General features: G+C 41.5%; 1 protein-coding gene across 2 annotated transcripts; it reads right to left on the bottom strand.

Moving 5' to 3' along the window:
• Positions 1 to 4,956: 4,956 nt before the first annotated feature.
• Positions 4,957 to 55,869, bottom strand: BASP1 (brain abundant membrane attached signal protein 1). 2 transcript variants are annotated; one of them, XM_071453929.1, is made up of 2 exons: positions 55,658 to 55,869; positions 4,957 to 6,581 (listed from the first exon to the last, which is right to left on the bottom strand). In XM_071453929.1, exon 2 carries the CDS (start codon positions 6,570 to 6,572, stop codon positions 5,841 to 5,843), a length of 732 nt encoding a protein of 243 aa, XP_071310030.1. In that variant the 5' UTR covers positions 6,573 to 6,581; positions 55,658 to 55,869; the 3' UTR covers positions 4,957 to 5,840. The 2 variants fall into 2 exon arrangements, with proteins under 2 accessions (XP_071310030.1, XP_071310039.1); XM_071453938.1 differs by lacking the exon at positions 55,658 to 55,869 and adding an exon at positions 55,392 to 55,539.
• Positions 55,870 to 72,089: the final 16,220 nt, after the last annotated feature.

Here is a 72,089-nt window from a genome sequence, read left to right on the forward strand (position 1 = left end):
GAGCTTCTTTTACTGGGAAATGTTACTGAAGTTTTAATGGGATTGAAATTTTCTTTTGCAATGCAGTCACTACGAGATACTGTTGTTCGCTTTTTGAAAAAAAAAAAGCTAGCTTAGGAATGCTGTCTTTTATTTAAAAATAAAATAAAATGAAGTGCAGCTGACAAAGTTCAGATAATTGGACAGAGCAGCAGAGCTTAAACCAACAATGTATTCAGCATACTGACATGTGATATCTTTGGAAATCTCCATAGGGTCTTTTAGCTTACAGTGAGCCATTGCAGAATCCTGGACTGTTGTAGAATAAAGGCTTTGCTCTTTCAGGCATGCACCAATTTCTAATAACATAATTCTTTTTTCAGCTTCTCCTTTCCACCAGATCAATTAATATTCTACTTGGTAAACACAGAAGTTTTCACCACCTCAGTCGAGAATCCTGCAAGTAATGCCAGAACCCTATGCAAAAATTCAAATCCAGAAAAAATGTGATTTGTGGAGCATCAGTAGGGTCTGTCATTACTGCACACTGTTCTCATTAAGATATAATAAACCAATCACTGGTAGAAAGCCAATAAAACAAGGATGGGGAAAATGGGTGCTAAATGAGAGCCACTGGAATAGATAGAACAAAAGACTAGCAGCTGTCCTCCTGCCACCCTGGGTACCTCTAGTAGCCCTGCTTCTCAGGGGTGTGCACAGCCTGTGATTAAAACATCTGCTATTCAAGTTTAAGGCTTAAAGTACTAACTGTAAAGTTTTAGAGACAATTTTGTGGCTAGGAAACTTACAGTCTTGCTGCTATGAGATTTGCCTCATTCCCAAAGTGAAAGGAAGAACTAGGGGCTGACATTGTTTCTGAACAACATGGTACTGAATAAAGTTTAAAAAAAATATTCTATTACTTTTTTATCTCCTAATGTGAACAGTTCTTTTTCTTGAATTTTCCTTGAATTGAGCTCAGTACAATATGTTTGATTCTCAAGAGAGACTGAATGTCAAACTTTACCGAGTGTTGATCTAAAATTACTGGCCAGCTGAACCAGCAGTGATGTTTAGCAAGTTATGCATTTTGCAGCAACCTGATGACATTACAAAAACCAGACTGATAGGACTTGGAAGAAGATTTCACTCTAACCTCAGCAGGAATATCCTGTAAAGCCTTTGAATTTTTGCTTAGTAAGTGAAACAAACTTGTAACTCCATCAAATCTGTATCTCACCTGACTGAACAGTCTCAAAAAAATCATCTTGATCAAGCTAAAACGTCAAGAAATTCAGTTAGCCTCCTGATGCAATAGGAGGCTCAAAGAGATGTCAGACCTAAATTGTGGAAAGAAGACAAGCTAAAGATAGAGACAATACATTTAAACAACCATAAGAGTAAGAGCTGTAATTAATATTTATTGCGTAGACGAACAAATATGCTAAAATAGAGACAAGAATCCAAGTTGAAAGGGCTTAGTAGCCCTGTGGTGGCCAGCTAACACACAATAGTGTTGTCTTCAGGAAACAAAAGGATTGTGTCATGTGTTCTGTGTCCCAACTCCTGTGGCCATGTTTCAAAACATCCACTCCTTTCCTCTCTTTGCCAACAAACAACAAAAAAAAGCAAAAAACCCCCTCTATGTACCGAACTCTGTAGCTAGATCTTGACCCCACCATGATAAATGCAGCAAGCAAAGCTCTGCCAGTCCTGGAGAAGACACTTTTTCATAGCAGTGAAGGAAACCACTGGTGCATTGCTGTTCCTTTTGCTGGCTATGTTTTTCCCATGGCTGCAGTGCCATGATTTCTAAATCTGACCACTTAACAGCTGATATGCATTCATGTTGCATGAAATGTGGTGGGGAGGTTAAATATAAAACAGGATGTAAAAATTTAATATACATAAATAATGAAATGAGAGGCAGAAAATCAACTAAATTGCAGTCAAGATAAATGTCAAGAGTTTAATGCAGAAAGAAAATATGTATTGCTGAATAAAAAGAGCAAAGCACATGACTAGCATCTCAAAAATCTTAAAAAATAACTTTAAATACTATGAATTATGTACTATGAGCAACCAATGAAAGCATAGCAGAAGATGTACTAAAGAAATGTATTGTAAGAAAATGCTTTCTTGCAGTAGTGGCAACAAATCTGAGACATTTCTTTGAGACACTCCCCTATTTGGTTAAATAAGGATAAATTCACAGAAATGCGATGTAGTGATCAGTACACTTACATGAAGCTGGAGTTCATGGTGATCTGGAAAAGGCAATGGTCAGGTGAGACAGAGATCAGACAGACCTCCTAGTTCAGAGCTTGGACAGAGGACGTGCCAGCAGAAATTCAGAAGTCACTGACTGTTCAGATACTGGCAGCCACACAGACCTGTGCCTGGAAATGCTGTCACATAGGACACTAAGACATCCTGCAATGTTTTGTTCTACTGTTTCTTCAAGGAGGGATCTTATCCTGTACAGGCACAGAAGTTTAGTGTATGGAACCAACTACAGGGCAAGTGGTAGGCATTGCTTCTAGGAAGCCATTTCATTATGAATAATTTAACATTATTTGAGGGTTTTTTCCATCCTCAAAATTCACCATAAAAATAAATAGTAGAAGAGAAGGGAAGGGAAGGGAAGGGAAGGGAAGGGAAGGGAAGGGAAGGGAAGGGAAGGGAAGGGAAGGGAAGGGAAGGGAAGGGAAGGGAAGGGAAGGGAAGGGAAGGGAAGGGAAGGGAAGGGAAGGGAAGGGAAGGGAAGGGAAGGGAAGGGAAGGGAAGAAAGAAAAAAGAAAAGAAAAGAAAAGAAAAGAAAAGAAAAGAAAAGAAAAGAAAAGAAAAGAAAAGAAAAGAAAAGAAAAGAAAAGAAAAGAAAAGAAAAGAAAAGAAAAGAAAAGAAAAGAAAAGAAAAGAAAAGAGAGAAAAGAAAGAGGAAAAGTTGCTGTACATTTAAAGGCATCTGAGCTTCTCTTTGCAGTGCAAGTGCAAGCAAAGTATGAGCAAAGTCAGTGGCACTGACCTTCCTATTGTTGAAAGGAAAGCAAGAAATTCTTGACAGTTTCCAGGGCAAAACAAGGGAGAGCTTGCAAACATGTCTCTGTGGGGGCTCTAAACAATAGCAAAGGTTCTTTCCCAGGGTTGAATTTCTCTATTCCTTTGGCACACTTTCACAAAAGGGTTGGGTCCTTCGAGGTTATCTGCAATGTGCTTACGCTCGGAGCATTAATATGCCTGTTAGCTCTGTACCTTCAGCATGCTTTTACTGTCATTAAAGAGTGATTATATTGCAGAAAAACATATATCTTGGAGATGAGACACTGGACTGAAGAAAAGCAAGCCTCCAGGCTCTTTTCATGGCTCTTCAGGCAAGCAATATGCATCACATTTCTATTAACCATATATGTTTAGTTCATAAGCTCTTTGAACAGAGATTCTTTCTTTCCTTGTGTATGTAGGTATAGAATAACAGCATTTTAGAGAAGTGGCCTGGGCTAGAATGCCTTTTAACCACTAACTGTACACTAAGAAATTTAGAAACTATGCAAAAAAACAATTTTGCAGGCCTTTCTATAAATAAAAATATTTAAAACTTCATTCAACAATTTTCCTTTTTTATTTCTTGAGAGTACTGAAGAGTTTGAAGTGTACTGATCTTTGGCTGTGCTGACTCTCAGTTTCCCAAACACAAATGCATATTTCTTTGACCATATGCTATTGATTTCCAGCCATGTGAGGCACAATATTTCTTTGCAGTATTGACCCTGTTGGGATGAAATTGCCATCAGCAAGCAGGTTGTGAGAACAAGAGCATGTGTGGTGAGACTTTGCTGTCCACAGCTGCAGAGGCTGCTGGGTTTGGATACAGCTGTGCAGCACAGGGGTATTTTTAATTACCTCAAAGAATTAAAGCAGAGACTGCATTCAGCATCACATTAAGGATGCAAAAGCTTCATTGTGGTGCAAGAATTCATGGAGGTGAATGACCTGATCTAAACCAAACCGAATTATTCCTGCCTGTTCCAGTTAGCTTCTCCCAGGGGCACAGCTGCATAACAATATTGCCAGCATGGTATGGGAAGTTTGTATTTCTGAAAAAAATTAGGATTAGCATTATGCAAGTCTGTGGAGTGAATCATCCTCGCTGCATGGAGAGAAAGTATTTGAAATAATTTATACCATTTTAAAACACCATTTTCCTTATTTACTAAATACAAGCCTGCTCATCCCTTTGGTATGTGTACCAGCTGTGTTTCTGTTTACTGCTGCCCACTTCTTTCAGAACTTCTGCTCTACCTAAAACTTTACTAATAGGCAGGCCAAATATGCTGCTTTAACTGGTTTTGTGAATCCCAGGCTCTGCCCTGAAATCATTGTCCGTATCCACCAATGACACCACTCAGCAGAAAGTGCAATTACTCAGCTGTTCTGTTGAATAATAATGAAGCAAGTAGGCAAAAGTAGTGAAAAATGTTTGTGCTGGGCTAAACTCTACTCAGCTACACAAGCTCATCCATATTTGAAATACACAGGACTAGCTTTTTGTTGCAGCAGTTTATCCCCTACGCAATAGTAATGAGGAAAAGAACAAAGTGTATCAGCACTAGAAATACTTTAATAGGACTAGGATTAAATTTAATTGCCTCATTATAAAAGATCAGTTTATCAAATCCACTGTCTTAGTCCCAATTAAAACTCAGTCAGCATGCCTGTGGCTCTTCAAAATAGCAAGAGAGCATTTTTCACATGTTAAGGCAGGCAAAATTTCTATTTTGACTGGGATAAAACATTTATGAGATGTGCTGTCCATTGGCCACTTCTTCCAACCCCACCTAAGAACACTTGTGGCTGTTGGAGAGTGACTCTTTATAGGAAAGTAAACAGCCCCAGACATAATACTTCTTCTCTAAGTGTAAGAACCTCCTTTGCCTAGTTCTCAAGGGGTGAAAGTGCAGATTTAATCAGTCTTTACACTTTTATATTTTTTAAATTATTTAACTTTTATTACTGTTGCACCATTTATACAATTACATATAATTTCAATGCATCCATTGTACATTTTGTTTTTTCATTTGTTTTCCAATGAGTGTGTGTTGGTGTCTGTGACACAGAATGGAAGAGAAACTGGAACTGCAATGAACGCAGACTTTTTCATTTCCACTGACCAATAAACAGAACTACAGGTGCACCCAACCACGGACATGCATTAACTCGTCATGAGAAATCTAGGTAGGCTAAGTAGGATGAGAATGCTTTTTACTCCCAAAAAATATTTGGAGAGGAAGAATTGGAGGATTGGCATTGAGAAATATGTGGACAGCTAAGTGGGTTTTGTCTGAAAGTTGGCATTCATCCACTGCATAAAAAAAATATCAAAATAAGAAAGGCTGTAAATAAAAAAAAAACCACAGAAAATACTGCTTTCATAAAGATCTGATTGCCTTGGCACAAACCTAGTGGGCAGAATCAAACGCATCACTCCCAAACCCCATTACAGAACAAAAAGAAGATTTTGATACACTGGTGGAGTGCATTTACAGCAGTTCAGATACAAAAGATGTGCTGTACTTTCAGACATCCATTTATTTATTTATTTATTTTAATCCAGGACTTGTGTCAAGTTGGCAGAAAGTATATTAGATATTTCCCCACAAAAATACTATTTGGATTCTCCCCCCTCCCTCCCTCCCAACTTGATGGGACATCCTTTTCACTTTTTCTCTTTTGTTTTTTTTTTTCTCCTTCTTTTCTGGGCAATACATATTTGCTATTTCAGATCTGAAACGAGTTAGTATAGCTGAAAAAATAAAAAAAAGACACAGGTTGTTTTAAGTGGTTGTTTCAACAGGCTGTCCAATTTAATCTTGCACTGCTATGGTTTGATCCGAATTAGTGGCTGGAACTTCAGAAGGTTTCGCTTCCTCTGGAGGGGCTGCAGGGTCCGAGGCCTTAGCAGTGGAACTAGGTGCTGCTGTTGCCGCGGGCTCCTTGGAAGAGGGCGCAGCCTCGTTGCTGCTAGGTTTTGAGTCTGAAGCTGGGGCCACTTCACTTTTAGTTTCTTGGGCTGCAGGCGTTGCGGGAGCCTCAGTCTTTTTGGCTTCCCCTTCCTCTTTGCTCTTGTCATCTGCTTTACTGGGAGCTGTGGCTTCTGAAGGCTGGGAAGCTTTTGCATCGGTGCTAGGCTCAGAGGGTTTGGGCGCTTCGCTACTGGCAGCAGGAGCAGAGGCAGCAGTCGGCTCCTCTTGCTTGGGTGCCTGCTCGGTGTTCTTCTGTGGCTCTACTTTCGCATCCACAACGGCCTCTGACTTCTCAGGTTCTGTTTTCTGGGTTTCTTCCTGGGTCACTGCTTTCTCCTTCTCCCCTTCTTTTTCTTCCGTCTTATTGGCAGTGACCTGAGTATCCTTTTCTCCCTTCTCCTCCTTGTTGTTCTCCTTCACTTCTGTGGTCTCTGTGGTTTTCTGGGCATCCTCAGCCTCCTTTGGAGTCTCCTCTTCCTCAGTTGCTGCTCCTTCAGCCTTCTTGTCTTTGTCTTTAGCTTTTTCATCATTGACACTGTATCCCTTCTTCTTCTTGCTCAGTTTGCCTCCCATGTTGGAGCTCTGTAATAGAAAAGAGAAAGGGATTGATTACACAAAGCCCAGTATTCACCACTGAGTGCAAAGGAAAAAATTGATTCTGGTTCCTGAAAAGAAGACCACATAAGGTTGGGTAAGATGTTGCCAGCTGAATGTATTGATGCTGCAGAGCACCACTGCCACTGAGCTTACGTCCTGCTCAGCCCTGCAGAATTTCAGTCAGCAAATGCCCTTCTGCCACACCCCCTACAAACAGTCCTGCAAACACCTCTAACCCTGGTTACAGTTCAGCGGGGAGGAAGGGGTCAGAATAACAAGAAGTAGCAGGACAATGGAGGACTAACATACAACCACAATCCTCTGTGGCCTGAGAAAGAGTGGAAGTAGAAAAAATACATATTTATATTCAGGCTGGGAATGAACTAAATTTAGCTGTTATTCATGGCATCCACCCCTGGTTAACACAAAGTCCACCATCACTTTAGCAAAGGCTCTGAACCACCTTTTCATTCAAGTTGGAGAAATCAAAGGAAGCCTAGAGTCAGTGAGAAGGCTAATGCAGGAGACTGCATCTACTCCCTACACCTCACAGCCTGTCCCTCATGGCCAGTTTCCCTTGGATATTGGCCTTTGTAGAGAGCTGATGGTACCAGGGGCCAGGAGCATGTGCTTCCCTCACCCAAAGGGATGTGGGCACCCACATCCAGCTGCCCCAGAAGCAGGAACAGCTCCTACGCACAGAGTCCCACCTAGCCCTGCAGCTTCCACAGGGATTGCCTGCCCAAAGCCCTGCATTCCCAAACTCAGCAGCATGGGAGACACAGAGCCTGAAGCACAGCAAGATCACTCCATAAGACAAAAGAAACAAATACAGGGACTTCTGACCACAAGTTTGTACATGGCACATGACATGATGCAATAAAAAATGGGAGAAGAGAGGGGCATACTTGTAGCCTCTACTCCCAGTTTTCAAGCATGACAAGCAATAACTGCTCAGTTATTTAAAAGAAGTTGACCATGTGTATAGCCATAACAGTATTTATATAGCCTTTATGTGGGAGTCTTAACTAAGAATACACAAAATCTTTCACTGTACTTCAAAGCAAACTTTGTCTATGAAAACAGAAGGAGACACAGATATTATTATTATTATTAGGTCATCATTGAAAACAAAAACCTCTATGAATAGAGAAAAAATTACACTTCTAGTATTAAAGGAAATAATTCATGATTAATGGAAGTTAAAGAAAAATATTTCTGTGTTTTCTACTATTTGAAAATAGGAGACGGTGACTTTTTTCAAAGAACTGTCAAACAAACGTTTAATGTAAGAACTTCTCCAAGGGAGATGAATCATTCTAATTTTCCATTTTGCACAGGTAGATATAATTATAGGCTGTATTTTTTTCACACACTTGCTAAAACTGTGAATACAAATCATTAAAAATCCATATGATTGCTCATAGCAGGCTGAATATAAAGAAATATTACGTACGACTAAGAAGTAGCTGCCTCTCAGTAGATTATCTGCTACCACAGATGCAAGCCCCAGGCAGAGCCCAAGAGCCAAATATCCACACATCTTGGGCAAAACTGAGATATTATGGTCAGCAGAGATCTTTCTGACTTCAGCTTTCAAAAAGGGTAACAATTTGCAAATACTGTTGAAAGGTTATCACACAGCCCTGCAAAATGGTAATGTGATGTTACTGAAACACTGCTTTATTGCCTGAAATTTTATGGGAACAGCAATAAAAGGATTAACTTTCACAGCTGAGCAATCTAATCTCTACCTTCGTGACAGAGTTATCGGCTTTTTAGGTATTTAGGGCAGGCTGTGGACATTAGTTCATTATCTGACAAACATATAGCCTTCTAGATTACTCCATAAATATTGCCCTGATTATTGTTTATGTGCAGTTACAGCCAAATACTTTGGTAGGGCTTCTGCAAGTCAGTCAGACTGGAGATTTATATTGAAACCAAGTGTGTATCACAATTTGTAATCCCTAATTAAGCCTTTATTTGTTTTTCAGCAAAGCGCAGGTACAGTGAGCCTAATTTTATTTGTTGTGTCTTCTGTATTTTTCAAGATTTTGCTATTTCATGGATTGTAGTAACACAGCACAGTTTGTATTTCTTTCCACAACAATCTTTTGACCTCGGATATAGTTGGATACAGAATGTCTATGCCAAAGAACCTTTAAAAAGTAGAGAAGCATGCATACAAGAAATGTGCTCCCAAACTTAGAAAAGAAACATGCACTGTCATTGCTTGGAGGTACACTGTGAAATCTCTGTGTCTCAATTGGCATCAGAGCCAGCTATCCCAAGGTATTTGAGCAGGAGATGGGGAAGAGGCTCAGAGACTACCATTATGGTGTATTAGCAAATATTTACACTTACAAATGGACTGTCATCTTCCAGCAGAGTTTCAACTACTTTAACAGAATAAATTCACTCTTTGGGATGCTGAATCTCATATCTCCCTGTTAAAAAGCTGCCTAGATCATTGTGATAGCAGCTGTGCCAGGCTATGATGCAAAAGCAGAGCAATCATTGGGGTCATCACCCAGGTAGCAATGCTACAAAGTCCCTTTTTCCCCAGATCTGATTTACAAACATTCCTCCTGTCCCCAGACTTCTGATAACACATCTGGAGTTCCCTGTAACCTTTTTTTAGAAACAGCCCCACATGCTCCACATCTTCAAACAGATTCTGGTCTTGTCCCTGCCCCAGCCTGAAGCACAGCTCTGAACCATCCAGTGCAGACTCTAAAGGTTTGGCAGACACAACCCAAGCCTTAAAAAGTATTTTAAAATTACAACTATCTGTACCTGCAGGAAGACCAGCATGTGAACCACAACACCTAAACATCTCTGTGACTGTGCTGGATATTGCTGCAGGGATAATCCCACCTGGTACTAAATGAAAGTGGATGTCAGTGAAATGTTTCCCAAGTGAAGCAAAGTGCAAAATTCATTGAGATGCGAATTCATACAGTGTTAAATCCACTCTGTGTTATTACCTACATGCTAACACTTAAAAAGAGTTCAGACATCTTTCCCACCCCCCACCAAGGGACTAAATTATGGAAAAAAATAAAGGGGATGCACCCCCTCTGTCCCAGTGAGACTAGGGCCCTGGCGTCACTGCTCAGTCTCTTCCTTTACCCCTGCCCCTCCCTAATCCCCTAATCACTACATTCACCATGTGAATGAGGGACCCAGGACCAAAGTTTGCCTACAACTATTGACCACTATTTAGAGTGGTCAATAGTTATAGGAAAATTTTCAGTTAGAGGCTGAACCCCAGTAGGTCTTCAGTTATTTGCACTTCCACTGACAGGTACAGGTTTTGAGCTAGCTTGAGCAGCCGCCAGATGAACATAATGCTCTCTGCAGCAAGCATGTCCCAAATGAAGATCCTTGAGAATTTTGGTGCTGAGCACCATTGCTATAAAATGGCACAGCATTTGATGGCTGTGTCTTCTTACTGATGGAAAGAAAAGGGTCTAGAGAGAGAGAGCCCAGAAGCTGATTTTATATAAGAAGTTGCAATTTAGCAGTAATTTTCAGGGAACTCTGCTGAACAACTCTGCAGAGCAGCACTTCAGAATAATGAGGGAAAATATAACACCTGGAAGCTACAATAGACTTTGTCTGCTTCCCAGGCTGGTCAATATACTTTGTATTGCTCTTCTTATGGAAAGAGAAACCAATCCAGAGATCACTGTGTCTTACTGTAGAAGAGCTACTTCTCGCAACAGGAGCAAGGATTTCTTCAGTTTCTAGTAGGTGGTATACATTTTGCACATCCTGAAGTTTCCATTCTCCTGCAGGAAGCAGGAACAGAACCAGAGAACTTGCATAGGTGTATTTCTTATTGTATAGTAGAAATAATCTCTGGGGTGGATTATTTAGATTAAAACATTTCGGATGTACAGGTCACCTGGAGAATGTTAAGCACTTTGAAATTTCCATATTTGTAATAATTAGGACTCAAAGATTCAATGTCCATAAGACTACAATGCAAGAGGAGGAAGAACTCATGGAACATTTCAAATTCTCCATCTGAAGACTCATAGACATGAGTTCCTGGAACATGGGCAGCACACATTTGTACAGTTTGTAAAAAGAACTATTATTTGGAAGTTTTATACTTAAAATTTTTCTTCTATATTGAAAAAGTCTCTAGAGTCAGACTCTTACTATCTCTTTAGTCAGTAAAGGTTTGTCTGCCCAATTAATTTTATGTGCTTATAAACTCCTAAACATTTCTTTCAGCAGAGGCTTTCACACACCATTAAAGAGTCTGACTATTATAACACCACGTTTGCTGTCACCGTCCCTCACAGTACTGCGAGCAGGGCAGCAGGAAAGACCAAACTCACAGAGTGCACCTGATGTTACCTCAGTCTGATTGCCAAAGCAAAACTTCCAAAGCTCCTGTCTGACTACGTGCAAAGCGTCGGGAGTTCAGCCCATTGCCAGAAAAACCAGTTCAGGAAGACAATAGGTGCCTTCTGAAATTCCACTGCCTCCAGCGCAGGGCAGGCATGTGCAGTGGCTCAGGCCAAAGTAGCCCCTGCACAAGCCTGTTCCCAGGCATGAGTTATCCTACACTGCCTGCAGACAAAAATGCACATCCCTCGCAAGGCAGAGTTTCAACACTCCAAATCAAATGAAATACCGATCCCAGAAACTGCCCCAGTCCCCAGGTGCTGAAAAGAAATGGAAAGATCTTGAAGAAACCATTACATCTCTGTAGCCCATTGATTCACCCTACACCTTCATTTAAAAAAAAAAAAGGGCAAAAAGTTTCAATTAAGGAATACATATGGGAACTGAAAGAAACAAGGGGCATGCAAATGCTGTTTTTAAAAGATTTTCTGAAATTTTTATGAAAGAAAAAACAACCAAAACTTACTGCTCCTCAAAATACACAATAGAATTTCATGCTCCCCATTACACTTACACACACTCAAGGTATGTGTGTATCCTTGCCAGGTCAATCAGTTTGCCAGGTTAATGTTAGAAAATGTCTGTTAGCAAAACCTAAGACAGAATTAGACTTGCTATCTTTGCCTTTTAGCAACAAAGCCATGTTTTTCTGTTCTTTCTCCATTATCTTCAATCATCTTTTGTTTAATCTGTTTTTACTTGGAATTAAGAGAACAGAAATTCTAGGTGTCATTCAGGTTCAAGCCTCTTCAAACCTCAGAATCAGTGACTTCTTTTCTTTTCTTTTCTTTTCTTTTCTTTTCTTTTCTTTTCTTTTCTTTTCTTTTCTTTTCTTTTCTTTTCTTTTCTTTTCTTTTCTTTTCTTTTCTTTTCCTTTTCCCTACCCTACCCTATCGTCTTGTTCTGTGTTATTTATGCTTCAGAGCAGTGATGGGAACCAGCTCTTCCACAGGCAGGCAGGCTGGTGTGAGGGAGGCAGAAGGAAACACACCCTTGCCCATCTCTCCCTTCTGAGGAGATGCTGGGCTGGCACAAAGCTGTGCCAGAAGAGGCAGAGCACATGGTGGAAATCTGCACCTGTGGGGCTGTGAGCATCACCTGCACACCTGCACGGACCCCAGAGCAGCAAGGTGCTCAGACAAGAGGTGCACACAAAAAAATATGACCTGGTTGTTCTTTAGCACCACACAATTTTGTGTGGTTTGTGCTGTGAGACACAACAACAAACTGGGAACATCTCAGCTTATCACTTGTGCTATTTTCTTCATGGACCACAGATAATTTTTAATCCCTCCCTCAACATGTGCACAGTCCTGTAACTACTGCATCTCCTTTTCTTCTTCCAAAGCCTTGTGAATCTCAAGACTTAGAAAAAAGGTATAGAGTAAAAGAACAGTGAATGCTTAAAACACAGAAATTATGCTCACCTGATATCCTAACTGTAATCTTAAAAGAAGTAAATTCCAATTTTGGGACCTATCTGTTTTCTTTTAAAATTCAGACAATGAAGGAATCCTAGGAAGTAATACTACCAGGTTTAAATGCTCAATTCTCAGCCAGATTTCAGTTTTAGTTTTCTCTGGTGAGCAGCAGAATAGATTTAATGCAATTTTTTTTTAAAAAAAAAAAAGGAATTACAATTTTTTATATTACTTTAAATTTCTCAGGGACATGTACACCACACCAAAATGGGAAGCATGATTTTTAATATGAGCCATTTGTTATTAATATATCTAAATTATTATTGTTGATATTAGAATTCAATCATGAGAGTTATAATAATTTAAGCACACAGCAGGCTGATATAAAATTATCTCTGTCTATTTAAGAACTTGTACATGAAAAACTGCTTCATTTGAGAAGCATAACTGCTACTAATACAGCAAGTTATCAGAAAAGTTAGCAGTCACATGACAATTTTTTTGAGAGCAAATGAAAAAATTGTACCTGAGATACTGCTAAGATTTATGTGATTGTGGTCAGAGGTGTGTATTAATTAATCAATTAGGAAAAAAATTTTCCAAGAACAGATGAAGGGTGATGATCAGCAGTTTTATAAGAGGTAAATGTATTGCCAGAATTATCAATTCATAGAGCATCAGCCTGAAACCACAAGCATTTCACATGTGTGATCCACGATTGCACTCTGTGTGTAAAAAAGGTAGCTAGCTAGGCAGAATTCCTGAATAAAAGTAAAATTTGTCCATTATTTGACCAAAGAGTGATGAAGATTTTATGGGTTACTTTGAAAGGCACTGTTGGAGACTCTGGACTTGTATCCTCCTGACTTGGAGGGCCCTACAGATGGAGAACCTGGGTACCAGCAGTGACTGAAGACCCACAGCTCAGCCTGACTGTGGTCAGACAGCAGCACTCCCTTTGCTGTAGGAGGGTCTGTGGGAACAAGTGTGTGGCAGCACTGCCTTATGCAGTCTGTGTCACTCCATGAGAGGCACTTGAGTGAAGTACTGACCTGTGTGCTGCAGTCACTCTGTGGGAGCAGGTTCCCAAATATAATACACCTCATTTCCACAATGCACAAGTAGCCTCTCCAGCTACAGAGCCATCTTGCAGAACACATAAGCTGAAAACACAGGACATTTTTGCCTTCCTGAGTCAATGAGCAGCATGGAAGAAATGCTCTGCTGTGCCCAAATTCCTTCCCCACCCCAGGCAAGGCTGGGCTTTGCAGGCAGAAATAAAGTCTTTTGTTAGACCACCTAACAGGGAGAGAGATAACAGCACCCCTGTTCTCCTTAGAGAATTGTCCACTACTGACACATTTTTGTGTTAGTTTTCTTCATTATTTTCTCATTGCTGCTTTCAAAGCAGAATTGCGGTGTTTTGCCACGTGTGGGCTTTTTTCACTGATCCAACACAGTACTACTTTGCCCAGCAGTGCAGATACAACTTCCAGCATGTTCAGTTTCTTCCCTGGCAGCAAATCCAAGGCTGTTTTGCATTGTGTATAACAAAAACAAATCATATTAAAAACTGAGCAAAAAAGAAGCAGCATAAAATATATTATTTTTGCAGCGCAGTGGATGTATTGCTCAGCTTCACATTCAGTTCATCTGATGCTCTGATTGCTTAAGTTAAAAATGCTGCCATCAATGTCTATTTATTTGCCTCATCTTCTCCATTCTGCCCACCAGTCTTCTTACAGATTCAAGACCCATTCAAAGCATTTCTCCTATATTCAGATCAACTGCATATGTTCTCTTTGTTGAATAATAAAAGCAGCTTGCAGACATGCTCGTGCAGGCACACACATGCAGCCAAAAGTCAGCCTGCCCCAGAGTGAGATCTTAATCACACTATTGTTAGCACATGGTTGGAAGAGGAAACTCTGCTGTAAACACCTGCTTTGCAAAGATTGAAATTAACCTTACAAGAACACCTCTTGTAGAAACAGCTTGCAGGATTCAAATAATCTGAAAGACTAAGCCAAGACATATAAACATATGCCATCTCCTTCTTTCTAAATTGCCACATCATTTTGGGGCTTGTGCATGTCTCCTCAACAGACAGTTTAATAAATATTTTGTACTAGCCAGTTTTCTAACCTGTATCCTAGAATCAAGTTTCTAAGAGGGTAATGATGCAAATTTCAGAGGTGGTTATTACCCACATCTTTGAAGCTGTTTAGGTCCCGTGACATGCAAGACTGAGGGAGAGGTGAGATTCCACACATATTATTCCAATTATGGCCAGCCACTTTTTACCTCCCTCAAATACCTAAGACACCACCACCATGTATAATCACAAAAACACACAGGGTGATAAAAGCCTAGATAATGGGATGATTTCCTTTTAAATCGTGTTTTGCTTGAATTCTGTCCCTCCAGTGCAATCCCTACCACGGATCTCAACACCACAAATATGCTTGGCTTGTAGACCCAGGAACAGTTCCTCCTTTGGGTACCTCCAAAGACTACAATAAAAATGTAACAGTCAAATGCTAGCAAGCAATGAAAACATGATCCTCCTCCACACTATAGTCCTACTGAGGAGCAGTGGTGGGAAGACCTCATTCCTGGAGGGATTTCACACTGGAAAAGTGAAGCAAGCTTAACACCTACAGCTTATATTTTTCTAGCCTCTTCCTGAACAAAGAACAAACAGTCTGGGAAACATGAAGAGAGTTGAAACTCATGCTTTCTATACTAAAAAAAGAAATTATCATATGATCCTAATTTACATGTTTTCTTCAATAGCAAAAGTTCTTGGTTACTGTTTGTATAAATAGTAAATTTACCTGTCATTTCTTAAAATAGTCATGGAGAGCCACATTCACATTCTGAATAAGGCATTTGGATATTTAACTAGGGAACTCTCCCCAGAGAAAGTTATTTATGGGGATCTATAATTACATTTTATTTGTCTAACATTCCACACTCAAAAACACCTCTATTACTTTAATGCCCATTTAAATGGTCAAACCAGTTTTAATCAAACTTGAAAGACTCCTTAGAATATTAATTACAGTATGCTATAAGAAATAGCTTTGAAATCTAGTATCTACGAGTTTTGCTTTGAAAATGGATTCTCCAAGTCATTGCTAAATTCTTCCTCATTTTTGTTTTCCATCTCATGGTGCTGCTTGATGAAAAAAGCAATGGCTGTAAAAAACCATTCTTAAACCTGGCTGTAAGAAAGCATCCTATACCTGAGAACAGAACTTTTAACAGATGTAGGATAGGTCATGGCAATCCTTAGACTATGTCATTTCCTTTTTCTGTTTGCATGACACCCTCACCACAAGGAATGGAACCCCATTTACAATTGTAAGCCAAATCCAGTTCTCAGTTTTGTTTTTCATCTTTAAATCTGAGGCACATGGAGTGCAACACACCATTTCTGGCTGCACCATACAACTCCACAATTGCACCACTGAAAGGAGGAAAACAGGGAGCCAAGACCAGCCGCCACTGAATTAATGCAGCATCTGTTGCTGCTGTGCATATCGTGGTGCTCATGAGAGCATTGCAAGCTCTTCCTTCCAAAATACACAGTATTTAGTTCACCCAGTAAAACAAAACAAAAAAATAGCTATTTAAATGAAATATTTATTGTTGACTCCTTTATTCCATGACATAACTCTTTAAGTATTTTAAGATTTAGCATCTAGTTAACATATTCTCTGTCTGTTTCTATCTGTTTTAGCTCTATAGTAAGCTGCAGGAATAGCTTTTCTCTCTTTTTCCTCAAAAGGAAATGATTGCACATCCACTTGATGCTCCTGGATGTATCACATTTTTGGGTTTAGACATCAGAAGAGGTTGGCTGATTTTAAATGAACACTGAGAGCTCTTTGCTCCCAAAGAGCATGCATCTACTTCAGTCACTGATGATGTGCCCACCTTCCAGATAACCTCAGTCCTGAACACAGCAACAGCATTCCCCAAAAATTAAAACATATGCAAGAATCACAGGATAAAACCAATTTCACCCTTCAATTAATACACAATTGCTAATGACAGTTAAATTAGTAATTGAAACATTATTCCAAAAATACCGGTACGTCTAACATGGCATTAGAAAGCTGAGCATGCTTACGTCTCTAGGATAGTGTTACACATCTTGCTTCTGCTGGAATTTAACCTCCTGCAAGCAACCAGCACAAAGGCTTCTCACCACCTCAGCAGCACTTACAGGGTATTTTTCACCAACTCCCTGAAGAGCTGCTGCATTTCTTCTTGGAATAAAAACTTCTGACTTTCAGTCCTGTGTACAAAGTTTCATTTTAAACAAAAAATGTTGTACTGAAGTCAACATATTCAAGTCAAGTCATTTCTTGTGTAACATCAAAACTACCTATAATTAAAACTGTGAGACTTTGGGCTGAATTACAAGTATTTCTCATGTTGCTAAGAAAAATTCTTCCTCGTGATCACATTATCAGTGTCAGCAGCTTATCAGCTCTCAGCTCCCCACAGCTCTGTTGTAATAACATCTTCTAGTAAAGACGTGCTCAAAAGAAATCAGGAAAATGGAAGATGGAATGCTCAACACCGTGGAAAACTTTTTATATTTTTGTTCCTAAGCAGTCATTTGTGCCATATACATTTTCTACCAGACTGCAGCTTTGTCTATTATATTAAGTTTTTCACTTCTGTCTCTTTCACTTCCTGGTTCTCACACTAGCACAATATGCAGGGTTTTTTTTTAAACCAGCATACATTAAGACAAAAGAAAATCTCATATTCCAGACTTTCTTTTTGATCTTATTTAGAATGCATGTTTAATACTGCATTTTGACTTTTTTCTTCCCCCACCCCCCTCCTTTTTTAATCAAAATATTACATTCAAGCTGATTTGCCAGTTTCACTTTAGTCACTGGGGGAAGTTTATCAAAATGGCATGGAACAGGTACTCAAAAACTACTGAAAGAAAAGAGTATTAACCAGCTAATTTTTACTTGTGTCTCATCTCTCTCCATCTTTTCCACCACTACTCCTTTGCACTCCTTTAATGACTGTTAAAAATACCAAGACATCTTAGGCAATCTTTAATTAAGACTTGCAGTACTCTCCAAAACCTCAGAAATGAGAGCTGTATTTCCTGACACTGATGGAGAACCATAGGTATGCATCCATGGGCACTGTCAGCCTTTTACCCTCCTTCAGTGCCACATGATGCTAATAAGGTACAGCATATTCTGTGTGCCAGAGGGTTGAGAGGAAACAACCACTGCTTGCTTTTAGATTTCAGTGGTGCAAGACAACAGTGGGAACTGCAGAACAAAACCAACATCTATTAGAGAGTTTTATCTCCTTATCCAACAAGATAAAGGTCAGCTTTAAAAAAATTCACTTTAAAAACATGAAGTGTTTCTAATCATCCCAAATTAGAGCCATGGCAGGCAGTTAGCTGTACCATGTCATGTTTTAAGCTATTAGACGTCAGCTTGGATTCAAGACTCCCAGGCTTGGACTGATTGTCTAAATTTCTTTCTGAAATCTTCACTGACAGTACTTTCTCTTTTCTTTTTGCTTGTTTTGGTTTGGGTTATGTTGGGATGTCTGATCAGCTCTGCTAGAGGGAAGGTTATGTAAGACCAGAGGCAAACAAGTCCATTTGGCAAGATATGAAGTGAGCAGCTAGTGCAATCCATGAATTGCACTGAGACATTTATGTTCAAACCAGGAAAGGCAGAAATCCAATTTAATAATTACTCAGCCAGAACCATTCCAAGCTAGCAACTACCCAAAAAGAAGAACATCATTGCAGCAGCAATGAAAACTAGAAATCAGAAAAGGTGATCAGATGCATATCTCCTGTCAATAAAACAGCCTAGTTTACATTTCCATTTAAGTATCAGTAGAAAATCTATCCATAAGAGCTATCAAATTTAAACTCACTAAATGAAAGCAAAAATAACTTTGCAGGTAGGGCTGTGGAGTTGGATGCCCTTTTCCACCTCCTCACCTGAGCATTAACTTCATTTTATGTCAATTAATTTAGTTATACCTAATATGGGCACAATTACATTTTAGCAGTTCAGAATCCATACCAATTGTCTTTGATGATATAGCTCTTAGATGCACCTCCATCAAGGCTGTATGTAGGCCACTTTGTAGTTTTGGTCACCTCATACCATATACCAGAAAAAAACTTGTTTTCCAATGCCCATATGCTATTTATAGAGAATTCTTACAGTCATTCCTTCAGTTTAAGAAAATTTCAGCCCATGGCTATGTGAAAAATTATTTATTCTAACCAAAGAAGTTAAGCAGACATCAATATAAAGTATAACCCAGCTATTTCAGGATTTAAATTAGAGAAATCTATCAAAGCAATGGAGACTTCAGAAATATGGAAAATTGGTTTTCATGTTTCAAGACAGAGCCATAAATAAAAAGCAAAATACCACTAAAAAGGTTCTGCTAGCTGTTTCAGCACTAATATATTTTAATAGTAGTCCATGTTTCAAACCAGCACTGCAGCTCCATTTCTCTGTCCCCCATACTAGCAGATACATGGAACCCATGTGTGCCCAGGAAGCTCGTGGTGTAGGAGTAAGAGGATATAAATTCATTTTAATTCCATTAACAGAACACAGCTGCTACAGCTCCCAGCAGTAACTGGCTTTTCCAGAGGCTTTTTATAATCAGTTCTGGCTGGTGAGGTAGCAGTGGTCAGACTGGCCAACACTTCAATTTGGGGATTTTTGCCTTTATGCTCTAGCAGCTCAGCTGGTGGGACAGGGCCCCTGCATTCCCCTGTGAGATGTCATCAAGAAATGTGAACTGAGTTAATGCCTCTGCCCTGCTGTCTCAGCTCTGGCTCCCAGAGTTTGGCAATTCATTTTCTTGGGTACTGGGGAGACGGAGCTGCACTTCATAAACTTCAAGATGTTGGCTGTCAGAAGCCAGGAGGCATATAGCTCTGCAGAAATCATGTTCACAGCTCTGCTCGCTGCAGTTTTCTGGGTAATCCCCCCCCATATGCACAAGCTGAGCACTAAATTCACACATCCCAAACAAGGGGGCTGGCTTGAAATATGATTCAAGCGCATTAAAATCTCTTATCCATATTTGGAAATATTACTTTCAAAGCTCTCACGCTATCCCAAAAAATGCCAAGTGAGCCAGTTTTAAGAAATACATCACAAGAAACACCTAACTATTTTAAGAATATTTACAACCCCAAATATATTCATTTCAGTCTCTTACCTACCTCTATCTCTTGCCTTCGGTTTTTCTTTTATTTTTAATCACAGATATCTGGTAAGCAGTACCACAGGTAAAGTTATTCTATGATTTACACATAAACAAAAAAAAAATCCCTTTTTTACAGAAATGCTCAATTTCCCTATCCACTTTCAGCTCAGCAATTCTTCACTGTAAGTGGACAAATTTTCTATTTAAGTATTTACTAGCTTTTGCAACGTGGTGATTAAAAAGAAGTTTCCTTTTCAAATTCAACTCCATGTGAATATATGAGTTTAAACGTTTAGATTCTTTTATGTTGCTTCCCAATGACTTCAAACTCTGCTTGTCACCAACTTCTCCTCACAGAATCTGACAAGAGCCACTTCATTCCAAAACAGAAATCAGATACAGAAGGATTTATTCTCCTTACTCAGGACAACTTAGATAAATAATGCAAAACTACAACCACCCCATCACATTTTCCCTAAAATCACAACATGCTCATTTACAGCAGGAGGCATCTGATTCTCAGAAGGTGAAACAGCCATCGTAGAACATGAGACAATATTCTTTGGTTTAAGCCTGTGGGACCTGTCATAGCACAAAAGTGTACCATGGTAAAAATGACAGATGAGATCTTCTCTTTCAAAGCAGACATGTACCACTGCACTAAAACTGTAACATATCACAAAGTCATAAGATTACCTCTCCCTCTTTCTATTTTCAGGGATCCACAGCAGCCTGGGGTCGGAGGAGGCAAGAACCCAAAACCTATTCAATTTTTCCCAGTTGCTTTTGCATGGAAGGCCATCGAATTTGCAGCCCAACTTCCCCATTTGCAAAGTGGGATAATATCCATTTCCATCCTCAGAAAAGCCTGCTGCCAATAGGTGCTGTAAGGGCTCAGAGATATTTCTCCTTGTTTTAAAAAGCAAGCCCATCCCATATGACTCCTTCACCCCAGTTCTCTGTTAGAGAAGGCTGTTTTTCTGAAAATTGGCACTGTACTGAATTGCTCTCTTTGAAGCTTCCCACTGGATACCACATATGAGAACAGCATAACAAGCAAGTCACTCACGGTGATTTTACAGTACCATGTCAATTCTGCAGTTGTAAAGCATCTCTGACCAATTTCAGGTATTGTTGAAAAATCCTTCTGGAACCAAGCTCCTTCACATTCATGCCTCTAGGCTGAGAACATCTGTACGTGGGCATTTTGATTTATAGTTCCAAATATGCACATTTCGCTCAGTTACGGCTGACTTGCTGAGAAGGATTTTTTCTCAAGCTAAGAAAGCTCAGGTGTATCCAGCTGGATGAAGATGTAGCTACTGCTTGGCAGCCATCTTAGTGCTTTATTGAAGACAGATGTAAGAAAACAAAGCCATTTTTTCTTAAACAGAAAATTTTGAATCTTTGAAAAACAACCATAAGCCCTTTTTAATTTGCTTTCATTATGTTTCTGGGCATTGGACACATTCTGGTCACTGCTATATTTATTTTATATTTTATCAAGTAGGTCCATGTCTCTGTTAAAATGACATCCCTTTTCTGAGTGATTATTCAAATTTGAACAGATACAAGAGGAAGTTCAAAATTGGTTCACTAACTTTCCAAGACCTTTTTTAAGATTACACAAGTTTGAAAATTCTGAGTTATATTTGTCACATTCTGCAGAAGCTTCCTCTCCTACCCACAGATCTGAGCTGTAGCAATTACGTTATTATAGTCATAGAAAGTAATGAAAATCGGAAGTGTCTTCCTTTAATGTGTGAATAAGCATCAAATAGACACAGCAACACAACACTGCTGGAGATGATTATCTGAAAGAAATGGCAGAAATTAGGGATTTGAAGGGTGGCAAATTTAGGTACATTCCCCTCTATCACAGTACTCAAACTAGTTTCTATTCTGGAATTTCAGAAGTTTTGGTAAATAAATCAAGATCAGCGGTACAAATTTGACCTGGTCAGTATCAAGGGAATGAAGAACAGCCCCAGAGCTTTCAGTTCTTAGCACCTGCACCAAGGGACAAAGAGATACAAAGGACTGCAGGCTGGGCTCAGAGTCACAGTCTGAATTTGTAAACTGCTATCTTTGTACATTTTGATTTGGTTTTTTCCATTACAAGTAGATTATGTGGCACCGAGGGACAGGGTTTAGTACTGAACTTTGCAGTGCTGGGTTAAGGGTTGGACTCAATGATCTTAGAGGTCTTTTCCAGCCTAAATGTTTCTATGTTTCTACAGGTTATGTCAGAACATTTACATTACACAACCACAAGTCTTTTGAAAACACACTTTCCATGTAAAAAGTTTAAAAGTTACAAAGGAAGAAAGAAAAATTTAGAAGGCTTTTTTTTTCCTTTAAAACTAAAAGAAAACTACTTTCATTATAATATTTTTCAGAGACCAGTCAGGAAAATATTCATGTGTGCCAACAAACATTAGAGATTCTAGCCTGAGAAAGAAGAGAGCTTAAAGTAAATAAATAATATGGGATCCTAAGCAAATGACACTCAGCTTCAAATTTGCTCTGTTTCTATGAACTCTTGTATATGTAAGTTGACAGCTCATAATTTTATCATAAACTCAAAGCATCTGGATTTTTTTTAAGGCATCAGCTCTAGTACTGATTACAAAAATAATCTAGATTTCACTTCTAATCTTGGATTAAGCAAGAAAAGTCTTGAAAAACTCCTAAACCATAAGGCAATTTTTGTCTCATGATTTCTTACAACATCATTCATTTTAAATGTTTATGCCTGGGAATACTGCATGCTTGCAAGAAAGGAATGTGAAACATTCATTTTAAAAATGGATGTTAATTTATTTCAATCATTCATACTTGTTACACTGGTATTCAGATAAGTTCAAGAAACATAAGAGTCCTTTAAATTTAGTTTTAAATTTGTGTGAGTGTTCTTAGCATGCTTTGTTCTGGCAAGTTTACTGTACATACTGAGAAGCCAAGATATGCAGCACCATTTGAAATAAATCTAATAACCAGAATTACAGGGCTATAGAGAAGACAGAAGAATTGTAAATGGAAAGTAGAGAACTGAGTCCATAGTAACTAGTATGCCAGGACTACAGAGATGGGAGTCTGTCAAAGTCAACACAGGTAGAGAAAGAAGATATCTCAGGCATTTTTCCATTTCAAACCTACACATAAAATATAAAATTGCCCTAAAAATATTAAATTAACCTTATAAAATAGAGAACAATTTTGTCATCTAGTGAATTGCTGTAAGACAATCTATGCCATTAACTCTCCAGCTACTGAACATTCTGATATAAATTTCTTTGCTCATTTGCACATTACTGATATTTTTATTTTTGGTGCTCTTGAGTGATTTTCTAGCTGGAACACTATAACAATCATTGGATTTTATTTATTTTATTTATAGAATTCAATTAATCCACAAATGAAAACATGGGAATTTTGCCTGGCTTCCTATTAGGCCATTTCAATTGTTTTTCCTGGATATTTTTGAACATCTCTTTTTGTATCTCATCCTTATTTTTAGCAACTGGCAAATAACTATTTTCTATTAGAAAAGATTAAAAGAACAGTTCTAAAACTCGTTCAGAGTAATATGGTAATTCAGATATAAATCACTGTGCAATTTCAGTATTGCAGAAGAGATGGGGGCTTCCTCATACTTTTTAAGTTCCAGATTTTATTTGCATGAGTTACATTTTCAAAATTCAGTTGAGGGGTCTTGAGAGTTTTCTTACGATCTTTTTCTCAAGGATAACTACTCATACTGCAAAGCAAGAACTCAGTCTTTACAAAATGACACCATCATTAACAATAATTTTACAGTTTGACTCAACTACAAAAATAATGCTTAGAAATGCTAAACAAAAGTGATCTGCAGTGTATGTCTGTAATTCACTACTCAAATGAGTATTAAAAAACTAAGTTTTATATTAAGGAAGGTGGAATTTAACTGGGATCTTTAATCATATCTCCAGCATTTACCAGTACAACTCCCTTTCAGTAAAAAAAAACAATAAGAAAGACTCTTTGCTTGTTCTATGAATGAAGTTAGAAACTGGAGCAAAGAATACTTAACCAGAGGCTCTGAAGCCAGTTGGCTTTGTTGAACCTAAAATTCAGCAATTTTTTTTTTTTTAAATCAAGTGTTCCATATGCAGCCCAACTGTATGACAACTACAGTTACTCAAATGCAGGGCTCAGTTGCCAGAAATATGCTCATACGAGCAAGCAGCAGCTGGAAAACATTAGTCTCAGTGGCAAACCTGGGTGAATATCAGAATCTGCAAGCTTATAGCCAGAGAAAAGGAATATTGGAGCTACACATGACCACCTGCCTATACAGATTGAAAGCAATTAAGTCTCTTCTCAACTGAGCAGTCCCTCTCCTCAGACCACTGTAATGACTTTCCAGCAGTGTTTAGGAAGTTAGTGGAAGCAAATTTTTTTACATTTGCAAGATACACCACCATTTCTCCACTGTAAATATCTGAGATTTTCAGCCTCCCCTTGACTAGCACCTCAGCACGATGTCAAGTAGCAGAATGCACCACAGAGCCCATGAAAGCTCAGCACATGGAATTAAGCACGTGGAACAAAAGACTCAATGCTCAGCTGCAAAAACATTCAACAATTAATTAAATATTTAACTACAGAAGGATGAAATTAAAAGCCTGAGTTTCCATTAGCCGTCTGTAACTCTACCTTGGACTTATGTCTAAGAAAATATAAAGGTCTGACATGCCTCATGTGATGTGATCAACCACTTTACAGCTCAGTTAATAAGTAGACAGGAGAAGACAGCAACAGGAGAACAACTTTGTGCACGTACCCATTTTTTGTATTAAAAAAGAGAGACATTAGAGCACGATTGCAATTAAAGTTGCCAGGAAACAAAGTCTGGAGTTTTTAAAGAGGTAATAATATCTGAGAAAAGAGTGGTTTTTTCCCCTTCCCTTGGTACTAGAAAGGAAGTAGAGGAAAAAAAAAAGAACAAAAGAGTAAATGTTAAATGTTACCACCCTCCATTCCCATTCAGATGTGGGGACTTCATTGAGCCTGTCAGTCTGCACTTATTTTGAATAAATGGTTGCTCACAGAAAAGAGGAATGCATCACTGAAATGTTTATTTTCCCTCTAACACCTCATGTGGAAATCTTGCAGCTCTGAAAGGGTATATGCTCCACTGCTGATCTTCCTAAGGTTTGAGAGACCACCAGCACTCCAGGGCTCTGTGCAGATTTATAAGCACTATGGGATGAATAAACAAGCACAGCCTGAAACAATGATGTCTACATGAAGACACTTCCATAGAATTATTGTATGAACACCTCCAGCCATACTTTTTGTTCGTGGAGTATGATATTGTTGGAGGTTTCTGTAGCACTAAGGAGACACATCTCTTTCAGATATTAGCATAAATTTGGTAGTACAGGTTCATGGAGGTTAATTTTCCTGTTCACCTAAATCCTCATAAATTTTCAACTCTACTTAAAATGCAAAAAGAAAATAAAATATACACTATCCTACCACACAGGACTTTGCATCTCATTTAGATTTGGTATCATGAGGTCACACTGCATAGGAGACCTAGAAGCCTGAACAACATATACTTAGCTAATGCATTCCATGGAGAGGGGATATAGTATTTGTTAAGTAGTTCTTTCATTCCAGGCTATGTTTTAACTCTTTTCTACAGCAGTGTTTTAGATCTCAAAATTATTAAGGCATTAGGGCACTAATCTGGACATTACAAGCATGGTTACCAAGGAAAGCTCTTATGTAGAATCTGCAAGTTAAAGGTACAGAGGAAAGTTAAACCACAGATTTAAACTAAGACTACTAGCCAGAACATAAGGTACTGAAGCATGAGTTATGATTGTAATTCAGAAAACTAAGTTAGCCAATGATGTTGTCCATACTGAACATGGTCTAATAGGAAATGTTAAGCAAACAATGCCAGAAGAAGGTTACTAAACTGGTCCCTATGCTTTTCTGATAATTCAAATGTTGTGTAAGTATTTGACAAATGGCAAACATCTCTGCAGTCCCCAGGATTAACAGTCATTTTAGGATGCCACTGATTATTTTTGAGGTCAATCTGTAAATGTTAAAGAGTGAAACTGCTTTGACATCCAACAGTTTGCAAAAGAAGGAGAAAGGACAAAAGGGTGGCCTTTTCCCCTCAGAACATTTCTAAGGGATGTGTTTTAGCTTTTAAGTGGATATTGGAAAATGGCAAGTCACCTCCCTCTCACTGTCTTTCCTCTGTTTTTCTACCATGTTCCTCACTGCAGAAATATCCAGAAAATTATTCTAGCATGCAAGGTAGTGTGGAGCACCACACAGAGAAGGCAAGATGTCTTCTTTTCAAAAACCCAAACCAGCTTGTACACAGGGTCAGTATGGTTCATATCACTCTCTATTGCCATGACAGAGCATCTCAGCTTCAGGCTCTCTTGTGCATGTTCAGCACAGAATGTGCCCCATTTTCCTTTTCCTGATGCCATTTATCATCTTGCTGCTTCCTCTGCATTGGCATGTAGCAAAGGATCCCATGAAAACCTGGAATTGCCAGAAGTAAATGCACACTTTTACTCTGGGAGAGAGAGGAGGAGAGGGACAAAAGAGAGACTAAAATGCTGGACAAAAGGATATATAAGAAATCTATCCTTCACATGTTCAAAAAGAGCAAGAATATGCTGACACAAGATGAGCTTTCATCTGTTTTTCCATGGGATCTTTGCAAACAAAAAGTTCTCCCCACCCATAAGTGGAAGTTAGATACACTAGCTGCTGTACGCAGGTGTAAGATGATGCCCTGGACTAGATGAGAAAGGTACAGCATTAGCTACACACCAAAACAAAACAGCAAACCAGCAAAGAACAAAAGCTCCCTCAGAGCAGTAGTAGCAACTCTGGCAATGGAGCTTGGCATCTGTCTGGGGACAGGGCTGGCTTGCCCAAGTGCCTGGTGTCACCGGGGAAGTGGCACAGCTCGAATGCACAAGGCCAAGCCCAGCAAGGCATCAAGTGAAACCTAAGCAAAGTGGACAGAGAAAAGTGCTCTACCTGACCCATTCTTGGTAAATGGCTGTTCAGTGCACGGGGGTTGGGATGTAGGGCTGACCCAGGAACCTGAGCACTCTACATTTGCCATAACATTCAGCAGAAAAGGGGCATGACATTGTTAAATGGTTTGATAAAATCCTCACTTCCAGTTTAATCTAGAGCAGATAGAAAATAGTAGTTACTTAGCAACGTATTTTTAATTTTTTTAAGAGGTAGATGAAATTAGAGGCAATAAGCTACATCTCTAAAACTACTTTTATAATTATTCATATTGCTTTAGTTGCATAAACTTCATTTATATGCTAGAAATTATTTCTGTGCATGTTTTCTGTGACAAGCAGGGATAATAAGCAACAGTCTTCTCTTCTTCACTATCACCTTGTGCTGTATATCACATTTTGGTTTGTACAGTACCTTCCATAATTTACCCTCCCCTTTTACCTACAGTGCCCCTTCACTTTTATAAAACACAGCTGTCAAGATCTTCAGTAACAAAGAAATTCCCAAACTCTCTCACTCTCAAGCATCTTCCTGTCTACTACACTGCTTACACAGTGGTATTCTGTGGAACAAGGCTGCCTTAAGAATATAGCTGCCACTATCTATTGACACAGGACACTTTAAAATGAGAATGTAGTAAGAGACAGAGTTCAAGAATTGTGCACCCAGTCCAGCTGGAGAACATACAAACATCTTACAACTGTCTCATTAAATGAGTTCAGGGAAAGGGCATTGCTAAAAATGAAGAACAAATGTCTTGATTTACAGATCTACAGAGCATTTGCTGTAGTACATTAAACAGCAACAGAAGTTGTTTTTAATTCAGCCTCTTTCTCTGAGAAGCACATAATGACACCACATCACTGCTGCTAAGGAAGAGCCCAGAAACCACATGTACAGTGTAAGTCATCCATGCTACCTTTTATTTAAAGCCATACCAGTAGATGGTGATGATGGCAAAATGGCTACGTACAAAATATTGCTGCAGTTACTAAAATTAGGACCTTTGATCCTTGCCCTCCCTTCCTGACCACTGCTTGCCCAGCAGCCAGGCGATGCTCTCAATGACCACCAAGTTGCTCAATGCACTGTATGTCACCAAGTTTAAGGGACTCAAATTGATTCATATAAGCAGTAGGATAGAAGATCAGAGATTGCACATTCATATTTTCACTTAGGGACATACAAATCAGAATACTGATTCACCAATTACCAGCAATAACCAGCTGGTCCACAGCAATCATACTGGTTGTTGAATAAAGGCACTTTGTTGTCTGCAGTGTGCACATACCTCTGTGAAAGAGCTCTGTGTCAGGGCAATTGCTTCTGAACTGCTACTCCACTTTTCCCAAAGAGGCCTAAGCAACTTCCCACACATGTTTTATTTCTCTGTTACTGCAAAAGGCCATGCAGCACAGGGCACATAGCCCAGATCCCACTTGGATGGATGTGAAGCATTGTCAAATGCATCTGCCATGGTGAAACCAAGTCAATATGTTCGTGGCTAATTTAAAAGTGAGCTGCTTGGATTTGGGATTTTGGGAGAGGGACAGCAGCTCATTTCTTTTAGGCACAGCATTAGTTAAATTTCTGCAGCTAAGCAGACAATCAGAAAAAGACTCACAGGATTATAAGGATCATGTATCCATGGTGATTTTAATAAGAAATCTTACTTGCAGTAGAATAGATAGAAGCAAGAAACGGAATCAGGCTTCACGGATGATTTATTTTAGTTCATCTCCTAGGAAGTAGAATGTTACTGGTTTAATTTGAAGCCAAAAATTTTAAGCCTGGATCAAGTTCCTGAGGTTCAAACTCAACTATATTCCGCTCTCAAAAACCAGGACACTGTGGCTGTCTTTATCTTGAATATACCAGTTCTCTTCGATAAATTGCTTATAATATACTAAGCCAAGTTTTGACAGAGTCATGCTGTGAACATTAATTTCATCAACATAAGTATCTTACTTTAACTGTCCTGTTTCTTTTCTGGTAGCTTTCTGACAGAGCAATATTTATGGTTCCTTCTGTTCCTTCCCAAGGCCACCAACATTTAAGAGCACTCAGGTAAAGTAGGCTAATATTGATATACCTAATATTGTTAATTCTTCAGCCAGGAAAGAGCAAGAGTTTTGCTGGATATGTCAGGATGCTGTGTAGGGAAAATAAAGCACTAAACAGTTACAACTTTCATTTGTATTTATATTTAAATTACAGTATTGTAACTCCTTGCAGCTGATTGCAACATTTTCTGAAACAAGTTCATTGTTACTGGTTATTTTGACAAGCTTGTCTATCAAGCATTTTTAAAATGCTCACTACCACCATATTCCTCAAGATCCAGCAGTACCAGAACATTTGGACTTGCAATACCATGGGATTCTGTGACTGAACTGTCCAACTGCAGGTGTGTCCTGAGCAGTGAAGCTATTTGTGATGCCATTCTTTGACTTTTTTGGTTTCGCCTGTTGTCTACAGCTATATTTTACTCAGTGTCCTTGCTCAGTCAAAAAAGTAAAATTTGATAGAAAGACTTGTAAGAATACAAGAGAAAAGAGACCCGTTTGCATTGAGACTGACTCTGTAGGGGGGAGATGCCATGGTTAGAATTTTAGGCTTGAATGAGCTAAGACTGGAATAGAAATTATTTTAAGACTTCTGAGAAAAGGACTCTGACAAATGGCAAACCAGCAATGAAATGTTTGCATTCCTTTTACAAGGTGCAATAGCTCTGTCCCCATAGCTACTGTATGTTGAGATGGATGATGTAGCTAAAGCAACAGAGCCAACATCCATGTTCAGTGTAAAATTCCAAAGTCATTACTTAATCCTTCTTTTACCTCCCTGCAAACTTCTAAAAGAGGAAAAAAATGGGATTATCTTGTTCTTTGAATGAATTAAAACTTCACCAAAAATATTAGAATTAAAAGATCCACTGCAGACAGCTAGTACTAGAACATGCCTCCCTGACAAAATTGCCTCATCCCATGATTTCCCTCTCCACACTGACTGAAGTCCATTGCTTTTTTGCCAAAAGAGAGCTGTCTCTGCCTTCCTCAGTGGGTGATGTTTGGCAGTCTGCAGCTCCTCCAGGTACCACAATATTCAAGTACAGCACACAGTCACTTAAGCCAATCCTTCCATTGGGTATATTTGGTAGTTTCTTATCTCCCACCACCCACTAGGACTTTGAAGATAAACTTCCACTCAGAAATTCTGCACTTTTTCACAGAAATTATTTGCTTCCACTTAACAGTGCTAGTTCCCGACATAAAAAGGGAAATATTACATCAAGTACAGAAGGTGTTGTTTAAAGCACAGACTTAATTTTCAGCATGTTGTTTGCCATGTGATTGCCAACTGGATAACGTTTGGCAAACCAAGGGCATATTTTGTTATATGTATGTACAACTAAAAAGAAAATAGTTTAAATTTTAACCCAGTATAATGATTTCTGCTTTAATACTCCAATTCAAGCCTCACCAAAAACAAGGAGTCTCTTCTAGGGGGATTTACATTGGGTCCTTAAGAGGAATAGGCAGCACAAGCCTTGATTTCCTAAGGATCCCATACAAAAATATGCCTTAGCACTGCAAAATGCCAATGTGAAAATACCAGCAAAAGCCAGCTCTACCTAATTTTGCTTCAATGTTCTATTTAAAACTGGGGTGTTTTCTAAGCTACATAATCTTAGTCAAGTGGTCAGTCTTTGCTAGAACTCTAAAAGGATTAAGCAACACTTAAGCCCTGATTTAGCATAAATTAATCTGTAACTGTTGATTAGAAGAGCACTAAAGCAGTTTTATGTTAGTCAACCTTAGAATATTCTCAATTAGAAAAAAAATCCTCACTGTTTAGAAATAATCTCACAAGAGTCCATAAGGCAGCAGATTCTCAGTGTAAATATTTAAACTTTTAATAACAAGATGTTTACGCAAGCTCATAAATCCATGTGTGGCATAACTACCCAACATCGACACTGACGTTGCTAATTTTGGTTCGTGTGGACAGAAGGAAAGCTCAAGTAAATACTGCAGAGCATTTTTTCCCTACCCTGTCTTTCTGTCAGGTCAGAATTGCCAAGCCTTTCAGAGACATACAGTTAATGTCAGGAAAAGTTTTTCTGTCTGAAAAGGTACAGCACAGGTAGCATGTATGCAAAGGTATTCCTTCACCAAGTGTTTTTAGTCAACAGTTTTCTATAAAAAAATAAGTGAAAAAAATAATACAAACACAGCCCAAATTTCAGCATTTTCAGGGGAGAAGATGACCACACAGGTTCTGAGAAATGACCATTTTGTAGATGAGGCTGGTGTGCTTTCTCCCTCCTCCCCAGCATTACAACATATCTTTCCCACAGCCCGGGGCACAGCTTCTGAAAGAGGAAAGTTTCACAACAGGCGCCGGCATACCACACACCAGCCTGGGATGGCAGAAATGCTGCAGGAAGTGAAACTACCCTAAGTTCACAAGTTTTCTAATATACAGCTGAATATAGATACCATCTAGCTGGAAGGAAAGAAAAAAAAAAAAAGTAGAGTTGATTGGGTGCATGCAATGCAGTGAGAGACAGAAAAACTCATAGCAAAGAGTTTATGGGGTTTTCAATCACTTCACAGGTAGCCAAACTGGTTGATATTCCATGTGTATTATATTTTGTAAGGAGAATTTACAAATAATGTCTCCCTTTTTTGTTTTGTTGACAAACTGTATGAGCTTTGGGCAATCTAACAAAATGAAAACCTTGTATTCACCAGGTCATGGCTAACCCTGGTCTTGTAATACCTTTGAAGTACTGCAGCAAAACTCATTTAAACATCTAAGGCCAGCTATCAGGTTGCCCTAGCAGAGTTCTCAATATCTACAAATTTAGGATGATTGTAGGCTCTGAACTAATTAAGAGCAGAACTGGGGATAGGCTGCTCCACACAAGACCTGCATGCAAGCAGGCACTCAGGCATGACTGGAATTTCAATCAGAACCAGGAAAGGCTTCCTAAAGCACAGCAGTATTTGCCACCACCCTGAAAGTAACAGTTCTGAGGCCAAAAGGAAGGAGTAGGAGATCATCAACATTTTCTTTCAACACTTAAGATTCTACCTGCATACCACAGTAGTATGAAACATGTCTGGTACAAGCCTAAGCAAAGAGAAGAGAGGATTCAGAGGGCATTCTGTTGCTTCCAGACCTAAATACAAACAGGTTTTCACCTCAATTTTAACATCGGATTCTCAAAGAATCAATTATCTGGATGAGCAGGACTTCTTACAGCTGTGTCTATTCTATGAAACCAACACAATTTAAGTTTAAGGAACTGGGTCTACCACATCTGGATTTGGCTTGCTTCATTGCCTTAAAAAGAATTTGATGCAAAGAATCCCCATATGACAGAAAGCAAGCCACAGTTCCAGAGAAAGCTAAGGTTCCTTGCCGCACACCAGCCACTGCAAGAGGATAGACAGGAACTCCAAATGAACATAACTTTTTCAATATGGTGACAAACCTTGTAAAAGTGAAGAGCAAAGCTGCAAAATACTGTACTGTGGGATTGCCCTGGACATGATAAAAGACAGGAGTATCACTTCTTTCTGAAGGAAAGATGGAAATAACTGCAATAAATTGGATTTCAATGGCAGAATATCAGTATGGAGACTAACAATAAGGAATAAATTTAAAATTGTCAGTATCTTCAAAACTCAACACTACCAAGATCCTAGTTTTGTGCAATATAAAATAAATTTAGGAAAAGAAATCCTCCAAATTCAAGAGAACTCAAAGTGGCACTCTCTCAGAGAGCCACCAGTCCTATTATTAAAAGCAGTTGTGGTATTTATTCCACTGTACACAATAAAAATGCCAGATCCAGGACAACATTTCTTCTGTTATTAATGAAATTTATTCCTTAAATTTTACACACTGATTCCTGGCATGGTTTGAAGGTGTCCTGCCCTATCTGAATTACACATCCTGGTGTGTCCTGCATTAAGCAGGACTTTCTCACAGGAGTGCAGTGAACTTCTATTGCAGAAACAGAGACTCAGCACAATGATCTGAATGAAAAAGAAAGTAACACCTCACAAACACAGTCAACCCTACGACTTCCATCCTGAATTTATTTTAAGAAATGCAGTAACTTGCTCTAATCCACCTGTGGTAGGAGAAAGGTGCTTTACACACAAAAACATCAGAGCCAAAGCATTATTTGATAAATATTTTCACAGCTTCTCAAGCAAGCAACTGTCATCCTCTGATCAGTGTGTCAAAATTGAAGCTTACATAAATGGAAATGAAAATTCAAGTATAAACAGTAGGTGCTCTGCACCCATCCAGTAAAACTAGCAAGAGAATAAATCAGTATTCTGGTAAGGAATCTGCAAGTGAGAGAAGCAGTATGGAGGATCATCCCAGAGGCCATCCCAGTAGTTGTGACATAGTTCTAAAAAAGTTTGCAATTTTAATTGATTCAGCTTTCTTGTGTCTTCAATAAAGAAAAATGAAATTTTAAAAGTACAACAGTGATGCAGGCAATATTTAATCATGATTATTTTAAAGGAATCAGCCATGTTGTTAGTACAAAAAAAGAACCTTATTCAGACATCTCCATTTTATATATTCTTCTATTTGTGTGCTCCAACAGATTAGAACAGAAAATCTTTAAAGAGTCAAATGGATGCAAATGGAAGGTGTTTACAGTGAGTTGTCTGAGGTGGATGCAGGAAAACTCATTATTACTCCATATTGACAGTGGTAGCCATGAGGTGTTCCAGGAATGGAAAGGAAAAGAGTTGCTGATATGGATGAAGTCATTCATATATAAGAATATATTCCAAAAGGCAAGATGCAAAAGTGATAGCTGAAATTGTTCATTAAACATCCTAAGAAATGACATTGGGAAAAATCATAACTGATCTAGATGCTATCAGGAGATGGCTGGTCTGATTCACTTTCTATGTTTAATCAGCATTTGCAAGGTAAAAACTAGAGAGCTTCATGCAGCAGAGCAGGGCTGAGCAAATTCAGGTCTCCCCACAGGTCTGTGAAACTGTATTATGTAAGTTCTTTCCATTCTACATACCTTAATTATTCACTACTTCCAACATACCAAGCACACAAGATATTTTCTCTGTATCCAAATGACTGTAGTTGCCAGCTAAAAGTAATTATTTTCTCCAGCAAAGGAAGTAATCCAGATATAGAGACTTCTGCTTTGAGGTACTCATTTGCACCTCCCACTTGTTGGGGGAGGTTGTGGGGGTGTAAAGTATCACAGAGAATTTCTTAACCCATGAGAGGATTTCAGCTCAGTGCAGCTGAAGACGTGGCTGATGGTCAAGGAGCAGAAGGAGCTCCTTGCTCATGGATGTGCTGCATGTGTGCACTCAGTGTGTGCCTCCTGGGCTCCACCCATTCCTATAGCCCACAATGGAAAAGTTGATCCCATAACATTTAAGACTCATAAGAGAGGATTTAAAATAAACCAAAAGGAAGGACCGGTATTTTTTGAGATGCTGCAAATACACAAAAGAATCACTGCCAGCTGGCAGCCTGGTGCCCATACAGCCTGCCAGAATAAACTATCCTGTGCCCCGGCCCAAGGTTTTGGCAAGCTTTGCAATGTCTATTGGAAGTATATTTCCCGTGAGCCTTGGCAGCACCAGGCAGTCTCTCACCTAATCTGCATCCAGGCAGGAGTGAACACAGGGAGAGGGGATGAGGAACAGATGAGCACAAAGGGAAGCCCATGGTCAGTCAGGGGCCTGGGACTACCTTGCAACATGTGGGAGGAAAAGAAGCAAAACTTAGATGGGAACTGACTGCAAGAAAAGCCCTAAGATCCAAAGACATGCAGGATTTGGGAGAAGGCTGAGGAAATGGCACAAGAGGGATTCTTAATGTCGGAGATGCCTGTGCCAATAGTTCACTACAGAGGGATCAGCACAATAAAAGAATGCATTTGAAAGAAGCTGTTGCTGTGATAAGGAATAGGACAACTGTGATAAATTGTAAGGGCAATGTCCACAAAGCAGAGACACAGAAGCCCCAGACAGGGGAAAATCACCCTGTTAAGGGACAAGAAGAGATGAAGTTCTAGCTGAGAGAGCCCCTGAGTGAGTAGTTTTACCTACTTTGTTTTGGTTTGGAAAATGGGAGGTGGAGGGTCTCAAGGGGAAAGAAGATAAAAGAGGAAGCAAACTGTTCAAGGTATCAAGGCAACCCTTGATTCATACAAACAAATTTTGATCCATGTTCCAAACTCCATAGAGAACAAGAATAAGTGCTTTGCCTGCTTGCTGCCTTGCAAGGATTCATGAGGTCCTGGAAACAGCTAGATTGGATCTGGTACTGAACAGGAGTTAAAACCATGGAGTTTTGTACCATCTTCTCTCTACCAAGCCTTTCTCATCTGTGTTTTTTTCTTTTCCATTATCCGAGCTAGTGAGAATTGTCCATTATGCTGGTCCAGTCCCAAAGCAGTTGCCCAGGAGAAACAGAAGTGAAACAATCTCCAGTACTGCAAAAAACCACACATATTGGCAGACAGCAATGGATTAAATACAAGCACAGGGTTCATATGTTTTTGCATTCACTCTAGTATTTAATGCTATTAAGGTTATTTTAAATAAAGAGCTCTCACTCACTCTTGTAGGGGGATATTTTTTGAAGTAATTCCAGGATATTTTCACTGTGCTGCTTTTTTTATTTTTTTTTCACTCTGATGGGAAATCCTCACACATGCACGCGCACACACACACACATGCGCGCGTGCATGCCTCAATTTTAAGAAAATATGTCAATTATTTTATGTCCTCAAGGACCTGGCAAACAGGAAGATTTTTCAAGCAGAGGATTGGCCAGGCAGCAGCTTTTAGGTTTATGGACACAAAGGCCAGTGACATAAGGCACATACACTCTGTACCACAACTGCCTGCTGCTGAATTTTCACAGTAGTTCAGTGACTTGATTACATAAATAGTGGAAATAGAGATCAAACAATTCCCAACACAGCTGATCTATTAATAAAATAAAGTCTTGTTGTGTATGAAAAATCAGGAATTGGCAAAAGATTATCTGGGAAGGTTCTGGGCTTAAAAGACAGCCCAAAGCCAAATTTAAAGTTACTGGCTCCAGTAAAGTTGGCTTAAATCAATTTTCATGTAAAACTTTTTGAAATATGCTCAGCTTCTGAACACCTGGTATTTAGGATTCTGGCTATACAAAGAGGACAGGCAGTAACTTAGAGAACTTGTTCTAACTCACACTTCTCATTTTTACTTTGCTTCGAAGAAATCTTCAGATAACTTTTATTGCTGTCATATCTGAGTTATGATAATAAACATGTTCAAAATGGTCAGCTAATTATCTTCAGTGTGTAATTAGGAGTAATGATGAACATGACTTTCTCCACCAAGGTTTCTCATTTAGGCATTTGAGTTTGCTTCTTAAGATACTTGGCAAGAACTGCAACACCATATTTGCAATTTTTCTAGAACCTACAGAACAGAGCAAAATCTTTTATGTAACAATGATGTGTTTCAGAGCACTAGGCCTTTGGTGCAAGATGATAAATCAATGCATCAAAATACCATCAGACCCAGGCATGTCACTGTAACTGAATTTAAATACCTGCTAACCATCCTAAGTTACAATCCCCAACTCACAATGAAGGGATAAAAAGAAGCAACAAAAAGGTAGGAGTTAAAGCATGTTCTTTAACAGTTACTTGAATATCTTAACCAGATGGTCTGTAATGATTTGTTGCTTAGCCAAGGCAGTTCAACAAAAAAGTCAGGGTTTCATTTGTGATCTAGGAAATGAAATTTCAGGTGTCAATATGTAGCAATCTTCAGATATAATAACATGATACGCTTTTCCTAGAAGCATGGTAAGGGAATTGTAAATTGCCACCACATTTTGTCAGAGTGAATCCTTAAATAGCACCTGCAAGATACCCTGTGCAGTCTTGAAGTGCTCCACAATTGTTGAGGTAGCAGCCAGTTGAAAAACAAAGCATACTCTCATCTTTGCTTTATTCTTGATGTCCATGATATCCTTCTTTAGGCTACTTTATGTGCTGTTCTGTGCAAAAAATTGGGCTATTTATCTGAAATAGGAATTCTTTATAGAGTGAAAAAAGGTTTTAATTTTTAACTTTCTTTTAAGATGATGTAAGAAACTTCTGAAGCAGTACAAGTTACATGTACAGTTGAAATGGAAAGTAGAAACATTGTTCCAAGAGAAAGAGGAAACGGCCTCGGAATACTAAATGAATTTTCCATGCATTGCTTCATCTGACCAGTTGCATTACCCACACCATACAACATGCACTTGCACCCTCTCACTTTCCAAACTGCACATATTTTAGACAGAAAGAAAACTAAACCCATATAAAGTTAAGACATTGCAAGCCCCTGAAAACAGGTGATTAACAAGTCTCATCAATCACACTCATAGCAGGGCTAAATTTGGAGAAGATCTTGCTCTTAGCTTAAAGAGATACTAGTGAGGGATTTGTTTCTGACCTTCAGCATTATTTTTTTTTATTTCTCTGCTAGAGTACTTCATGGGAGAAATATCTGTACAAAAATTGTACTTGTTAGCTAGGACAACGCACACAAGCCAGTTGTTGAGGCCAACAATACCCCTGAAGCAATGCTTCAGCGCTAGACTGCGGAAATAGCAGAGCAACCCAAATGAACCCAGAATTTCAAGGGAGAGCTCTTTATATCTCTCTAATTGGGTGGACACATCAATCCTTGTTAGAGCACCTCAGTGATTCATTTGTTGTTTACTGAAGCATGTGCTGGAAGAGTCCACTGGCATGCCTTTAAGGGTCACAGAGAAGCCTCTTCCATTGAAATTAAAAATCTAGTTGTCTTTAGCAACTTTTTAATAAACAGGATTTCCATTTGACCCACATTAAAAGCTTGCTTTGTTGAGATTTAGAAAGAAAGGTTTGTCCTCGCAAAAGAGCAGAGGGAGCTGGTAATATTCCGATTAGATTTTTTGCAGTGATTATGTATTAGCACTAGCACTTGAGTTTCAGATCAAAATTCATATAGCTTCTTCCTTGTCTCAAGAAGTTCTACTCAAAAAGTCACCTTTCCTCCTCTCAGAGGCAGCAGCTTTTATACCTACTGGAGTCTCTTTAGCAAACAGCTTTTCAATCAGACATGCTAATGCAGGCGAGGAGCTGGAGTGCTCCAAGGCCTCATCAGGCACAGGTTCGCACAAGACCGCCTGCAGCGCCGAGGCACGCTGCCTGGCTTCAACACCAGCTACACCAGGTGCTGCTGGACATGTGGCTACCCAAAGCAAAGCCTGAGCTAACTTTTTGTGTGTTTGCAGGGCTGCTTGCATGGTTTCTGCAGATTGCTGAGCTCTGTGCTGCCATGAAGCTTTAGCACGCACCTTGAAAGAACTCAAAACCACTGGTGCATCACAGAGCCGTCCCAACAGCACCAGCAGGGTAGATGAGCAAAAAATTTCACAGGCAGGAGAAGGAAGCAGGTTTTGATGCAGCAGCACAGTTGTGCAGTTTCCCCAGCAGGACCATTGGGTAAGCTCTCAGGCACTGCTCCTCACACCCCAGTGCTGGGAAACTTCCCCACCAAGAGGCCACGTGGCATTGCCCAGGGGTGGTCAGGTCAGGAAGTTTTGTGAAAACACAACTTCAAGTCAAAAAGGGTTTTTTTCAGTCTCTTCCCCTTGACTGCTTTTAGTATTTATATCAGGGATGATATGCTAGCCATACACTTGTTATCTGAGTGTCCATCACAGTTTATAGAAGGTTCATTCGTTCACTCAGTGTGAGTTTGCTTTACAGAAGCAAATCCACTAGATAACAGGGGTCAGTGTCCTGCTCCCTTTAACAGAGGGAACTCTGGTGTGCTTTAACCTGCATTTATGCTGACTATCTGTGCTGAAGGAATGATACTGGACCCATTAACACTTGTAGGATGGATCCACTCTCTGTAGGGCCATACATATGTACAAGTGTGCAATGTATAAGTGCAGAATGTAAGGCAGTGGAATCTCCATCATTACTGTCATCTCTCATGTTGCCACTTGGTGATTACTCAGTTTTTTAAGACTGAAGAGAGTCCGTTAGATTTTACAAGCATTTCTGAAAAGCTGTGTGTGTGCAAAAAAAAAGTTTTATAATGAAAGATAAAGCTGGTATGACCACCACTGATTTTTTATATGTTGCTTTTATTCAATTCAATTTAGTTCAATTTCAAAGAATAGAACAAGAACACTTACTCCAGACAAAGCAATACTGAAACTGGTACTGAAGCATGCAGTTGGAAGGCAGAACTATGGGGCACAGAGAAGTATAACATACTGGTGTCCAGGTTACTGGAAGCAGTAGGGCAAAATGCCTGTGAAATTCTATAGGAGGTGGTTAAAATTCTCAGAAGGATAAAATTAGTTCCCACAGAGCTTCCTCATGAATGTGGGCTTATGGTGCTGCTGTGAACAGAGCCAACTCCTGCATTTCTAAAGCTACCAAATGCATGATGGACAGACTCCCACTTTTATGGCTGCAATATAAACAAGCAGAAAGCTGTAGAACTGATGGATGAGGCTGGTCCAACTATTCTCCACTTCCAGATAAAATCAGAAAATGCATTTACTTGCAGTTTGTTTCTCAAAAATCCCATCAATAGGCCTTTCTTTTTACTGCCTTGCCTCAGGACATGGTAGAAAAGACTTCTCCCGGAGTTTTGGTAGGCAGGAAGTGTCCAATGAGTTACTGCATGAAAAGACAATATGATTGCTGGGCTCACCTCATAAAACACAGCTTTACACAAGAATAGCACAGTTACCTTGCTGTCCTGACAAACTGTCTCATTTTTTGCTAACAGGAATAACTTCCCCTCCCTTGAGCAAGTGGTACCGTTTTCCTGCAGCCAAATGGCTGACACAGTAGACACAAATACAAAACCCCTGTACAAAATGAAGTGCAGATTTACAGCTGTTTCATAAATACACTAAGTGAGAAATCATAAATTATGCTGAGCAGCTTTCCACAGGATAAGACATTTCAGAAAAAGTGCTAAGTTCCTGTTTACGATAAAAAGGATTTCTTAAACCAGCACTGATGTAGCAATTTGTTATGTGCAACATGTTTTGATTGCTGCTGTACTGAACTAGTTCTATCAAGGAGTACAGCCTGTAGTCTGAACGACCTGTTTTCTAGTGGGAATCAAGAATTACAGATGAAACTGTCAAGCTAAAATAACCGCTATCTTTTGAAGCAAACTATAAGTGACTCTTGTATTAAACAAAAAACTGAAACAAAAACCCCACAACTTCTTTGAAGAGATCATAAATATGTATTAGTAATTAAAATACAGGCTTCTTGATTAAAACTGATGGAAATCCCCCCAAACTCCCTCCAACCAGCATTAAGCAAACACTACAAACTTGAAAGTCTGAACCCAAGTTTCCAGTTCAACATAACAGTTTTATAACAACAACCCACTCGCTATTTTAATTATTCAAATCAAAAGACAACATAAAATAAGAATTTAGTGAGCCTTCTATTAGAGCAACTCTATTGCAATGCCAAGATCACAATATCCCTTGAACAATCTGGCTGCTGGCCAAGACACCAAAGTGTGGAATGGTCAGAGGCATCCCTTTACTCACCATACCAGTTTAGTCACACCTGAGATTTACACGTCAATCTTCACTCAGATGTAAACAAAAGGATTGCATGATAAACCATAAGGGTTATTGCTTGCTTTAACAGGAAATTACTTTAAAAGACCAAAAAGAGAAAAAAAAAAAAAAAAAGGAAAGGAAAAAAAAAGCAAGCTTAATATTTGAGTCAGTCTTCATTTACACAAAATAATAGATGTAAGAGATGCAGACAGACATTAAAGGTCACAGCCTGAGTTAATTCAGTTCTGATTTCCCATACTGGAACTCCCTTGCAAGACATACAGTGGTCTTTGGGCACATTTAGCCCTTTGTGACTGAAATAATTCAATAACTATATTTAAAAAAAAAAAGGCATTTTATTGGAAGACTTCTCAATTGGGTTAAAAGTACAATTATTTTTTAAATTTCATAATGTGATGTTTCCATGTTCTAGTCATAAGGTGAATCATCTTACAAATGTGGGTTTAGATGAAAAGCATGTTTAGATTAATAACATTAAAAATCTTTACAATATTGGAATGAAGGTGTATTTAGGTGATACAGCTAAGCCAAATGAAATAGTTTGCTGTCAAGTGGGACAGCCACTGCCAGCTCCTGTTCCCTTGTAGCTGGTCTGGCTCTTAGCTGAGCCTTGTGTGAGGTGATTCAGTTCACTGAGCTGTGAGGAAAGAAGCCCAGCCAGAAGAAAAACAAACCAAACACGGGAGAGCATGAAGCCAGCCCACCCTGTGGAGCTGCTGGTTCAGGGCAGCTGTCGTACCTGCACCCTTGGGGTGGAAGTATCTACCACACATTAGTACCTATTTAATATTAGATGGGATTAGTTCTCAAATAAGAAAAAAATCACAGACATTGTAATGTAAATTTTAAATGTTCACATTATGTTTGTGTCTTTAATGTAAACTAATGGCACCAGCTCTGTGGGTAAGATTCATACCAGGCACTTAATTGGCAGTTGGGGACTTGAACATCTTCCCAGTAACTCCTACAAATAAAATACTGCAAAACAGCATAAGGAGTACATATTTAATCATGAATTCAAACAAAGACATTTTCTTTATACTAGAACTACATGGTAAAAATCTGTTACAGTCTCCCAAAAGACTGGAATTTGTGGCATTTTTATGTAAGCTGTCATAGTTGAACAGACAAAAATTTAGCTGTCCCTTGCTTAAAGAGGGTCACTTTTTCTATAAAAGAGCATGTTTTGATTCTCCCCTGACAATTTTAGGCTTGAACCTGAGGTTTCAACACCTTGGTGAGGGCTCAGACCAGAGACATTCTCTTGCCAGTTGGTACTTTGTATAGCACAGAGCAGACAGCTCTATCAGTAGAGGCTGAGCCTGACCCAAGCAAAACAAGATAATATTCTGCTGAATATGTTTTATAGGAGACAAAACTAATTCCCCAGCAGAAGTCAGCAAGAGCAAGGATTTGCATCCTGACTGTCCATGTTATATATGTCTTACATTAATTAACAATAATTAGTCCATAGACTTTGTGTCATATTGCGTGGTTTAAGTCTTAAACCTAGAAATTCTTATGAACTATACTCTTTATTAAGTGGCTGGTTACATACAATGGAAAACAGAAATGTCATTACAATCACTGAATGGTTTGAGTCAGAAGAGACCTTAAAGATGATCTGGTTCCAAATCCCCTGCCGTGGGCAAGGACACCTTCTACTAGACCAAGGGCTGGGACATGCACAGCTTCTCTGGGCAACCTGTTCCAGTGCCTCACCTCCCTCACAGCAAAGAATTTCTTCCTAATATCTAATCTAAATCTACCCTTTTAGTTTAAAGCCATTGCCCCTTGTCCTATCCCTACATTTCCTTGTAAAAATCCCCTCTCCTGCTTTCTTATAGGCCTCTTCAGGTACAGAAAGGCTGCTCTAAGCTCTCCCTGTATCTTCCTCTTCTCCAGCCTGAACAATCCCAACTTTCTCAGCTTGTCCTCATAGCAGAGGATGTTGCAGATAGTAGTCTCAAAAACATACATTAGTCCTGAAATACAAATCTGAGTGCTGATTTTAAAATTCATGGGTTTTTTCCCTTGGCCTATCTGTTCAGTAGAAAAGGTTTTTGTAAAAGTGTCTAATTGTGTCAATCATATTTGACTGATATCTGTGACATATTTCCCTATGACAAATCAGACCAACTCTGAATTTAAGCATCAGCATGCACATAATACTAAAATACTAAAACTGCTTTCTAGGATTTATCAGCCTGTAAATGAAGCTCCAACATGTCATTTTTAGCCCTTCATCTTGCTTACCTGTTGCTTGCCTGGCAGAGCTCCATAAGGCAGCTGATGAAACAGGCTTGGTTGGATTACTTGTGAACAGTTTTAACAAAACCAGATTAACCATCAAAACACAGCTGAAGGCAGCTCTGATTCAGGGTGCTGACTAAACCCAGGACAAGCAGTGAAATCCCCACAACCACCCTAACCCACAACCCTCATTCAATAGCTCCCACACAGACATCTCCCACAGAGAAGAGGGCACTGCCTGTGTCTACACTACTACACACTCCCTACCTACTGTAGTACATGCTACTGCATAGTAGCACACACTTGCAGAACCCAGTTTATCTAGGGCACACTCCTTTTCCTCACTGCCATAATTACTAGGTGTGCTCTTTCTCATGTACAGGCCCATGAACTGGAAAAAAAACCATTCCATTTTGCAGTATTTTGTGTCAGTTTATATGAGCTTATTAATATTAATAAGACCTAATGCCAGGGATTTTGTTTCCAACAAAAAGAATTCTAACCTAAGGCATATTGTTTTCTGACCTATCTTCTCAACATGAAAACTTCACTGCTGCATACACTTACCTTGCACAGATTGAAAAGATAATGCTCCTTCCTCTTCAGGCAGTAGAAAACTCCCCTTCAACATCGATACTATTTAAATTAACCTACCACTGGTTTCTCAAAGGAAGCAAGGAAGGAGAAAGACAGGCAGAAAAGCAGACAGGTGACAGAACATTGGGATTTAATATTCTGGTAAATGCTTTTGTATTATGATTGCAAACACAAGTATTTTATATTTTATATATATATAAACATCTATCCCAATCAGTGCTGCCCACTCAACCATCCAAATTACAGTGAAATTCTAATGGCTCACAGCTCTGACTTTATTAGTGCAACTCAATTAGATTCAAATCAGATACTCACTGATCGACATGAATAGAACCAGAATCAAGCCCACCACTCTAGTTCTGCTCATAAACATGCCTCCCTCTTGGAGAGGTTCACTTTAAAAAGTGCCAACACACTGCTGTGCACAACTTGACATCCATACATTGCTGAATAATCTAACAATTGGCAGCTAAACGAAGGTGAGCATTCCCTTATCTCTAATAATACCAAGACATGGGCAGCTAGCCAAGAATCTGGTACATTAAACAGAAAAACACAGGTAAAATCTGCAAGTGCTTCTTGAGAGCACATTATTTCCAGTAAGCACATCTTAGGCTGCCTTCAGGTAGGAAAAGATTGATTGATTGATTGATTGATTGATTGATTGATTTCAAACACATAGTCCAAAGTAGCATGGATATAGCCCCGGTATTGAGCCAGGAACTTCAACAGCAGGTGCCCACCTGCATGCAAAAGATGAACTGCACAAAGATATTTGTTCAGCTAAATATTATGTTTATTCAAAAGCATTTATGAATACACCAAGAATTTCTTTAGAAATTATATCACTTTCCAAGCTACAGTTATTATACCATTAAGTTTCAGTCACCATGTGTTGAAAACATGTGAATAGCCTTCTCCACTCATCTGTGGAACAACCCAGCAAAGGTTTCTGCAGCCTATAGACTAAGCAACAAAAGATATCCTAGTGTCATATCAATCAGAAGTACACAACTGTCCTCAGATGCAGTCACAAAATTTCATTCTGGGCTTGAAGAGTAAAATTTTCAAACACAGCCATATGATTACTTATCACTGTCTTTAAGTAAAACTTATGACCTGAAAAGCCTCAATCATTTTTGTAAGCTTTACTCCCCTTCTTGCACATCAGCCTCATTTTGAAGAATAGCCTCAAACTTACAGTCCATTTAAAGAATTCTGTCAAGAGCACTATGAGAAATCTCCATTTAACAACCTATGCTGTTCATCATCAATAAACTAAATAGCCTCTTGCCAGCTCTAGAAAAGCCTTATTTGTGTATTTATTTCAGCATATACCATGTCCATAAAGCGTCTCAGCAGAGGGTTCATCTTTGGATCTCAATATTAACAGAGCTCAGACACACTGCCCATAAATCAGTACACTTGAGAAGGATTTTGTTTCAACTGAACTAATTTCTCTGCACTCAAGAACTAGCTCATTCCAAAGGCTCCCCATGTCCCTGATCACACAAACCACAAGACTCAAAGATACCTCAAGAGAAGTCAAGATATTTCCTCTCCTTGCCCCAAGGCAGAATGAGTCATATTTAAGTAATCTCTCAATGGTTATTTCTTACCTAGTCTTAAAATAATCATTTGCTTCTTTACACTGCACAAAACCAAAGTGTTCATTTCTCCCCTTTATAGGTCCTGTTTGATCACACTGTTTACATGTGCATCCACTTGAACAGTAGCTCTCTTTTATGAGGCACATGACCCATGCAAGTAATATCTTTAAATGTTCAAAGCACTATATAAAAAAGGAAATTCTTCAATGTCCATGTTAGGATAGTTAAAAGGCAATTTATTCTATTCTGGTTCTAAACACTTAACACAACTAAGGAATGGACCTCTGTTATCCTTGTTTTCCCTTTCTCATCAACAAAATCTTCTTTATGGCAATTCTGACCATATATTCTCAACAACTACCACATACTGTCTTTATTAGAAGTTATTCCACAGACAAGGTTTTATCCATTAAAACTTATTTAAATAATTTTAACTCAGCTTACCAATCATCTGTCATTTGTTAAAGAGCAAAGAGCAACTATTTTCTTCATGCAGTCCAAAGTTATCTACATGAACAGTGGAAATCCCATTTCTTGTGTTCAACTCAGTTACCTGCTAGTCCTTAGTGACAGAAGACAGAAAGATGACTCCTTGTTTCCATGAAAGGCTTTAATGTGATTGTAAGCTGTGAGGTGCATTGCTAAGATAAAAAAAATATTCTACTGTGTTAGTTAAGACAGACTCTCTGTATTTTTTATTTCATATGAAGGTATTCCTGGCTGTGACTCTGAAACTTTGAAATACAGTCTCTTAGGAACCGTGAGCAGATTTAACCACAAATAGCTAAATGCGCCTAGATACATGAAGTTATATATTTAACTATCTCCCTAACTAACTAGATCAGGGGACCAGAATCATATGGCTAGATAAAAGATAAGGATAAAACAGGCATTTGTAATAATTAAGTCACCTCTTTGGTCTTCTTTCCAGAGCAGGGAGTCAAAGAAAATCACTAGTGAGCAGCCGATGACTGGCACTTCCAGCCACGGATGCAGTCCCACCAAAGCCAATCTTTGCAAGACAGCCCAGAGGGCTCCCTTGGACAGTCTGATTTTATTTGTTTGCTTTAAGAAGACCAGAGGACCTCCTTCCCGGGAGGAATCCCTAAGGCTGCTCAAAGGTGAGGTTTCCAGAGACAGTAGGGTGAGACAGGCAAGAGATTCAAGCCAGGAACTTGAGGCTCAGAAAAAAAAACCTTAAAATGCTGAGGACCAGGTAGTGGAAGCCCAGTCAATTCCAAGGGTGTTAAAAAGGAAGTTTGGGACTAGGGAGGACTCCAGATTTTTGTTCCAATGCACAAAACTTCTGCATACTTGAAGCAAGTACTAGTATTCAAAACTTGAAAGGGCTTGTAGGCCGAGATCAGGCTGTTGATAAGCCTTATATTTATCTATTATTTCAGCACTGTAAGTTTTTTCTCTGTGTATGGAGTCAATTAACTGAGATGACTAGCTGTAATTCTAATGCAAAGAATGTCCTTTGAGAGGGTTTTTTGGGAGCACAATCTACAGCAGATGATCTAAATCAATACCCTGGCCCCCTACTTGGGGACCCTCCAGAGAGACCAAAGGCTATTTTGTGTCTTCACCCTGTAGCTACAAACTTGTCCTTCAGAATAAAAGACATATATATCTGTCATCATGAACTCACTTGGCCTAAACATGGTCCTCACCTTGATGGAATCATACTCAATGTCCACAGCAATCACGTTGTCATCTCCATCATTTATAGATGTTGTGTTTTATTTAGACACAATTAAAATCTAGAGCAATTAGAAGTGGATCCAAATAATGGTTCTCTATAAAACAAGCCTGGGCCAGTATGACTGTGACAGCTACTGGCCTTTATGCAATATGCAACCCAGCACAGCCACAGCTTGACAGACAAGCTTTGTCTTTTATAATGGCAAATCTTTCCCCTAAAACTGTGTTCTGGACAGTTTTTCAACTCACTAATGCAGTCTAATTATGAGCTTGCAGCAATTTAATTGTCTACAGGATCAAACAAATCTAGTTCTTCTTGAAAATAAGACACAATTCAAGCTATCACAGAAGGGTTGGGTTTGCTGGTGGAATTTTTTTTTCATTTAGTCAAGAGCCACTTTTGTTTAAAACTAAAACAATGTGTAAAAAGGAAAAATTCTCTCCCTTTTCACTCAGCAGAGGAAATCACATTAATCTTTCTTCAGCTGGTAAGAAGTTTAAAACTTTGAATGCTTTCAGCTGGCAGAGCTCCAAGTTTTCCACATTGTTACAGGATTTGCATGAAACTGTTTAAGACCAAGTTCTCATGTTGATATGATCTCACTTTAGTGAACATCTAGATTTGGGAGCCATATGCATGCAAACCATTGGGGTCTAGTAGCATGAGTTACAGAGATTAAAATTAAAGAAGTGGTTCTGGACTCTGATTACATATGAATGCCAGCACAAAATTAAGCTGATGACACAGATCTTCCTGTGTTCTGCATGTCTGCTTATGCACACACTGCCTCTCACCGTGTGATTATCAAGGTGTTCCCTGAAATAGGCTGAGTTAGTTCATGGCTGAAAATATGGACTTCTAGAAAGGATAAACAAGGGAAATGGCTACATAGCCACAATGATAATATCATTTAAATACAGATAAATGAGCTACAGTAACATGGCAAGGAAGGGCACAGAGCCGAAGCTACATGAAAAATTAGTGTGAAGACAACAAAATTTCTTTTAATGGGATACGTTTACAAATATGGACAGAGAAAATATGGTATATCCCAACAGGTTAGAATGCAATTTCTAGCAGGAAGCATTTAAAATAGCTTCTTCAGTCAGGAGAAAATGTGCCAAATGACTTGTTTTTTTAAGTAGAAATGAAATAAAAGCTGCTGAGATAAATATTTCTATCCTCAATCTGTAAATTTACTGTCATTCTTCCACAGAAAACTCGTGGAGAGATATTTTTTTTCTGAACCACAAATCTGTCAGTGAAAATTTTTCCTTCATTCTCTATCACCTCTGTGTTTCAGATGGTGAGGCACTCAGATGTTCCTCACAGGGTCAATGGCTGGGGGAGAGCATGCAATGCCAGCTCATTTCCCTCAACAGCATACTCCATATATCAACTCCAACCCAGAACACACATGGCGAGGATTTAAAGACACAATATTTATCCTGCTTCCAGCATTTGTCATCTGTTAGCTGATATGTTTGCTCTTCTCCATAATGTCTCGGTAACTGTGACGTTCCAAGAGGTGTTTGCAAAGACACCTGTAGGTGATTTGCAGTCCAGTTTGAACCCTTGGCAACAGAAGGTACCTCAGCACTGAAGGCCACTTTCATGCACTGTGGCCCCAGTGGATTGTCAGTACAGTGTGCTGTTCAGTCAGGAATGAGACACCATAAGGAGTGCCACATTCCTATTGCTAGCAGCACCAATAATTTCTTCATGAATCTGTCAGTCACTGACTCATCCACAGAAGAGGATGACAGCTGAACTTCCAGTGACCTAATAATCATTCTAGTGCTTACAAAAATATACTGTAATATTAGTTTTCTTCAGCTCTGTTGAGGCTTCTACTCACTATTACACGAAGAGGAAAAGAGTGCACCCCAGTGAGCTATCATATTTCAGTGCACATGGCAGCTCTTACTTAGCTTGGCTCTAAAACTATTTTTCATTAAGGCAATGTCATCCGTTCAAGGCAACTGGATGGAAAGGATGGGCCACTATGCAGAAAGCTGAATGTTCCCCTAGATATCACTAAGGAAACTAGCACTGAATAAATCATTAAAATGCACAGTACTGGTGGAACATCAGATAGCTACAAGCAGATAAAAAGGTTTCTGCTGGTACCTCTTCACCAGAGGATCTTTTTTTTCCAGATGAAGATCTCCAAGGGTAGGAAATGAGAAAAGGGAACAGCATACAGAAGCAGAGAATGGATAAATTCCTCTTACTAAAATTCTCTCCTGTGAGTAATACCAGATCCTTCAGAGAAAAGATATCTTCAAGGACAACTTGTCACTCTCCTTGAACTCTCACATCCTACATGCAGCATTCTAGGGCTATCAGAAAGCTCTCAGCTATGATTGCTGGAGTTACATAGAGTATGTGTGGACTGCAAACAAGGAAAGGGTTTCCGCATTTTCCACATTTGCTTTGTTCTGCTAATTTAAGCATTTGAATTACAGGCTCGGGGGCTATCCTGAGCACTCAGGTCCCCTACAGAAGCCTCACAAGCTCCTAGTGAAAGCTCCAAGTGAAATAAAGTTGCAAACCAACAGTACTCTCCTACATCTCAAGCAAAGTGTGGAATGGAAGAGCCTGGAAAATCTGGCCTGATTTTCAATTTTATCCTCTGGAGAACATCTGTCTCCCTTGCTTTGCAAGGCCTGTAGATCTGAAAAGAAAAGCAAGGTCCAACACACATCTTCTCTCACCCTCTCTTCAGTGACACCAGCTATTTCCAGTGCAGAATATACATTCACTGGTGCAGGGTGAGCTGAGTGATGCTGCTGGAGGAAAATGAGCCCCACTCTCCCAGCACATCTAGTTAGGAAACATTGGTTAGAGCAGCTCGCACATCTTCCCCATTTGCTGCAGTTTTTCTGGTGACAGCAAGAAACCCATAAGGACTGTTTTCACCACCTCAGATCTCACTGAATTTGCCTCCTCCCACCAGATCTGCACAGTTAGCAGCAAAAGTCCATCATGCACTTACCAGCACTGGCCAAAATACAGCAACTTTGCGTTACTGGAAATTTTGTATATGAAAGGAAAATGTAGAAATAATCTGAACACCTCATCCAGTGGTGACAGGTTTCACCCTGTCCTTTCCAGACTCTTAATTTTATACCACCTCTACCCTGTTTTTGTTTTTGTTTTCGTTCTCCTCTAATGACGCGCTTCACTGCCTTGAGGAAGGATGATTACAGGAAGCTGATGTAGCAATTCTCTGGCTCCAGACTATCTCAGACAAGCACATACCAAAGCATTTCTCATGGTGTAACTCTTCCATGTTGACTATGTTTGTAATTGGGTTTTCACTGTTTTATACATCTTGATTTGTACATGTTTGGCATGTGTTTTTCTAAGGTAGGAAGATGAGAGAAACTTGCATCAATTCTACCATTGTTGATCCATTCTTTGTTTTGTCTTTGTTTCATTTCTTCTCCATAGTTCAGCAATCATCTTAAATTTGTGTAGAAGATGCACATCTACAGGATCCCACTATGTGACCATCTACTTCATCCTAAAACAGTTAATCACATCAAGATGTAATTTTGAATATGAGCCCCTCCATCACCAACCAATCACACAAGGGAAACAGTAATAGCAGAAAATAAGTTCAAAAACTATAACCAGGCTCTGTCCCTCTGCAGGGGTTATGTTCTGTATCCCATTGAGTATTTAAAGACTATTGAAACAGGAGATAGCCAGCAGCCCCCTGATTTTACTACTCTTACAGAACTAGCTTCCATTTGTCACACAACATCATGATGGCATAGATTTCTATCATTAAAATTAATTCTTGGGAAACTGTCATTATAGCTACTAGGCTTTTGCCTGAAGGAAAAGATTATGCTTCAACAGTGCATTCATATTCTCTTCATGCCAAGGCATCAGTAGTATTACAATCACCATCATGACATCATCCATCAAGGTTGGTAGCTAAGGCCCAGTGTTATCATACATTCAGTGTTGTATCCTCTGTAAGGACAGTAAGTCTCTATTCAAAATGAAGACCCTGCCATCAGTCCTATAGTTTACATGAAGTGCCAGGTCATGCTGCTCTGAACAACTGCTAAGCCAGTGTACACAAAATAAAATCTTTTGAAAAGACATTCAAATTCCTAAAAGGTAAAAAAAAAAAAAAATCCCTGGATCAGCAGATCATAATCATATGTGGCACCACTTACCAGGCTAAAATCTAAACTATGCAACATGTGACTAAAAAGCATGTGGCTTTCCCAACGCTATTGCACTGGTGGGGTACTTGGCAGTATACACCCAACAAGTCAGGCAACTATACAGACTGCTTCATTCCTATGCTGCAGAAGACAATACCAAACACATCAAAAGAGATCAGACTATTATTTATATCCTAAGACACAAGGTTTTTATTAATAAAACTGTTTCCTCAGAGTTAAATTCCATTAACTGTACTTAAGACAGAATTACTACACATCTTTCTCCCAGGCAAAAACTGACCATCCCACATGTGTTACAAATCAGTGTCTCTTTACATTTATTGGTGTGCAGACAAAAGCCAAAGATTTCTTTTCAGATTCTGGAAAGTCAGGAATCTTTCATGTTTGAGGAATCACATTGCTATCAATTTATTTCTATTTTAAACTTATGAAGTTTCATACCAAAAAACAGTAGATACATTTTTATATTAATCACATTTCTCCATCTTGAAGTAAAAAGCTTAGGTGGCATCACTTTTAGGGAAGAGAACTGTGAGATACAAGATATTGCAAGGAAGACTTTAAAGTCCTTTCCATTCTGCATAAGGTTTCCCCCCTTCTTCCCCCGGCATATTTTTTTAATCTTGAAAGCATTTCCTACTAATGCATGAAACCCCCATTATGCTGCATATGGTTTCTATTATCAAGTCTATAATGCTTTCAGGAATTTCTTTGATTTTTCTGGTTGTTACCTCATTCTTTTCATTCCTGATTGACACAGAAGCAGCAACCCAAGTCATTCCTAAGTATCTTTCTTTAGTTATAAATCAGTCTCCATACTTCTGTAGCATACCTCTAAATGGCTTGCCTTTACTACCCTTGTATGAATAAAGGAAAGGCCTTGAATATTGGTTATTGTACTCTTCATTATATATTTGAAGATCATCCAGTTTTCTTATTTGAAGAGCTAGATTTTACCCATTAAATTTACATTGCACCCATGACACTACGCTTGCACCTACGCACCTAAATCAAGACCTGGGATTTGTGCACAAACGTGTACAAAAAACTGAAGAATACTCTTCATAGAGATGGGACCAAAAAAAGAGAAAAAAACCAAACAAAAGCCCTCCAAAATTTTTGTTTTCAAAATTTCAAAATTAGTAAATTAGTGCAAGATCAGCTTTCTATGGCAGATTTCCAAATAATTACTAACTCAATGGTAGCTGAGTGTCTAAAAATGTAACCACACAGAACTTACCCAAGATTTCATGGGAAGGCCTGTTTCTACCCTGCAACTTTATTTTCCCTACCCTGCTCAGTGTGTGCCATTGGGCCGTGGGTGGGTGCTGGCACAAGGGAAGAATTCACCATTGTTCAGACGGAAGCTGTCGGGTACGCAGGAGGTTCTGCTGAAGGACTTCATGGTTCAATGCATGGGCCAAGCTACCAGTGGAACACAGCACAAACAGAAGCAGCTTCACTTGGAAAATACAATTTATTCCACAGACTTGATTTTGAAAGATCAAAACACAAGTACTTGAGGACTGGAAACAGCTCTAGACATGGCTCAGAAATTATGGAGGTTGCACACTCTATAGTCTTAGGGTAAGGATATGCACCAAAGGTATTCCTCTGAAATATTCCTGCTGAAATAAATCAACCTTGTACCACCACGTTGCTTTAGAGGGTGTTGCATCTCAAATGCAATGATGTATGGAAGAGGGCGGGGGGGAAAGAAAAAAAATTCACCGTATCATTGCTTCAGGCAATAACTTGAACAGTGATTTTACCATTTTCACCCTTTTAATGTTGATTTTAACTGGATATGATACACTCTGAGGTTGAAATGAACAGAAAAAAACTGCTGCATGATTGCATTTTGGCAGCTACATACAATTTCCCTGTATTACACAATCAGCTATTCCATACATGAAGCATACAAGAATAGACAGAGCCACCACGAATTTCCCAACATTTTGTGTTTATTCTGTCCACAGATCAGAGTTGGTGCTCCCTGGCTAAACTGAAACAGCTGGACAAAAAGAAAATCTCCACTGCATACAATCCACTAGCAAGAGAGATCACAAAACAAAGCTTCTCCCCCAGATGAAGTTGTGGGAGAAAATGAGTAGACAGCAAGTGCAAAAACCTTCGGCCATGTTCTTGCTTCTTCTCTTTCTTCACCCCTAAACGTTGCTCAGAATTCTCAGAAACACCCTGAATACAAAAGGATTGTGTGAGACAAGGTATCTCCCCTGGAGAGAGCAGTAGCAGCAGATGCTGCATCTTCCTTCAGTATGGCACTGCCACTCCAGACTCTCCCTGGCTTAATGGGGAACATTTACACAGGAAAAAAACCCTCAGTGTTTGAAGCCTGGCCACCAGTTTAGGTGGTGCCTGGCAAGCATCTGGCAAGCAGAGAGGGGACATTTAGACATTTTTTAGGGCTCTGATGGCTTCTTCAGAAGAGATCTTAATTGGAAACACTGGAAATATCAAGTAATTGCTATGCAAGGGGCCTTGGGGTGTATGTTTTCTAGTGAATGTTCATCACCCTCGAGGGGAAGCAATAAAATCCACTGCCATCGCCTGTTTAGCAGCCCACTGGCAATATTCTTTTGTCAGCTTTAACTCCAGCCTGACTAACACACCAGTTGTCTTCTGCTCAGAAACTGCCATTAGCTTACAAAATCATACATTTCAAACAGGTTTAAGCATGCTCACTCTAGAAAGAGATATATATCCGAATTTTAGACAAGAGCTAGGAAAGAAAAGTGGTGAAGAAGGAACAGGCACCGATGACGAGACGCAACAATTCGAACAAAAGAGATCTCAAGATGTCGCACTAACACGCACGCACACAATCTTCCTCTTGATAGATTGCTTCCCCTCGGCAGAGGGAGATGAGATGCTCCAGGAGAGCGCCCGCCCGGGCACGCAGAGCACGCGTGTGTCTCCCAGACGGACGGAGCCGGGCAGGGAGCGCGTCCCTGCGGCGGGGCTGCTCCGCGCGGCTGCCGCCTCTGCGGCACGTAGGCGCCGCCCGCCTCGCCCGCTCTGCTCAAAGCGACCCCCGAGCGACCCCAGGCCGCTGCAGAGGGACCCCTGCCCCGTCTCCTGCCCCCCAAGGCCGCTGAGAGCAGCGGGGGCGGTGTTGGAGCCCGCCCCGGGGGAGCTCTGGGGGTGCTCGCACCCGCGGGCGCTCGCCTGCCGCCTGCCGCCCACCGAAACCGAGGGGGCGGGCAACGGGCCGGCCTTTTCCCCTTCCTAAATGCCGAATTTTGTGTGGGTGAGGTGAGGGGGGGCACGGCTCCGCTCCGCCATCGCGCACAGCAACAGACGCCAAGCTCAGCCGGGCTCAGCCCGGCGCAGCGGGGGGAAGGAAGGGTGCGGGGTACCGCTGGGTCACCCCGATGAGCCCCGGGGCTGGCAAGGGCGGCGGGGCAGCGCCCGGGGGTCGGGGAGCGGCGCGGAGCCGCCTTTGTTCCGCCGCCGGCCCCGGCCGCGCCGCCGCCTCCGCGCATGCGCCGGGCGCAGACAAAGGCGCGGGCCGGGCGGCGGGGGCTTCCCGCATCCCTCCTCCATCCGCATCCCTCCTCCATCCGCATCCCCCTCCGCCCCGCATCCCCCTCCGCCCCGCATCCCCCCTCCACTCCTCCCCGCATCCCCGCTCCACTCCGCACCTCCCCGTCGCCCCGCATCCCCCCCGCATCCCCCCACGCGGCGCCCACCCGGCGTGGCAGGAGGGCGGGGGTGTCCTGGGGGTGTCCCGGGGGTGTGCGTGTGTCCGCCTCCCTTTCCCCGCGTGTGCCGCCACGCCCAGCTGAGGCGCGGGGAGAGCGCCCTGCGGGAGCCGCGTTCCAAAGACACGCGTGTGCGTGGGGAAGAGGCGACACGGCGGGTGGGGAGGGGAAGGGAAAAAAAAAAAAAGGTCGAGGGGAGTTGCAGCTTTCTTTGGTGGGGGGAACGCCAGAGGGTTGATGGGGACCTGTCGGGGCGTAGCGCGGGGGGCAGCAGCAGCGGCGGTCCCTGTCGCGTTTGACGGCGGGTCCTTGGCCCCTGCTGGGGCAGCCGAGCCCCGGCGTGTGCCGCCCAGCCGGGAGCAGCGCTTCAAACCCGCCGGCGCGCCCACGCGCACGCGTGACCGCGGAGGCAGCGCCGCTTCCGCGCCACAATGGGCAAGCGACAATCGCCTTGTCGCCGGCCACAATGGGCAAGCGCCGCTCCCCGCTCCTCGCCCGCCCCGATGCCCCCCGCACCCCGCGGAGCGCCCCACCAGCCGCCCGGAGCCCGCAATCCCCCTGCAGCACCGCCGCCCCCCGCCCAGCCGCCCTGCCATCTTCCTGGCGCCGTGCGTGCTCTTCTCCCAGCGCTTCCTTTCATGGAGAGCTTGGGGCATCTTCCTTTTTTCCTTTTTTTTTTTCTTTCTTTTTTTCTTTTTATTTTAAATTATTGTTATTAATTAAGGAGACTCCCTTTGGAAACAGGCTAAAAGCACCCAAAAGAAATTGGGCATAAACCACTATTATTCCCACCACACCCACCGCTACCCCCACCCTTCCCCAGGAGAGCCTTCCCGGGCATTTAAATCTCACGGAATCGCCTTCGGTCCGTTGTGTGCCTCGATCCCGCTCCCAGGTGGTCCCCTCTCGAGGAATCGAGCTCCTCGCAGCGGTATTCCTAAAATGTGCCCGGGTAGGCGCCTCCCGGGCTGCTCCGCTCTCTCTGCTCTCACCGATTCACATGCACATCTCCCCTCCCCACAAATCGAGACACAACGGAAGGGGGGAAAATGATAAAAATGGCAAAGCTCTCGCGGGCTGCTGTGTAAATGGCATAAGTGAGACACACCGCGTCTTACCTTTTTGTGTTTTTCCTCTGTCCCTGTCGGTGTGTTTGTGTGCTGGGGTGTCACAAAGAGAGTCCCGGGTAGCCCAGAGCCCCCTCGCCTCGCTCGGAGCGCTGTGGCTCTCGCCCGCTCGCTCGCTGGGACTGGAGTGCCTAGTGCCTGCTGGAGCACTGCCGCCGCTACCGCGGCTGCTGCCTCTGCATTTCTCACTCTCTCCCCCTCCCTCTTTCCCTCCCTCCCCCCTTCCCTGTGACAGTCTGTGGGCAGTTCAAAAGCCACACGCTTTATTTATTTATTTCCCGCGCTGGCGGGCGGGGGATGCGCTGCGCGGCGCTGGCGCTTAGGGGGCGCACGGACCCCAGGTTTAAATATCACCCGTGCGGGCTGCGGGGGGGGCTGGACCGCGGCTCCGCGAACGCACCTTGCAGCATTACACCCCCACACCCCTCAAAAAAAAAAAGGGAAGGGAGCGGCCAACCTCCCTTCCCCGAGGAGAGCGGGCGCGGCGCGGCGAGGTGCGGGGCGCTCCGCGACCCTCCGCACCCGAACCGCACCGTGGGGCGGACGGGCCGTGCCCGGCGGAGCTGGGGATGCTGCGCGGCGGAGGGAGCAGGCGAGCCGGGCCGCCTGCCTACACCTGCAGCCCTCTCGGGGAGCGGGAAAGCCGCTTGCACGGCGGAGAGGGGCGGCACGGGCGGAGGAGACTAAAAATTCCCGGGCCTGGATGGTCTTGGCACGCTTAAGGAGAGGGTCTGCCGGTTAAACACAAAAGGCAGCAAAATAGAGGAAAGCAACACATTTCTCAGGAGAATGGATCTCTCCCGGGCGCGCCTGCAGCTGAAGAGCTGGCCTGAACGTCGCTGGGGCTTCAGGACTGGTATCCCTCCAGATCTCCCCCTGTTCCAAAGCATCCCTGAGGCCGCCACAGCACAACCGAGGGTGCTGCCCGCACTTTCCCACCGCCCTCTTTTTACAGCCTGGCTGTGGCGGGGGCCGGGTGCGCCCCGCTCGTTGCTCCGCGCCCGCTCCGCGCTGCGGGAGCCCGGCGGCGGCGGCGGCAGCGATGCACGGGGCTGGGGCGCCCTCTGCTCCCCGAGCGGCGGCCGGGCCGGGCTGCGCTGGGCTGCGCTGGGCTGGGCTGGGCTGGGCTGGGCTGGGCTGGGCTGGGCTGGGCCGGGCCGGGCGCTGGCTCCGCCGGGTGACCGACCCCGGGACCCGCAGCCCGGGAAGGAGCGGAGCCGGTGGGAACGGACCGCGGAGGCGGCACGTCTTGGGAAACCTCTGGCTCAAGGGGCGCGGTCCGGCTGCGCCGGGGCTTCAAAGCCGGCAGCACCATCTTTCAGCGAGAACAATGGAAGCTGTTTCCCATTTATCTGGGGACAAGGACCGAGTGAGAGACGCGTAGTAGGCTCGTGATAAGGTTAAGTCCGGTTTGCATTTTCGATGGATATGGATCGAAAGGGGAGCAGGCATGTGGAGAGGGAGGGCGCGGCCGCCAGGGTGCTCTTCTGAGGGCGTGTGGTGTGCGGTGTGATGTGCGGTGTCACGCTTCCCGGACATTCCCACGAGGGAAAACTATCGGACAATAAAAATGCATCTGAGTTTGTTTCACACACCGCACCCTGCAACCTGTAGCTGTGCCGAGCATCCACCCAGTTGCTGCCGAGGCGGGGAGCCGGTCCGAAACGCCAGAGGAGAGGCTCAGGGACGACCTGGCAGCGCGGCGGGAGCCCCCGTTGTCCCCCCGCGGCCACACAAAAGCCCTGGGCGTGAAGGGAGGACGGGAGGAAAGGAGAAGCATGGACACGGCGGGTTCACCGGCAGGGACAAATCCTTATATTTAAGTGAAAGCGTTCGCAAGCCAGTCTTTTCCTTATACTTTTATTTTATTAGGGTTTTTATTTTCCTAGTTTTGCTACGTTTCTCCGCGTTTTCCTGGTGGTTTAACCCTCGCTCTGCAGCCGCCGGCGCGCAGAGCTCTCCACGCCACACCTGCCCCGATGCAGCATCCCACCTTCCCGAGGCGCGGTGCGGACTGGCTGCGCCCTGCCGCAGCTGGGGGAGGGAGGGAGGGAGAGAGGGAGGGCAGGCGGGACCCTTCCCCCTGGTCGCGATATCTCTGCACTCACGATAAGGGGCTCGGGGAGGCGGCTGCGCCGCACGGGTGAGGCATGCAGCAGCCAGCGTTAAATTGGGTAATCGAGGAAAGAGAAGAAAGGGTGGGGGACACGCCCTGACACGTCGGAGAAGGAGGTAGCTGCTCCCCAGGGAGGAGAGGCGCGTCCCGCCCCCGCGCTGCCGCTGCGTATCCCGCGGGGCCGGGGTCCGCCCGCCCCCTTTCCTTCCCGGGAGCATCCCTGTAGAGGCAGGCGCCTGCCCGGCGGTGGCGTGCTGCAAGGTCAAGGGAGAAAATCCCTCTCCTCAGTTTTATTTCTGAGCCAGGAGTATTTGTGAGGCAGCGTTGGCGAGAAGTGAGAGGCAAGATGGGTCCAAAATCGAGCCATGGAGTAAAGCAGAGGCGTGCAGAACGCAGCAGCACGACTGTAGAGCGGCTCAGTGAGGCGCTGGGGGCCTGGGCTGGGCTGAAATGAGTCCTGGACCGTGGGTAGGGCACAGAGGGAGCCCCAGGTTATGCTGGGCAGGACGATCAAGGCTAACCGTGCCCTTTAGGCCATGACATTCCGACTGTCTAGATTGTCTTGTAAAATTGCCCAAGCACCACACAATTAGTGTGAAGCAATATTAGAGGGAAAGAAAGAGGCTGTTATTTTAGCTTGTGTTTAAACATGGGCTTAGGCAAGGAATGCTCACCTGCATGAAATCGAGCACTATCAGACTGTAGCTGAACTACAAGTTACACAGGGTTCGCAATATATCTCAGAAATAAAAGTGTGTTCTGAGTCATTTGCTTGGAAAAGCCTGTACAACTGAAAATGGCACAGAAATAGTCATTGCTACTATCAGTTTGTGAGAGGTTATGATCATTTTGTTGTTTTCAGCAACTGGAGGGCTGAGATTGGTAACCATAGTTTACCAGCTAGTATTCTTTTAAATACACCTACATGCTAAATTGTGTATCTCAGGGCAGCCAAATTCAAAATTTGTCAAAAGCTCATTTCAGTTACTCAGCTGCATCAAGGTAAGATACATATCTGAAGGTCTTGTTTAATAAAAGTGATACTTTTAGGCAAATGGGTATTCTAAACAGCTTTTGTCTTAACTAAGAGTGTGTAAGATATCTTCTCTTTTTTCTTCTGAAATGAAAACCGTATCTGGAGGAAGAAAAAGCGCAGAACAGAGACACCTGCAAAAAAGATGAATAACCAGATCTGTTGTGGAAAGGCAAGTCTAGGCCCTTTTGTGTAATTAACAGCTGCTTTTTTGAAATCCACACTGTTACTCTGCTTTGACAAATACCCAAGCTACCTCTCTTTTCTTAGCCAGCTCTTCCTGTCACTTCTTGCCACTACTGTACCTCAGTGCTCTTCCCTCCAGCTTCAACATTTCAGGCCCAGCCTTGTCTCTCTTATGGGTGTCACCTGCTGTCATATTTCCATCTTTTCCAGAAGGAAACAAATTCAATCCTAAATACTCTTTCCTCATCCTTAATTTTTATTGTTTGTTCTTCTGATTAATAATCAAGTCTTTGTTCTGTGATTATATTAGGTCTGACAAGAGCCACAAGCCACGCCTCTTAGCCCAGCATGTCCACAACACAGGTCCAAAATGCTCACAAGCCCACCTCCCATCTCCTTCCACCTCTTTGCCTGTATCCTTGTCACCCACAATTCCATTTTTGTCTGAGCACTCTGGGCTTTTTCCTCAGAAGACACTAGGATCAGTAAGGAGTACCTATGCTAGCGTAGCAGGGGAGCTTTCCATTTTATTCCATAGGAAGAGAGAGATGACCAGCAAACAAGGAAAAAAAACCAAACCAAAAACAAGTAAAAACCCTCACCTATGCCCCTCTTTCAGCCTTGCAAATGAAACACTGCCTTCCTCGCACTTACAATCACAACAAAACAGGAGCAAATCCAGGCTTCTCGCAGCTCAGAGGGCTTCCCAAACCTGCCAGCTCCGGCTGCAGCTGCAGGAACAGCCGCCCCACCGCCCCAGCCTCCAGCTGCTGCCCTGCGCTCTCCTATTCACGAGTTTACACCACAAGAGGGAGCATTTTGTTCAGTTTATTGGCAGATCCTGGTTTTTCCCGGTATCCAGGCAAAGAGAAAAACCGCAGTTTCCCGTATGTAGTGATTCTCCCAAGCCCGTTTACCCCATAAGCATTTTCGTAATAATGGGGTTTTTTTCTTTCACCGTGCTATGCAAATTTCAAGTGTTTCTTAAGATTATTATTCATGTAAAGTAAATTTTATTATTAATATCTAAACTGTAATTACAGTTTAATTCCCTGTTGATCCTCTTGGTTATCAAGAGTCGTTTATTCTGGGGCAAATGCAAGATGCTGGTGTAAGACATATCTAACATTTTCTATTTGCAGTGGATATCATCTCCTTTGCTATATAACTACTAGCTACATAAATTTCAAAAATTGACTGCAATGGCATAGTCAGACACAAGGTATTATTTCAGAAATTTGCAGGCAAAGCACATAACATAAAGAGCTTTGATCAAACCCCAAAATAACAGCTTTGATAAATCACTACTGGAACACCTCAATTCAAATTTAAGTCCTGACATAAAGACAGATGCAAACTTCTGATAACAATTTTAATCTGGACAACCCAAAATCCTATGGTCGTAGGTGCATCTGAGTCTAGTTTTACTAGACTGGTTCTGTTTATACCATAAGTGACGCTTTGTGCCTAGAGCCAGGTAGGGATATGTGGGTTGTGAACCCTGCTTTACCCCAGCATTTCTGGCTTCAGCTCAGTCTATAACACAAAGCATATGTGCCTCCCAGGAGGTCCTGCACTAGCCATCGATTTTAAAAGGCTTCTCTGCTCCACTGAAGTCTGTGTGCAAGTTTTTCCAAAGATGGATATATTTGCTGTTCTGACAGTACAATTATCTGGGTTATTTCTCTTACCCCACTTACCCTAAAGAGTTAGAGTTACTTATGTACAAAAGAAGCAAATGTGTTCAACTACCATGAGCTTCCCTTATGATTTATTCATGCCAGGCTTCTCCATGACCATCTATAGGTTAGATCTCAGACTCTTTTCTCCATTTTCACTGGCAAGTTTCAACGAAGAAATAGCTGAATAAGGTATTCACTGTTTGGCTTCTATGGCCACAAAAATGTCTTTCAGTTAACAGCTGGAGTGACCATATCAATATCTTGATAGTGATCAGAATTGGCTTCTCTTGTAGTATTTTATTCTGTTTTCTTTCAGCTACAAGAATGCCAGTAATGCAGGAGCAAATGCACACCTGACTGGATGATCAAACTGATGTGACAGCTACCTATAATGTACCTCCTAAAAGGCAGGAGAAGTGAGTGCACAGAAAAGAGTGTCAAATACCCTCAGAGAAGAAAAACAATTCTTTGCTCCAGTACTTGGTGTTCTGATCTCTACAATGAAGGGTGCTTACGTACCTTACTTATTGAACTAAAACATTATTCTGTCTGAAACACAAATTTTTGGATTCCTACCTTGAGAGAGAACTTCTGGTTGTGAACCCCAGCACCATGGCCCCAAAGTCACTGTTAGCCCTGACTGCCCCTGCCAAGCCTCCCCTGGGACTTCCTCCACCCCTGCCCATGACTCAGTACCCCATTCCAGCTCAGCCCAAGCCATCAGTCCCAGTCCCAGCTACACCACTCTTGTCCTTGATCCCATCCCTGTCTCTGACCCAACCTTCTACTTCTTCTGACTGAAACTTCTGGATGGACCCTGGGTCTTGTTTATCTCCTTAACTTGCCCCTCTCTCAGCTCCTGGCTCTTCCTCCCTTGTGGATTAGCCCTGTGCTTGCTGCTCTGCAATATCCAGTTTGTCACAGGTGCCTGCTGGCACCTCAATGAGCTGTGTAAAGACAGCACAGCATGCAGTTCCTTGAGGTGACTCCAGCTTAAGCCATTTGGTTTACCTGGCATGCTGCTCCTTGGTGAAGGCACTTGTGACAATGGTACCACAGCTCAGCTTTTGGATTCAAGCTGAGTCACATGAGGATCACCTACATCTGTACTTTTGCAAATACAGTCTTATAATTAAAACTCTCCTAACAGTGCCAGTGTTACCCCAGAGTCAAAGCTGAGAAAGAAAGGAAAAGATGGAAAAATTTTTCAGACACGGAAAAGTTTTTCTGATGGGGCAAATATTCATGGGAGCCAGCTGTTGTGGCCCCTGTTGACATCTGCTGACACCACTCCCATCCTGCAAGCTGACTATGGAAGCCCTGGGTACTCATTGTAGGAGATGAATTTATAGGATCTTTTGGTTTTCTTTCAACTGTCTTCCTATTGCTTATAAATTTATTTTGTGTACCTTGCCTGTCCTTTCCCACCCTCTCACAATGAAGGGTATCTCTAGATCAGGAACTGACGGAAATGAGGTGTTCTGGGAATCTAAGCTGCCTGAAGTGGGCATGGAAAAGAGTTTAAACCTTCATAAATGACAGCAGCTCTAGTCATATACCAATACAGCCACCTTTCTCAGTCCCCTTCATTCCTTCAATCTGGAAGCACTAGATTTAAAGCTGTTTCTTTATTGTGCTATTTGTGCCAAGAGCAAGCTGCAAATGGCTTGTGAAGAGTCAAACAACTACAGTTGAGGAGGCTAAAGCTAAAAATATTTGTAAATGCTGAGATTGAAGTTGCTCCTCCAGAAAAAGAGTCAGATTGTACTTGTGCCTCTAACCCCTTATTCCTTGACTAACAACATGTCCATAGAGTTGTTGAGAACACTCCTGTGTGCAAAACCACTCCTCTTCTTCCAGTCAAGAGCCAGCTGTGGGGATTTATCTGAAGTCAAAATGTTAGCAGTAGATGGTGACACAAAGGATTCAGTGCTTCAGACTACCAAAAGCAAGTGTGAGCAGGTACGTGGTAAGTTATGCACCCCACACCTAGAGGACTGGGTTTTTTATACCAGAGACAAGTACATTCTCAGAGCATGGGCTGTACATTCAGCCACAGGATTCTCCATGTTGGAGCAAGACAGGCTGTCTGCTTCCTGAATGCTTCTTTGAAATGCTACACTACACTGATATTTTTATTTTCACATTTTTACGTGCCAAGTTTAGCTATAAGAGAGGATGGGTGAAAGTACTTGAGCTTTAAATAAGCCTTGTAATGTGCACTACCAGCTGTTTGTAGCTGAATGACAGAGGGTCTGTAGCCAGGCTGTACCTTTTGCCTTTATTGAGTGAACCTTGTGGATGCTACGAATGAAAGAGCATATGGGGATTCCTGACATACGGCAGGATCAAGGTTGTCACAGTACATAAATCCAACACTTACTTACACACACAAAATAGTTCAAGCTTTACTGAAAAACTTCTGAAGGAAAAAGATGAAGACCAGTGGGATCTGTGGAGATGCAAAAGCTGATAACTGACTGTACCCCAGGACAGAAGTATCAGACATTGCCTGCTTTATCAGCTGCAGTTCGTAGACCAGTGTAACTGGAAAACTTCACGTAGCAGAAGCAAATGCTGCTTTTGCTTGCCCAGCAGCTCCTATTTGTTTAGGGGTTGGTGGCAGCCTTGGTGACATGCACGGCTGCTGTTACCCCCACACTGCCACTCTGTCCTTCACTGAAGATCAGTTCATTTCAGTAACAACCACTCAGGCCATGCAAACAGCACCTCCAGCTACTATTTAGTGAGTTAGAAAGCTGATAACTTTCCAATGGGACAAGGAAGGCATCATCTTTTCTCATCAAATTCACTAGAAGAGGCCTCACTGCTGGTAGGTCTGACACAAAACTCAGAAGACAAGCCACCTGTTGGAATGGGAAGTTTTAACTTTCTGCAAGTATTTTCCAAGTGTTCTTCCTGGAGCACCATCATTTCCGAGATGGCAAAACTCCCAAACACCTTCCAGAAGAACTGTGACCAGCAGAGCAGTGCATGGTGTGACCTTACAGTCTAGACTCCTCAACATGGGATTTTTGTGAAGAGGAGTATGGTTTTACTTCTGGTTAGTCAAGTCCACAGATTTCTGCTTGTGTTGAGCCCATCTGCTCTTTGGTCTTAAGCAAACTTGTGTGTTTTAATTCATCAGTCAGAATAACAGGGCTAATACCACACCTGGAGGTAAATGCCAGTTTAGTAAATGTGTTTTGGGTTCCATGAGCTCCATAATCTTGAGGCTGAGCTGTTAACAAGCAGAGGTTACTACTCAAATCATTAAAGAGTTTTTGCTCCACATATGGTAGCCACTGCATTAGCAGGAGGGCTTCCAGGCTCAGCTTCCCTCACTTTGTTCGAACTGAGAAAGTGAACTGGGAAATGAGAGCACAAAACAGTGGCCAGTGAACAATGAATTATTACAGTTTAAGAGATGTTTTAGCTCTTCTTTGCACTCTTCCTCTCCACTTTCTCCCCTTCCCACCCTTACGAACCAGCACTTTGGCTCCTTGGCAGAGGTAGGGGTTTATACCATTTTTGACCAATACAAAGGAAATGTAAGGGATCTACAGGAATTCATAATGTAAATAAAATTAGTCCAAATTGACTGAAAATCAAGTCACAGCCATCTTGCTGTTCAGTCTTCCACCCGTGCAGTCTGTCCTGCTGTGGTGTGGGGCCACTTTTCCCACTCATGCACACCCATGTGCTGTAGGTCCTAACCAGGGCGAGCAGAGCAGCAAGGCTGTGCTGCTTGCTAGGCTGCTCTTGGTGTGAGGATCACCAACAGCATAAGCATGGGTGATACCCCTGTAGTGGGAGTGAAAGAGCCTCAGAGGCAGCAAGGCTGGATTTAGTGGGGGCGGCATCCCTCAAGTGTATTGGTAGCTAATGGCTCGGATGTTGGCTCAGTCACCTCTGAAACTATGCACCAGGGAGGAAGTACTGCTGCCAGAACTGCACCTAGGGCAGATGATTTTTTGCCTTACAGAAGACAAGAAGGGTATTGGAGGGGTTATCAGATCGGTTAAAGATGCTAACCTACACACAATTTTTGGCATGGAAGCTGCCAATACTAAGAATAAAAATCCTTACGGTTGCACACAGAAAGAAAAGCTGACCCATGGCATTTTGGACCAGTCATATTCTGAGAGAATATTGGTTTTCCAGGACAGATGTAACAGGCTTACTTTTGAGGATTTCATGGTGAATTTGCAGTGATGGGTAATGAATGCAAAGACACATGCATATTCTGAAGCTCCCATCTTGTTCAGTCTACAATCTACATCTGGTTTTCTTGTTCTCCCACTTCTACTCAATGTCTGTTTACCTTGTGTGCCAAAGTTGGTCACATAACCAAGTAAATCCTCTTGCCTTCTTTCTTTGCATATTATTTTTTAAAAGCCTGTTTTTATGAAAAAGTATATCATGGCCTAACTAATAATTCCTCTGAGCACAGATGAAATTCAATAGAGAGGGACAAAATATAAGCTTTCCCATGTCGCTTTCTCAACTGCTTTCTTCTGTATATAGAAGCAAATACTTGCTTGACTTTTCTAAAGCATTTTGGAAATTTTGAAATTATTTGCAAAAATTACCAGTCACAGAGTAAGCCTTTCTCATGGAGGAACAAGCCTGTAGCCAGCAATTTATTTTACAGCCATGAGCAATTTTGTCACAAAAAGCACAAGACACCCCAACCAGACAAAGAAATTGGAAGCTTGAAGGAAGGCTGACTTCTCCTCCTGTTCCCTGTACCCACTGACATTTCTAAAGCTGCTTTCAGCACAAAACGCAAAGGCACTTGAAGCTGGTACAGCTCATTCCCAATACCATGTGATGAGTGACAGATGCTGAAGGTTTGCCTTTACTTCCAGCCTTCTGCTGAAGATAAAACAAGATTTACCTCAGTAAATAGCAGGAATGTTGAGTTCACTACAAGGTCATTGGCCTGTACGGAATCATGGGAAGAATATACTATAAGCTCCTGCACTGTTATGGTACAAAGGCTGAAGCAGACCATTTTATCGCAGTAGACTAAAGTTGATACTGTAAACAAAAATTACATGTCAGCAGTTTGACTACAGGTTGCTTTCCATTTGATTGCTTAATTATCACTTTCTGGATTTATGTGCAATCCAATTTTATTGATTACAGAGACCTTTCAAAATAAAGTGCTTGAATATGCTATTTCCTCTTCTCTCACCAAACAAACAACTCTAAAAAATATCTGCTTTGAGATAAAGGGGAAGAAAAAGGCCATAAACTGAAATTACTTCCTTACCAAGAAGTATTCCCAGATAATCTGAATTTTATATCCTGCCTTGATACACAGCCCAGTAGTAAAATAAACTCCTTGAAATGCCAGATTTCAAGACTAGAGGCACATCACAGCATGTTGCAAGAGCTGTTTTGAGGAGTTATATAGTTCTGTTTTCTGCTTAAATCAGGGCGACCATTAATGCTATATTAGGCCTGTCATGGCTTTATCTGGAGAAGTCCTGAAAATCTCTTAAGTTTGAGACTCTACAGCATGTTTCATAGCATCTTCCAGTGCTGCATTACCATCTTGGTGAATAATGTTTTCCTAGCGTCTTATTTAAACCTCCCAAGCGACACAATGTATCCCTTACTCTTGTCTGCTTTGTGCTTGCTACTGTAAAAAGAAATCTGTCTTAGTCATATTCATACCTTTGCTTTGTGTAGTTATAGGCTGTTCAATGACCCTGTTGTCTCTTCCTTAAAAAGCTAAACAAGCCCAGCTCCCTAAATTTTACTTCACAGCTTACGTGTTCTGCATCCTTTGCCACCTTGGCAACCTTCTGCAAGACCACCTCCCTCATGAAGTGTGTTCCAGAGCCAGACATGTTAGACCAGCTGTGGTCTCCCAAGCAGCAGATTAAAGGAAGGAGTAACCTCCCTTGATCTGCCAGCCGTGCACCCCTAAGAAAACCCTTAACCCCTTCCTTTATTCATGATGGGAGCACACAGTTGTCACATGTTCAGCCTGGCATCCACTGTCACATGTCTGTAATCCCAGATCTTTATCACTGAGGCTGCTGTTCTTCCAGGCAGTTCCCTGCTAGTACTGATACATTGGGTTATTCTGCCCCAGGTGTACTTGCTCTTACTGAGTCCTATTTTCTCAGATCACTGTGAACCTGTGAAGAACTGTGAAGTTGTGCCACTTGAGGTGTCAGTAGCCACCCCCTAATTTCGCATCATCCACAAATTTGTGGAAGGTGTGTGCATCATCAAGACTGTGGATGAAACCCTGGATAATTATGGATTGTAGTGTTACCCTCTGAAGGACTGGATTAGTGAGCAGTCAGACCTCAAGCCATTGATTTCTAGTCTTTGAGCCCAAATTTCTCTTCTAGTCAAGTCCAAACTTCCTGAGCTGCTAGGTGAGATTTGGGTTACAGTAGGAGCTGATGTTAAATTCTTTCCTAAAGTCAGATATATTATCCCCATCAATCTGCCCTTGCCTTCAGAGTCAGTCATTTTGTTGGAGAAGGTAATTGGCTAGTAAAGTAGGATTAACCCTTTGGAACTGTTGACTAGTCTTCATTGCCTGCTTGTCCATGGGTTTGGAAATGTCCAGAGGACACAGTCCTCAGCTACCTCTCCTGATTGTTATTATTTTCTATGGACAGTGGCACCACAATCACATCAGACATCTCCATCAGCATCCACCTCTTCCCATGAACTGAATATTCCCTCTAATGTGTTGTGCCCCCTATTCACCACCTCTTTCCAAATATATGCTAGTACACAGAGGGCTCTGGGAACAGGTTTTGTCCATGAAACAAAAAGATTTATTACTGCAGTATTTTAGTAATTTCCACATTTATCACTAGACCATATCCTCATTCATCTACTGGCCTACCTTTTCTCTGAGCTTCCTTTTCCAGCTGATGTTCCTGCAACATCTCACATTGCCCTTTCTGACTGTGGCCAGTTTTAGCTCCAGACCCACCTTCTGTTTTGACCATCCTGTTTTTTTCTCTATAACATTTGTCCTAATGCATTGCTCAGCAATATTGTTGCACGCTTATTTCATTATCTTTCTTTGTTCCCACTTCTTGTGAACTCCTTTTTTTGTGTGTGTGTTTTACTTCATTGAGAAACTCCTGACTTAGCCAAACATGCCTTCTGCCAGAATTCCCAGTCTTCCTGTCCAACAGGATGGTTTGTTCCTGAGCTCTCAAGAAGTTTTCTTTAAAAATTAGCCAGCTTTCCTGGGCATTTTTCCCCTTCATGGCTGCTTCCCAGGGCACTCTGCCTAGCAATTCCCTAAAAATAAGCCAAAGTCTGCTCTCCTGAAATACAAAATCCTAACCCTGCTGCTTTCCTTCCCAGCCCTCCTTCAGATCCTGAGCTCAATCATCCTGTGGCTACTGCAGCCCAAGCTGCTAACCATGACTGCATTTTCCACCAGCTCTTCACAGTTTGTGAGCAGTAGGTCTGGTATAGCTCAACCTGTGGTTGAGCCTCTAATGTTTTCATTGTGAAATTATCACCAACCCAGTTTAGGGGTTTCCTGGAATGTTGCCATGTTGTTGATGTCTAGAGGCTTGAAAAGCACAAGGATGAGAGCGTATAACCAAGAAACCTTTACTAATTGTCTTAGAAAGCCTCATCTTCTATGTGTTCTTGGTCAGGTGGTTCTTACAGACTCAGTGCACCCTCCTCCTGGGCTCTTGACGCAGGGACGTGCTCAGTGAGTTTGTCCTCCTGCTTTATGCTGAAACACTGGACAGCCTGACTCTTAATAAGCCTCTCTTCTCCCTCGCTTGTGTCTCTTTTCCCCTGCTCATCCTTCCTACAAGACATGCCTTTACTCCTGTCTGATCACGGCCTTTCAGTTACTGTTCAGCAGGGATTTATGCTATACAAGGAAGGAATACAGTACCTGCTACCTTGAAGCCTGTTTCTAGCTAGCTACCTGTTCGCTTTCACAAGTTATGTGAAACCTGCTGTGTTAAATGCTTCATATTTGGGAGTGAATAGAATTCTAGGACATGTCCCTCTTACCCTTCTGCACTCAGGGGTAGATATAGTTGTGATCTGAAAGGGGACAACACAGTTCTTCCCTGTGACACGTCTCACAAGCACAGACAAGGTGTGAAATTAGTCACCAGACAAACCCCAGCACTCAGATTCAGTTTTCTACCCATACCTTCATTTGCACCCTTGAAAATGCAAGAATGGTTAAAATAGCAATGACTTTGCCTACACTGTGGTAATACAGTTGTGCTGCACATAAGAACATTCTGGCTGAGGAAGAGAAGAAAGAGAATTTGCTCTCAACTTCAAAGTAGTCAGCACATTCCTTTAACACAGGAAACTCTATAAAAATGTAAATATATCCTATTTCCTATTGTATTCAGTAGTGCCTATATACGTATAGCGATACAGTTCACAGCAATCTTTTATAGTGCTCCAGCCAAGCTAAATGCTTTTGAAATGCTAATGAACACAATGAAGCAATTCTTCATAACCCAAAACACTACCATGCACTCAATAAAAGGAAAGCATCCTTAGGAAAGGCTGTCTGTCCCCCTTCACATGGGAAACACTGTACAGGTTTAGTCTGTAGACCTTCTGTGTGAGAATTCAGAGCCACCTTGAAGTACTCACGTGGATTTCATTATATGCCTGATTATTTATAAAGCAGCTATTTTAAAATGTGTTTCAGCTACAAATAAGGAAAATTATACTCGCAGTCCATGTAATAAGCTGTAAGAAAGACTGTATGTGGCTTGTGTATGCCTCTTGAATTTCTGATGCCAAAAAAATTTCCTTACCAATGGACTTAGGAACAGAAAATATATAATAGAAATATATGTGTGAATAAGCAGATACCCCCTGAAGTATCAAGAATCACTAATGTCAATAAAAAGGCATTTTAGATTACTTTGGATTTGTTGTCTCAATCTTAGGAGAATTCATGTTTTCTGCATTTGCCATTTGCTGACAATACAAAGAGTTTCCTGGACTCCAGGTTACAGGACAGTGTTGACAGTGCCGCTGTTGATGTTCTATATGAAGGAAGGTGTGGAAAAGAAAATGTTTGCAATCAGAAATGCAAAATCTAAACTTATTTCCCCCATCCCTTCACGACTTTGAACCTATTGGGCAGTTTTATCCAACAGTGACAATAGAAATCTCACATGAAAAGCTACATGTGTTCATTTCTGGAGGGACTCCAGTTTTGCTCCACTTTAGGGAAAATTTTTAATGTCAACTTTCACCCCAAGAACATCAGAAAGTATTGATATGAGCATCCTGAATGCCTTGGGTTTAGGAAAATGTTTGGGCACATCTTTAGACAGACAATTGAGTCAGAAGGCAAAAAAGTTATTAAAGGCACATTAAAAACGTTTCTCTTAAAGCACATGTACATAGCAAGTCAGCATCTCATCGTCATAAACGAGACCAGATGTGCTGTGCAGATGTTGGATGCTCTGATTTTACTGCACACGTGCTTTGCAGTTGCTGGGTGCACATGCAGCACAACATGTGTGTGTGGGGTAGACACTGGACATCAGCCACAGGGATCTGGAAAACAAACTTCCACTTGTTACAGTAACTTCAATTGCTCACAGAGTTCCTTGTCTCCTTGCACAAAGCTGTTTCTCTTGATACTTTAAATCTTGCAAGGCCAGCAGGAGGATCACTTCCTTCAAACGCTGTGAAACTCGGTAGTGCATAATTCTCATGGCTTCCCAATTGGCTCCTGCCTTTTAGAAGGGATCCCAGAGCACCACAAACTTGTGTGCTGCAAATGTCACCCACTGCTGTCAAAGGAGTTCAAGGCAATGTAGTTTTAAGTCCAGGATGGTGGGTGGTCTTCCTAGACTCTTGGCTTTCTGCAGTAATGTCTCCAGTAGTGTCTTAAATAAAATAAATGATTTCTCATGGGTCTGGTCTCTGCTTTGAAAAATCAGGCATAGCTTTCAGACTGCCACCCTGGGAATAAGCCTAGCAGCACTGTTTGCTACACTTGTGTGTCCTGCTCCATTAGAAACTGGGTATCTACCCAGCTGATTTAATGCTGGTGACAAATACCCTTGGAGACAGTAGATCAGTGCCATTCTGTGCAGCAGACATTGCCAGAAATGGCATTATCAGAAAGTTTCATGTTTCTGCACATTCACCAATCCTAAAATCAAGCAGGATTCCTTTAGGGCTGGTTTTGATCAGATGGGAAAGACTCATTTCAACTATTTACAATTTGAATGAACTTTTGAAGGAATAGAATATTTCATTTATCCTTTAGCTCTACAGAAATAGCAGATTTAACAAGAATCAGACTCTCACAGCATGAAAAGGGCCATTTTTTAACAATTAAAATTATTTAGTCTTTCCTAAAATGATTGCTGGCATTGCTATTGGAAGTACATTTTATGCTACATGAACATGGGGTTTATAGTCAGTCCTTCAACATCTTTATAATTTCAAGTCAGCTAACAACCACCAGAACTAAACAATGTCTGAGCAAGGTCATAATAGTACTTTCATTAATAGTACACAGGTCTATTCGAGAAGTGTAATATATATCTGGGATTTCTCAATTGAGTTTAAAAATTGGAACATAGAATGTTATTTTTGTTGACATTTGTTGGGCTTCCAGTGAACAAATAGGCTAGAAGGATACTAACAGGAAATTCTGTTCACAAGATAAGCAGCTGCTAGCCCCCAAAGCTTCAAAAGTTCATAAGGGCCAAAAAATTTTCTTTCTGTGCCTGATTTAATGAATAGTCAGCATTCCACACCAGCCAAAGGAAATGCTTTGGGGACAGTTTTTACAGAGGCAATCAAATCTTGTGTTTGTGTGAAGAAGGACAGAGTTTGCCGTTTGTTTGTGAAATAACAGTTTCAAAGGTTATGCTTTCACCACAAAAATCTTGAACTGTTGTCATTCCAAAATGCTTGAGAACTGGCCTATTTTGTAACTTACTGTTTAGTTTCTGGAAAGAGTCTTAGTCCAGAACATGTCATTGTTTTCGCTTTGGAAACCCTCATGATTTTAAAGCAGTTTTCTTCAAAAGTGTTCTGGTCTGGCTTATGATCATTCACAAGGAGCTAACAGATAACTGCTCCAGTCTTTTGGGCTTTTGTTTGGGGCCCACAGATGCTACAGCTTTCAAGTGAATCCAAAAAGGAAAGAATAAAAAAGCGTATCAGTAGTAGACTCCATGATCCATCAGTGAGTTCTTAAAATGGGTATGCTTTCAGCAAATTTCCCAGGGCTGTGTAGTAAGACAGCTTCAGCTGATGTAAATGACATAACCTCATTTATTACTTCTCTGCTTATTTACATCAGTCAAAGCTTCAGACCTCATGAGTCACTGTTAACTCTGGGAAAATTCTGTTTCTTTGGAAATATTTGCTCTTGGAAAAGTG

Source organism: Agelaius tricolor, unplaced genomic scaffold (genome assembly GCF_023055355.1).
Source record: "Agelaius tricolor isolate 1412-34295 unplaced genomic scaffold, bAgeTri1.0.p SCAF_2, whole genome shotgun sequence".
Taxonomy (NCBI): Eukaryota; Metazoa; Chordata; class Aves; order Passeriformes; family Icteridae; genus Agelaius; species Agelaius tricolor.

Excerpts from the sequence above, each read along its gene's own strand:
- BASP1 (XM_071453929.1), bottom strand. The coding sequence starts at position 6,572 with ATGGGAGGCAAACTGAGCAAGAAGAAGAAGGGATACAGTGTCAATGAT.